Source organism: Biomphalaria glabrata, chromosome 16 (assembly GCF_947242115.1).
Source record: "Biomphalaria glabrata chromosome 16, xgBioGlab47.1, whole genome shotgun sequence".
In the NCBI taxonomy this organism is placed as follows: domain Eukaryota; kingdom Metazoa; phylum Mollusca; class Gastropoda; family Planorbidae; genus Biomphalaria; species Biomphalaria glabrata.
In genome coordinates, this window is record NC_074726.1 from 29,041,335 (window position 1) to 29,102,583 (window position 61,249).

General features: G+C 33.5%; 1 protein-coding gene and 2 long non-coding RNA genes across 6 annotated transcripts; 2 read left to right on the forward strand and 1 right to left on the reverse strand.

The window, feature by feature from the left end:
• The first annotated feature begins 15,878 nt into the window (after positions 1-15,878).
• LOC129923422 (uncharacterized) lies at positions 15,879-21,763 on the forward strand. Of its 3 annotated transcripts, none has more exons than XR_008775368.1 (4): positions 15,879-16,355; positions 18,346-18,568; positions 20,113-20,245; positions 21,076-21,763. It is a non-coding gene; the product is annotated as an uncharacterized LOC129923422 (long non-coding RNA). The 3 variants fall into 3 exon arrangements; XR_008775369.1 differs by having other exon boundaries at positions 15,879-16,109; XR_008775370.1 differs by lacking the exon at positions 15,879-16,355 and adding an exon at positions 16,356-16,487.
• Positions 21,764-33,774: 12,011 nt separating this feature from the next.
• On the reverse strand, positions 33,775-37,131 carry LOC106062629 (uncharacterized). The gene is made up of 3 exons (XR_001216844.2): positions 36,881-37,131; positions 35,570-35,666; positions 33,775-34,706 (listed from the first exon to the last, which is right to left on the reverse strand). It is a non-coding gene; the product is annotated as an uncharacterized LOC106062629 (long non-coding RNA).
• Positions 37,132-40,893: 3,762 nt separating this feature from the next.
• LOC106060656 (malignant fibrous histiocytoma-amplified sequence 1 homolog) lies at positions 40,894-60,261 on the forward strand. 2 transcript variants are annotated; one of them, XM_056014214.1, is made up of 13 exons: positions 40,894-41,240; positions 41,654-41,794; positions 43,060-43,883; positions 44,451-44,619; positions 46,116-46,255; positions 47,160-47,361; positions 48,881-49,062; positions 49,692-49,799; positions 50,637-50,954; positions 51,542-51,739; positions 52,688-53,696; positions 55,941-56,161; positions 57,918-60,261. In XM_056014214.1, the coding sequence occupies exons 3-13, from the start codon at positions 43,095-43,097 to the stop codon at positions 58,074-58,076; spliced, it is 3,495 nt and encodes a 1,164-aa protein (XP_055870189.1). In that variant the 5' UTR covers positions 40,894-41,240; positions 41,654-41,794; positions 43,060-43,094; the 3' UTR covers positions 58,077-60,261. The 2 variants fall into 2 exon arrangements, with proteins under 2 accessions (XP_055870189.1, XP_055870190.1); XM_056014215.1 differs by having other exon boundaries at positions 41,654-41,694.
• The last annotated feature ends 988 nt before the right edge of the window (positions 60,262-61,249 follow it).

Here is a 61,249-nt window from a genome sequence, read left to right on the forward strand (position 1 = left end):
GAGAACACGGGTCCACAACCAACAGGGACGATATACAGCCCAACCTCTACAATACCTTGCTTATGCCGATGACATTGCCTTATTGGGTAAAGAAACCTCTGACATCGCTAGAGCCTTCACACAACTAGAAGAAGCATCTCGACCAGCAGGACTTGAGGTCAATAACAGTAAAACCAAATACATTGCAATGACAAGAGACAATCAAACAGAGGGACAGCATATCAAAATCAAAGACCACGAATTTGAAAACGTCAAAACTTTCAAATATCTAGGAAGTACTATTAATTTAAAAAATGACCTACTAACAGAAATATAGGAAAGAATAGCAGGAGGCAACAGGGCATTTTATAGCACCCACCATTTTTAAGAAAATTCTTAGGAAAATCTATGGTGCCATACAGGATGAAACAGGGTGGAGGACACGCACTAACCATGAGATATATCAATTGTATGAAGACCCACCAATAGTGAACGAAATAAAAAAGAACAGACTACGTTAGGCAGGTTACCTTGAAAGAATGTCAAATAACAGAGGAGCGAAAATCGTATATAGGCAAAAACCAAAAGGCAGGCGACCCAAAGGTAGACCCCGAATGCGATGGATTGATGATGTAGAAGCAGATCTGAAGCAGCTTGGGGTCAGGGCATGGAGACGAAAGGCCCAGGAGAGATCTGAATGGAAGGATGTGTTGAAGCAGGCCAGAGCCCTCCATGGGCTGTAGCGCCACAGGGATGGATGGATGGACTATATGTTTTTCAATATAAAACTATGCATTAAAATGCAAGGGGAGATATCGAATACATGAAATTCAAATAAAAGTAAAACAAAAATACTATAGTTTTTCAATGCAAAGGCCACGGGGAGGTGAAATAGGGGTTTCCATTTTTGTATATAAAATTGCATATCAAAGACATTTAAGCGCAATTAAATCAAAGGCATTATAATACAGAAGTATAGTCAAACTTGATGCAACCAAGACGCACAATCTATCTTTCTCTCTGTCTAAATAAATAATAAAATAGATGTGAAGTAGGTTCAGCTGTGTGCATGTGTACGTGTCCCAGTATAAGTGCTTGGGAATGAGAGAAACAGAATGGGGTAGGTAGAGAAAAAGAGAAAACCCAGAAATTAAGTTCATGGGTTTTGCATCCTTTATAGCCCTAGTTGATATAATGGAACATTGGAAAAATAAAGTATTTTTTATAAAATATAGATGAGCCAAGATACGAATGGACAATGTACTCTTGCACATCTTTATTAGCCTTGTGAAGTTAAGAAAGCAAGAAGAATAAAAGGTCATCCATTCTAAAACAAAAAACAAAAAAAATGGTGAGCCAGAGATTGTACCCCATTAAATGCAATATCAAAATTTTTTAACATGTAAAGGCAAATAAAATAAAATAATGTAATTGTTGTGCAGGTGTACAATAAGTACAAAATCTTTTAGAAAGTTTATCAAAAATGCATCGCTCTGAAACCATTTTAAACCAAGAATTATAAATCCCTTTGAGATAAGTTCCGCTAAGTGATAATTAGACAAACTACAAAAAGCCTAAAAATAGGAACTAAAAGAGGGAGCACAAATGTCCCTAGCGGTTAACAACGATTTTAAAAATATGTCAAGGAGATTACAGAAACAATGAGCTCCCAGAGTAAAGTAAAAGTAGATTTTCAAATTACTTTTTTCAAGTAACGTCTGTAATATACAAGATAAGAGACAATTATGAATTAAAAGTATAAAGAGGAAATCTACTTTCTTCGGCATACAAGAAATAATTTACATTGGATGTATGAAATACATAAAACTGGAGTATACACAAAATATTGAATCTCTAGATCTACATTTTATTCTCTGATGGGAATATAGTTTTACAAATAAACATTTTCTGTGATAAAAAGTTGAATGTATAAATTTTGCTTGGGAGAGTACTACCAGTTCTCAAAGTATAACAAGTCCCAGGATACGCACAAGACACATATTAGGTCTACAATTTTAATAATTATAAGATGGGAATGAATCATGCCATTTATAATATCCTATACTTAAAAAAAAGTAACTTACTGAATAGGCCTATATAGCAAGCTTGCTTTCTTGAGACTTGTTCACCCATTATTTTTGTTTCCACAGGTACTGGTTCCTCCATCAAGCACCAAAGTATCATCATCAGCATCTTTTCTCTGTTGTAGGGCTGCTGTTAGCTTAACCAATATCCTAGACCAGTGTTTCCAAATCTTTTGAGATATATGTACCCCTTCTAGAATTTTCTTAACATTAAGTACCCCTCGCCCCCCAAAAAAGCATGTTTTTTTGTATGCCTGCATACACTAAATTATAACTGTTACAATTAAGTATTCAATTAGTTTATTTTTGCAAGCTTCAGAGACACATTGAATGTATTCGTTAAAAAAAAAGAAACCTAGTTTTTACGTTGAAAAAGTGGGTGTGTCTACAGAAGGTTTTAACATCCCTATTTTCTGATCTTTGCAGAAATTTATCTAAAAATCTAAAAAAGTACCTCACTTAAGTTAGTAAAAAGTTAAAATTGATAAAAAAGGATTTAAAAATTTTATTTCATTCAAATTTATAAACTGAACCTAAATAGGTACTTTAAAAAAATCAGCTCAGTTAATTATGTGTAACTCATACCCCCTTCAAACGCTTACCATACCCCTGGGGCAACGAATATCCCACTTTGGGAAACACTGTCCAATACAAAAAATTGTTTTACTTACCAAATGTGCAGCAGGCTTTCTTTCTTGAGACTTGTTCACTCAATTTCCAATTTTGTTTCCACAGGTACTGGTTCCTCCCTCAAGCACAAGTATCATCTTCTGTTCCTTGACTTTTGTCGTAGGGCTGCTGTGACAGTTTCTTTAACCGAATCCCTTCCATTTTTTCAGTCAGCAGCTCTTCTTAGTTTCAACGTTTTGAACTACTAAAGAAATTTAGAAAAAGAAAATGTTCACGAATGTACAATAAAAAATTGAAATGTTTAAAAAAGAAAAAATTTCCCCTATCAGACCTTGTGATCTATGGAGCAGATGATGTAAAGGTCATCTGTTTTTATGGGCACAATGACTAACTAGTGTCAGATACCCATTAAAACTAGGGGACTCAGAGGTGTCCTAAAGAACCTAAAAAAAGAGAATCCCAGTCTTCGCCCAGGTTCCAATGTGAAGTGCCTTAACTCTCAACCAATAACAATTCATTTTAGTTTTGAAACAGGTGATATTTTGAATTAATTCCTACTTTATATTCATTTCTTAGTCATTAAAAAAAAATGGTACTGTAGGGTTCAAACCAATGACATTTGCTTTATTAGTGCAAAGGTCTGTCAACTTCACCACCCAGCCATTGTTTACTTGGTGCGAAATATTAGCCTAAAGACATAGAACTTTAAATTGAAATCTATCAAGAAAGTGTAACTAATCAAAATTGTTAATAAAAAAAAAAAGGAAAATATACAAGATCAGCTAAAAAAAAGGCTCAGTATGCAGAGTAACAGTAACAATTACTTAAGTTCCTTTAAATAGCTAAGAAATTTAATTTAAAAAAAAAAAATTGCAAGGCTTTTCCAGCATTAAACTTCTAGCTAGGGGTTTCTGTAAGTCTTACCAAAATTTCTTGCAATTGATTTCCATCATCTGGCAAGGGATTTCTGTAAATCTTTGTTCTTTCTTCCACACAAATACATCAGCTGAAAATGAAAAAGGGACAGTATGCAGACTAACAGAAACAAAAAGGTTGTTCTAGATTATTAATATCTTATAAATTCAATTTGAAAAACTACTTGCCAAAATATATAGCAAAGGGATTTTTGGCATTGGTTTCCAAGGTATAGCTTTCTGTAAGTCTTGCCTAAATTTCTTGCAAGGGATTTCCATCAGATTACTAGCATCTGTCTAGGGATTTCTGTAAATCTTTCTTCTTTCTTCCACACAAATACATCAGCTGAAAATAAAAAAGAGACAGTATGCAGACTAACAGAAACAAAAAAATTCTAGATTATTAATATCTTATAAATTTAATTTGAAAAACTACTTGCCAAAATATATAGCAATGGATTTCCAGCATTGGTTACCAAGGTAGAGGATTCTGTTGGTCTTGCCTAAATTTCTTGCACGGGATATCCATCATCGCATTTTTAGCATCTGGCAAGGGATTTCTGTAAATCTTTGTTTCTTCCACACAAATACATCAGCTGAAAATAAAAAAGGGACAGTATGCAGACTAACAGAAACAAAAAAGTTGTTCTAGATTATTAATATCTTATAAATTTAATTTGAAAAACTACTTGCCAAAATATATAGCAATGGATTTCCAGCATTGGTTATCAAGGTAAAGGATTCTGTTGGTCTTGTAAAAATTTCTTGTAAGAGATTTCCATCATCGCATTTCTAGCATCTGTCTAGGGATTTCTGAAAATCTTTCTTTCTTCCACACAAATACATCAGCTGAAAATAAAAAAGGGACAGTATGCAGACTAACAGAAACAAAAACGTTGTTCTAGATTATTAATATCTTATAAATTTAATTTGAAAAACTACTTGCCAAAATATATAGCAATGGATTTCCAGCATTGGTTTCCAAGGTAGAGGATTCTGTTGGTCTTGCCAAAATTTCTTGCACAGGATATCCATCATCACATTTCTAGCATCTGGCAAGGGATTTCTGTAAATCTTTATTCTTTCTTCCACACAAATACATCAGCTGAAAATAAAAAAGGGACACTATGCAGACTAACAGAAACAAAAAAGTTGTTCTAGATTATTAATATCTTATAAATTCAATTTGAAAAACTACTTGCCAAAATATATAGCAAAGGGATTTTCGGCATTGGTTTCCAAGGTATAGCTTTCTGTAAGTCTTGCCTAAATTTCTTGCAAGGGATTTCCATCAGATTACTAGCATCTGTCTAGGGATTTCTGTAAATCTTTCTTCTTTCTTCCACACAAATACATCAGCTGAAAATAAAAAAGAGACAGTATGCAGACTAACAGAAACAAAAAAATTCTAGATTATTAATATCTTATAAATTTAATTTTAAAAAACTACTTGCCAAAATATATAGCAATGGATTTCCAGCATTGGTTATCAAGGTAGAGGATTCTGTTGGTCTTGCCAAAATTTCTTGAACGGGAAATCCATCATCACATTTCTAGCATCTGGCAAGGGATTTCTGTAAATCTTTCTTCTTTCTTCCACACAAATACATCAGCTGAAAATAAAAAAGGGACAGTATGCAGACTAACAGAAACAAAAAAGTTGTTCTAGATTATTAATATCTTATAAATTTAATTTGAAAAACTACTTGCCAAAATATATAGCAATGGATTTCCAGCATTGGGTACCAAGGTAGAGGATTCTGTTGGTCTTGCCTAAATTTCTTGCACAGGATATCCATCATCACATTTCTAGCATCTGGCAAGGGATTTCTGTAAATCTTTCTTCTTTCTTCCACACAAATACATCAGCTGACTAACAGAAACAAAAAAATTCTAGTTTATTAATATCTTATAAATTTAATTTGAAAAACTACTTGCCAAAATATATAGCAATGGATTTCCAGCATTGGTTTCCAAGGTAGAGGATTCTGTTGGTCTTGCCTAAATTTCTTGCACGGGATATCCATCATCGCATTTTTAGCATCTGGCAAGGGATTTCTGTAAATCTTTCTTCTTTCTTCCACACAAATACATCAGCTGAAAATAAAAAAGGGACAGTATGCAGACTAACAGAAACAAAAACGTTCTAGATTATTAATATCTTATAAATTTAATTTGAAAAACTACTTGCCAAAATATATAGCAATGGATTTCCAGCATTGGTTATCAAGGTAGAGGATTCTGTTGGTCTTGCCAAAATTTCTTGCACAGGATATCCATCATCGCATTTCTAGCATCTGGCAAGGGATTTCTGTAAATCTTTCTTCTTTCTTCCACACAAATACATCAGCTGAAAATAAAAAAGGGACAGTATGCAGACTAACAGAAACAAAAAAGTTGTTCTAGATTATTAATATCTTATAAATTTAATTTGAAAAACTACTTGCCAAAATATATAGCCATGGATTTCCAGCATTGGTTATCAAGGTAGAGGATTCTGTTGGTCTTGCCAAAATTTCTTGCACGTGATATTCATCATCGTATTTCTAGCATCTGGCAAGGGATTTCTGTAAATCTTTCTTCTTTCTTCCACACAAATACATCAGCTGAAAATAAAAAAGTTGTTCTAGATTATTAATATCTTATAAATTCAATTTGAAAAACTACTTGCCAAAATATATAGCAAAGGGGTTTCCGACATTGGCTTCCAAGGTAGAGGTTTCTGTTAGACTTGCCAAAATTTTTAATATGTTCTAAATTATTTTTAAAAAGTACTTGCCAAAATCTGTTGCAAGGGATTTCTGTATGTCTATTTTATGAGTATTGTTCCACAGACAAATACATCAGCTGAAAAAAAAGAAAACTAAGCCAAGCAACATTAGAAAAAATTATTCAAGTTTTAAAATATCTAATTTAATTGAAAAACTACTTTTTGCGTACATTCTCTAACATTCCACAGAATGTAAACAGCTGTAAAAGAAAATTAGCTTAATGTGGATTTACATCCCAATTTTTCAGTTTAGAAAGTTGACTATATTATTGACTTTCAACGTCATTGGCTAAAAATAACACAGAAAATCTTGCTGTTTACCTGCCAAATCTAATTCCTACGACTTGAGGCATCTAATATTTTTAAATACTTAAGTACTTACTAAAGATATTTTTAATTAAGTTTTGTGTCTCTCAGCTTCAATTTCTGCAATAAGATAAAGAAACAATCATTGTATTTGTACAAACAAATGGACTTTACTTTGACTACAATTGTCCACCAAAAATTGGAACACCAAACATAGGCACACATACACACAGAAATTGAGGTATATACAATGTTACAGTAATGTAACAAAATTAAGCTCATTTTAAGTTATCTAATAATTTTGAAAAAAATACTTGCCAAAAATATCTGGTATGTGAATTCTACACCTACTCTATAGCTACTGCACTTGATTCAAGAGACACCTAAGTATACAAAAGCTGTTTAAAAAAATGCATGTTATCCATTTAAAATCAGACTTGCCAAAAATACTTTGTTATATATGCTGCATCTCTCTAACTTGGATACCCACTGATTCCCAGACACTTTTCAAAGGCAACTTTAAAGTTGTACATCAACTGAAAAAAAACAAGGGAACTGCGCAAGTATACAAAGCAACAAAATATTTAAACTTTTATATCTATTTTTTTTTAATTAATTTAATTTAATTACAAAAGAAACAATGCAATAAACTGGAGATAAGATCAAAGTAGAAGTTGTTAGTGGCATTCTTATTTATTGTAAGAACATTACTAATTAGCATTTAGTATACCTTAAAAAGTATAAAGAGAACATTTGATAACTAAGAAAATATGTATAAATGATAGAAAGTAAATAGAACTAAGAAGTTGATATAGGCTTTGCAAACAATTGTAGTACATATAAATATAATAATAAGTAACCATGAAGTGTTTCAAGCACCTAATGTTTGTATTAAATATAAAAAGGTATTTTGTAATAAAGTAAAATAAAAGCAATAAAGTAAATAGAAGAATCCAGTACGAGTTAATTTTGGCTTTGTGAAACATCACAGTAAATGTATATTTCATTGCATTCGGTTATAAAGGAAACATCATGCAATAAACTTATATGCAAATAAACAATGCATTACATAAGAGAAAATAAGTAAGAGTTTATATTTGATGGATGTGTTTCAACCATCTAGTATTTCATACACACTTCAACCACCGAATATTTGATATGTATTAGAATTTCAACCATCCAATATTTGATATGTGTTAGAATTTCAACCATCCAATATTTGATATGCTTAGTGGCCTGAAAATAGCATTTAATTACAAAAGAAACAATGCAATAAACTGGAGATAAGATCAAAGTAGAAGTTGTTAGTGGCATTCTTATTTATTGTAAGAATATTACTAATTAGCATTTAGTATACCTTAAAAAGTATAAAGAGAACATTTGATAACTAAGAAAATATGTATAAATGATAGAAAGTAAAGTGAACTAAGAAGTTGATATAGGCTTTGCAAACAATTGTAGTACATATAAATATAATAATAAGTAACCATGAAGTGTTTCAAGCACCTAATGTTTGTATTAAATATAAAAAGGTATTTTGTAATAAAGTAAAATAAAAGCAATAAAGTAAATAGAAGAATCCAGTACGAGTTAATTTTGGCTTTGTGAAACATCACAGTAAATGTATATTTCATTGCATTCGGTTATAAAGGAAACATCATGCAATAAACTTATATGCAAATAAACAATGCATTAAATAAGAGAAATTAAGTAAGAGTTTATATTTGATGGATGTGTTTCAACCATGTAGTATTTCATACACACTTCAACCACCTAATATTTGATATGCATTAGAATTTCAACCATCCAATATTTGATGTGTTAGAATTTCAACCATCTAATATTTGATATGTGTTAGAATTACAACCATCTAATATTTGATATGCTTAGTGGCCTGAAAATAGCATTTAATTACAAAAGAAATAATGCAATAAAAAGATAAAAGTAGGAGTTGCTAGTGGCTTTCCTATTTTAGGAACATTTTTAATTAACATTTGGTATACATTAAAAAGTATAATGATAGCATTTGATTACTAAAACTATAATACTATTTATAAATAGAAAAGAAAGTGAACTAAGTTGATATAGGTGTTGCAAACAATTGAAGTACATATACATATCAAGTAACCATGAAGTGTTTCAAGCACCTATTGTTTGTATTAAATATAAAAAGGTATTCTGTAATAAAGTAAAATAAACGCAATAAAGTAAATAGAAGAATCCAGTACGAGTTAATTTTGGCTTTGTGAAACATCACAGTAAATGTATATTTCATTGCATTTGGTTATAAAGGAAACATCATGCAATAAACTTATATGCAAATAAACAATGCATTAAATAAGAGAAATTAAGTAATAAGAGTTTATATTTGATGGATGTGTTTCAACCATCTAGTATTGCATACACGCTTCAACCACCTAATATTTGATATGTATTAGAATTTCAAACATCCAATAATTGATATGTGTTAGAATTTCAACCATCTAATATTTGATATGCTTAGTGGCCTGAAAATAGCATTTAATTACAAAAGAAATAATGCAATAAACTGGAGATAAGATCAAAGTAGAAGTTGTTAGTGGCATTCTTGTTTATTGTAAGAATATTACTAATTAGCATTTAGTATACCTTAAAAAGTATAAAGAGAACATTTGATAACTAAGAAAATATTTATAAATGATAGAAAGTAAATAGAACTAAGAAGTTGATATAGGCTTTGCAAACAATTGTAGTACATATAAATATAATAATAAGTAACCATGAAGTGTTTCAAGCACCTAATGTTTGTATTAAATATAAAAAGGTATTTTGTAATAAAGTAAAATAAAAGCAATAAAGTAAATAGAAGAATCCAGTACGAGTTAATTTTGGCTTTGTGAAACATCACAGTAAATGTATATTTCATTGCATTCGGTTATAAAGGAAACATCATGCAATAAACTTATATGCAAATAAACAATGCATTAAATAAGAGAAAATAAGTAAGAGTTTATATTTGATGGATGTGTTTCAACCATCTAGTATTTCATACACGCTTCAACCACCTAATATTTGATATGTATTAGAATTTCAAACATCCAATATTTGATATGTGTTAGATTTCAACCATCTAATATTTGCTTCAACCACCTAATATTTCATATACATTAGAATTTCAACCACTTAATATTTGATATGCTTAGTGGCCTGAAAATAGCATTTAATTACAAAAGAAATAATGCTATAAAAAGATAAAAGTAGGAGTTGTTAGTGGCTTTCCTATTTTAGGAACATTTTTAATTAACATTTGGTATACATTAAAAAGTATAATGATAGCATTTGATTACTAAGACTATAATAATATATTTATAAATAGAAAAGAAAGTGAACTAAGTTGATATATGTGTTGCAAACAATTGAAGTACATATATCAAGTAACCATGAAGTGTTTCAAGCACCTAAAGTTTGTATTAAATATAAAAAGGTATTTTGTAATAAAGTAAAATAAACGCAATAAAGTAAATAGAAGAACCATGTACGAGTTAATTTTGGCTTTGTGAAACATCACAGTAAATGTATATTTCATTGCATTCGGTTATAAAGGAAACATCATGCAATAAACTTATATGCAAATAGATATTGCATTAAATAAGTGAAATTAAGTAAGAGTTTATAGTTGATGGATGTGTTTCAACCATCTAGTATTTCATACACGCTTCAACCACCTAATATTTGATATGCATTAGAATTTCGACCATCAATATTTGATATGTGTTAGAATTTCAACCATCAATTATTTGATATGCTTAGTGGCCTGAAAATAGCATTTAATTACAAAAGAAATAATGCAATAAAAAGATAAAAGTAGGAGTTGTTAGTGGCTTTCCTATTTTAGGAACATTTTTAATTAACATTTGGTATACACTAAAAAGTATATAGATAGCATTTGATTACTAAGACTATAATACTATTTATAAATAGAAATGAAAGTGAACTAAGTTGATATAGGTAATGCAAACAATTGAAGTACATATACATATCAAGTAACCATCAAGTGTTTCAAGCACCTAATGTTTGTATTAAATATAAAAAGGTATTTTGTAATAAAGTAAAATAAAAGCAATAAAGTAAATAGAAGAACCAAGTACGAGTACATTTTGGCTTTGTGACACATCACAGTAAATGTATATTTCATTGCATTTGGTTATAAAGGAAACATCATGCAATAAACTTATATGCAAATAGATATTGCATTAAATAAGAGAAATTAAGTAAGAGTTTATATTTGATGGATGTGTTTCAACCATCTAATATTTCATACACACTTCAACCACCTAATTTTTGATATTAGAATTTCAGCCATCCAATATTTGATATGTGTTAGAATTTCAACCATCAATTCTTTGATATGCTTAGTGGCCTGAAAATAGCATTTAATTACAAAAGAAATAATGCAATAAAAAGATAAAAGTAGGAGTTGTTAGTGGCTTTCCTTTTTTAGGAACATTTTTAATTAACATTTGGTATACATTAAAATGTATAATGATAGCATTGGATTACTAAAACTATAATACTATTTATAAATAGAAAAGAAGGTGAACTAAGTTGATATAGGTGTTGCAAACAATTGAAGTACATATACATATCAAGTAACCATTAAGTGTTTCAAGCACCTAACGTTTGTATAAATATATAAATATAGGTAACATGTAATTAAGTAAAGAGGCAATAAAGTAGATAGAAGAACCAAGCATGAGTTAAATGTCTATATTTCATGTGTATTTGTCTAAAACATCTCTAGAATTAGCTATTAATGACTTTTAAAGATAAAATATGCAATAACCAATATAAAATTTTTTGGTATAAATGTTAAAAGGTATTGATAAAAAGCAATTAATTACAAAGGATAAAAATGCAATAACAAGGAGATAAATGAAAACCCAAGACATGTAAGAGTTGAGGTGTTTTGAGAACACAGACAAAATTTTAAAGATAAACTAAAATGTATTGCAATAGAGAAATGTTTAAATCAGCACTAAGAGGATCAAATTGAATGTTAGTTTATGTACATACATCATTTCATTGTTTTTGAATGAAATGCTGAATTTCACTGAAACACACACACATGTGCCAATGCCCAAGTGTGCATCTAAAGGTTAAAGTTGTGAAATTGCATTCTAAGTTAATTACATTTAGGCTAATTTTAAATTTACGTTTGTAATTTTATACTTACACTACTGTCAATACTCCTCAGCTTGCTGAGCACACTGTAACAAAAACTTGTTCGTTTCATGTTCTAGTCTAGATAGATCTCAAGACTCTGTCTCTAGAGATCTAAAGATGAGATTTAGTACAATTTCTTGTGTCTGTCAGTGTAGTGTTCCAACTCAGACACAAGGGAAGATCTTAGCGAGCTTCGAGGACCTTGGACTGACTTGACAGTTGACAAATGATCCAATCATCTATGATTGCTACACTAGAATATGAACCTAAAAAATTTAAATAATCATAATGATATGTAAATGTAATTCAATTGTAAAGAAATATTATTGTATAAATAAATAATACTCTCTTAGTCTCTCTGTATATATTTATATAGTAACATTAAATTTAACATAGTAAATAGATCTAAATGTTTTTTATGCTGCATTAATGTAAAATATACTAGAAACCTGTTCCTGCGTATCTAGTCAGGTAATGTTTATAACTAGATCTGCATTTTCTCTTTGTGTACAAAAATGAAAATTAATATCTCTAGAATCTAGATTCTAGAGTCTAGCAAATCTAGGCCTCGACTACTTTCAAAATTCGCTTTGCACGGACTTTTCAAAGATTTAGACAAGAGTTATGGGACTTTCATTTCTTTCCTATACGCTACGTTATTTTTTCACTTCTCAAATTTTCTTTGTGACTTAGACCTAATCTTTCATAATTTAAGTCATTGGTTAACATGCATGACTGAATGCATGACGCGTAGGACGTAATCATCTTCTTTTTTGAAGTAACGTCTGTATTATATAAGATAAGATACAGAAGGCCGTATGCGTATAGACCTAGATATAGACTCTAGAATGAAAGTCTATTAGTTGAATCTTAATTTAAAATTCTAATCCATTCGATGAAAATGTCTACTAGTCTACTTAACTTTATTATAAATTCTAGCTTAAGAGGGAGATGTATTCAATTAATCAGTTTTGAATGAATAATAATAAATAAGTAGGCTTACCATTACCTCATTGATAACTATAATGTCTACCTTCTTAATAAGCATAGGGTTAGCTTTACGTCTATTGAAAATTTTTTCGTAATCTTGACTTCTAATATTTTACGACACAATTTTCTTGTTAAAAAAAAAAAAAATGCTTCGATGCAGAGAGCGCTAGCGCTGTGGGTCCGTGAAAATGTAATTTCGAGATCACGTGACCTGTTGTGAGATCTGCTCAGGTTGGCTGTTTATGCTGACATAATAAACAAAAAAGATGTCTAGTAGTATCAGTGTGTCAGTACACATCAACATAGGCATACACACTTACACACATTGGCGTATTTAATAAAAAAAAAACAACTAAAAATAATTTGAAAGATGAGATAAAGAATGAACAACCGCCTGTTGCTGTTGTCAGTCTGTCGCACACATTAGACGACACACTACCGTAGGCCATGGCGTAGCAAGCTATGTGCGGGCCGCACGGGCCATCAGATAGTGGGATCATCCAACTGAGGACACACTTTCTACACATTGTAATTGTTTTGAAACTTTTACACTTTTTTTTAAAGCCTTGCATATTGTAACTTCATTGTTCAATGCACTGGTTATGAACAAGTTTATGATAAGTGTTTTTTTTTTTTTTAAATTACTAATTAGTAATGGTCCAATCTATATAGTGGACCAGTGGAGGAAGGGTATCTGGCAGAAGGTTTTCCAACCACTCAGAAAACACAACAATGCTAGAGTCGGCGTCATGGGTGTATCCGGAGGGGGGGATCGAAATTTAGTGGCTGATTATTATTATTATTATAGTTTTTATATAGCGCTACTTTCATGGTATAGCATGCTCAGAGCGCTTTGGTCCAATCTCATTTGTGGACCAGTGGGGGTATATAGGAGTTGGTTTTCCGTGCTGCTTTGTAAACGCAACTCTGCCGCCCGAGTCGGGTGTCGAACCTCGAGCCCCCTTCTAGGTAGCCAAGCCAAGTTCAAACGCACTTAGCCTCTCGACCACGCTTCCCACGCTGACTTTTTGCTTTGATTTTGTATATTTTAGGTGAGATTTTAATACTAAACAGCCACTTGCCCCAGCACAGCTAAGCGGGTTTTGAGTTTAAAAAAACCCTATCAGGGGGTTTTGAGTTTAAAACCCCCTACCAGGGGTTTTGGCAGTTATATCCACCTCTTCTATAAAATAAAAGCAAAAAAAAAATGCAAATTCCAAGAGCACAGTTAAGGAAGATTTTGATTTTAACCCCCCCCCCTCCAAAATTTACAATAAACCCCCTCTTCAATATAAAAAAAGCAAATTACACACTCTATCATGCTTTTCCAGAAGACTATCGATTCTTAAGGACAACCTGCACCCATTTAACCACTGTTACATAAGATCTGAACGAAGTGGTCGTCTCCTTTCCATTAGGACTAAAACAGAAAGATTTAAAAAGTCCTTTAATCCACTTTCGGTCAGAGTGTTACAAGATCAGCTGTCGTCATCGAGAAGTACATAGAAGTCTAATTCATAAAGCGCTGTTTGCGAATGTGTATGTGTATGTGTTTCGTGTGTGAATGTTGTTCTAATTTTTCATCTATGCTGTTATTGTACAGTATATACAGTATGTACAGTGATATTGTCAATTGTAGTCAAACTGAATTTCCATTTGATTGGATCAATACAATTATCTTATCTTAATTTGATTACAGAAAAATACTCTGTCGCGGTAACAGAATTAAATTTATCGCCTTTTAATATGCTAATGATATTAGTAGCTTTGAAATGAGTTGCTGGATTTAAAAACTAAAGAATTGTAGAGTTAAAAATTCGAAAGACTTTTGTGCCGATTTAAAATTATTTGAGAAAATTATATTAATTTTTTTTTAAATCAGGAGAAGGAAGATAATAGATTTGTGCACCTATAATAGTATCCATGACGTACTCGTACGATCACCAGACGAAATTGGACGAAATTGTTTGTATAAATGTTGAAAAAATATTTATTGTTAAAAAAAAAATGACATGGAGGCCAATACGAGAAAAGCGCAAACAAAGACGTCCGGCCTAGCATAACTTGGCGCCACACCTTCATGGAGGACCTCAGAACAGTGGTCACCAGGTGGGAGGAAGCTAATTCAGACATTGCCAATGACAGATCTTTATGGAGACAGCTTGCCGACAATGCGCCGAACGGCGCGGGAGTAAGTAAGTAAGCAGGCCTATTATTATAAAGGAAAAAATGGCTTACATAATTAGTTGAGGGAAGTGACGTATAATAGGCTGATGGCTGATGCTAAAAGCGAAATCTTATATTATCTTTTTTTTTTTTTTTAGATCTCAAGAATTTACTTTCTAATTTATTAAATATAAATGTTTCTAAGCAATTAAATAAAAATAGTTAAATGTTTACTATTACAAGTATTTACGCAGATACGCAATATGTCGCTAACCCAAATTTGAAAAATCATCGGAGTTTCTTTTTTCGGATACAAATTCCTAGTTTGAACACAGACCAGATTCTTTATTTGTAAATTTTGTGTTACATTTTTGGTGTTTATAAAATGTTGTACATGGTTCCTATTTTTTTGTAAAAATGTTTACATGTTTCGGATGTTCTTTCAGATTAGAATATAATTACATTTCACCCAAGCCTAAATACAGGGATTGGGGTTCAAACTCGGGAACATTGTGATCACCGAACAACAGTCCTGAGCGCAATTAAACCAAACTATCAGGCAGTCATCCCGGCCAAGCAGTTCAACAAAATTTGCCTTTTTTTTCCTCACATACTTTAATTGAAAGAAAGCTACAGGCATTCTGGATTTCTTACAGTAATAACAAGGCTTGTCTTCAAGTCCGATATTTAATGAGGACTGCAGTATTTCCCGTGGATACGCAGTACTGGTATCAGAAATGATAAATGTATAGTTCAGTGATTTACTTCCCTTAATTTTAGTGACCTCTCACAAACAAAAAAATGGATTTAGATAGATGTGACGTCGTTTCCTGTCATAAAAAAAACGCGAGTCATGAAAAAAATTCAAGCAGCATTTTTTTTAGACTTAGACTCTCAAGATCTAAATTTCTAAATAGTCTAGATGTCTAAATCTTATTAGATCTGAATGTTTCTTTTCCAGATTTCGTCAGATGTCTAGATGTAGTCAGTGAATGGATTATTTTCATTTATTTAGAATCCAAATCTACTTGATTGTCTTGATCTAGAAATAGAATCAGATCAGTTACGGTACTTGACTCGATTTCTTTGTGCGTGTGTGTCGTCAGTGGATAGACTAGACGTATACAACTAGATCTAGATCTACTCTAGCTATACTAGTGCCTTGTATGTAGATCTAAATATGATTTTATCATGTTTTATGATCAACAATAAATACTCATAGCAACGGACAGTCATGAGTCAAACATTCACACTGACAAGTCGACGAGTGATGTCACGTTGACAGTTGACAATCAAATCATGAATCACTCCACAGTAAGTGACAGTAGGTATATATGATATCCTATTCCACACACACTCACACAGTCTCATGATGACATGGACATGATCACGATGAGTGAGTCTGATTCTCTCTCACATTCCCTCACACACTGATTCAGTATTATAGTAAGTATTCACTTTAGAATTCAATCGGAATGTATAGTAGATTCTTATACCTGAACACCGACTTACGGGAACTAGGTCAAATTTTTATTTTATTTTTTTATTTGGTGAAGGTTTAACTTACAAAAAAAATGAAAGCAGATTCTTATTCTGCAACTTAAGGAATATAAAAATAGCTGTATTCCTTTGAATTGCCACTCATAGTCAAGATTTTATTTTAAAATAAAGTGGGTCACTTCATGCTCCTATATTGAACGCAGTTTTTGGGCTTTCTCCTCACTTGGACAGTGAGCACCGTCATTGTACACCACTATGTAATTGCTAATAAATTATATCTGTGTTACTTAATTTTTTTTAGATTGTATTAAAAGAAGTAGATTCACTTTTGCAATATGGCAATATGTATTTATAGTCTATTTCCTCATATAGTATATACTCTCTCTCTAACTCTATATATAGAATATATTAATATATATATATATTATATATATCGTTTATTATTTATATATCTATGTAATCTATGTGTAGAAACAGACAGAAATAAGTCTATATAAATTATATATATCTATAAATTAATTATTATAATTTAATAAACATGATATTTTCAACTAGGGCGACTAGGCTACATTGGCTACATGTATTTCCTCTGTCTTTCTTTAAATTCCCATCCAAGGACCCTCTTCTTGTTTTCATAATTTGGATGTTAGTTTTGTGACACATTAACACCCCCTCCCTCCCATAGATGCTTATAATTCTTTTCATGACTCTATCCCACTTCCCTCCACTGCCTGTTTGATAGTTTGTGACACTAAACGCTTAAGTGTATACCTCTCCTCACTGCCAGCTCATCTGGAGTGATCACATGCAGTGGGCATGGTCTATGGCTTCAAATTAGCAGCCCGCACTTTTTCTTTCATTCATAAATTATATATTATAGATATCTCGATCCAGGTCATGCTTATTCATTGAAAAAATCATAGATTTATTCATCCCAATAATATTTCTTATTACGATTTTGCTGTGTCCAATAAAGGAGAATGAGCTGAATTCATTATTATTCGTTGTACACCCCCTTATTAAATTTTATTTAACAGCTAACGGTATAAATGTGATTGGAATGTCTTTCTAAAGATGTTTGGAAGCTTATTTTGATATGCCCATCAGCCTACGATCAAACAGGCTCATAATATAGCCTTCATCCCTTATATGGGTATGAATTGCCGGGGGAGGTTAAAACAACAGCTTTACATACATGGTTACCGAGAATCTAAAAAACTGCCATCTGCTTTGGAAAAACGGAACAAAATTACCGGAACTTATCTAAAATTGGACATGCGCAATCCCGAAACGTTGATTTTTGCTCCAAACATAAAAACAAATGAATTACAAACAAAAAAAGCGACCCGTTCATTGAAGGAGAATTCGATGGGGTGTCCAAAATATAAGAAGCTACTATATATATATTATATATTAATATTGAATTTGATAGTCTTGATTTTGATTCAACTTCAAGTCAATGCTATTGAAGGTCTGATTTATAGGTCTATAGTCTATATCATCTGATTCTGAGTCTAGATTAAACTGATTATTAGTGAGTAACTGATATATATATCTTATACTCATACTCTAATATATATATATATTATTATATATATATATATTTATATATAATATATATATATATCAAATATATCATAATATATGAAAGAGACTCTAGATAAGTCTAGATCTGTGTATTTATAATTAATATTATATATTATATACGCTGTAATGTATTAAGTAATTAACTCTAAATCTAAATATATCCAGAAAATTCTAACTCTATTCATCTCCTTAGTCTCATGTGCTCATTGAATTTCAGTTATTCTGAGGAGACTGTGACCCCTTGACCCCTGTGACTGAGAAACATGCTTTAGAATTCTGAGGCCAAGGACAAGGAAAGAGATAACAGGGGTGAATCAGATGGCACTGTAGTGTCAACTGTTATGAGAACCTATTGTCAAGTATTGTCAATGAAGACCACTTGCCACCCAGTGTCCCAAATGGTATTGGAGAACCTAATACTAGGGCTAGGCTAATTCCAAGTAAGTGACACTAGCAACAGTCTGGATCTAAATGTTATTTGAATGTTTTATTTTTCATTGACATTCATTGCTTTGTTGCATTACAATGTGATAATATTGCAATAGTTGCCAAGCAAGAAAAATTTATTTTATCAATTGTTCTTAGATCTTTCCAAGGATCAAGGCTTGTCAAGGTATTACTTACTACTTTTAGATAGAGGTCTAGATCTAGTAAACTGTGGAGTTGCAGGCTATCTGGATCAATTCAGAATTCGACTTTGATTTCAACTTTTTAAAGTTTTTTAACAATGTATGCTTCAACCATCCTGACATACTTGATTTTATTCTTGTGACTCTGTGGAGCATAGAGCTGCAACAGTACTATGCCATTAGAGTAGAGTCTTAGACTGTTCTAGTTCTGGGCTATTACCTTCAGTTGGGTACATGACATCTGAGCTTGCTTCTTGGTCTACCAATATCCTACCAGCCTTTCTCTTTCCTTGTGGGCTCCAGTCTACAGCCTGTTTTGCAATGTTGTCTGCAAGTCTCTGCTTCATATTATCTTTAAGATGCAGATTGAATTAAAGGGACAGTTCGTTTGACCATTTGTAGAGTGTTAAAAGCATGACATCTGCATCAGCCCAGACCTTCTTTGTGATGGTTTCAATAAGTTTTCTCCTTGGAGCAGCAGTGGTGTTTCTTGTGTGTCGTTTATTCCCTTCAGCTCAGTTTTTCTTTTTGTTGACTTTTATAAACTTTCATTTCCATTTCTTTTGCAAGCTTGTTTAGTAGAACTATATCCCAACTCAATAAGAAACTGTCATTTTCATTTCTGTTGCAAGCTATATCCTAACTAAATAAGAATACATTATTTTTTTTTACTAAACCTCTATTCAAGTCAGGACTTGATCTAGGTCAAGAGCCAACATGGCATAGTCATCTGTGTTATCATAATTATGCCATAACTGAGTGTATTTTTATGTAAATCTTAGAGTTCTAAATCAGAACTTGAGGTCTAGTAAAGAGTAAAGTTTCCCTTTTAAGACCTTTGCGATCTATAGGGCAGATGATGTTAAGATCATCTGTTTTTATGGCCAACGTTTAACGAGCAGGGTGTCATGTAGCCACCACAACAACCAACCGCCTTTACTTTTCCCAAACTAGAGTTGGGTGGACTCGGGTGCCCTAAAAATACGGAAATTCAAAATCCCGGTCTTTACAGATATTTGAACCCAGGACTCCAGGTTCGGAAACCAAGTGCTTAACCACTCAGCCACCACTACCCCATTTTATGTCTTGTGTCAGATCTAAATGTCCATATAATGAACATGCCAATAATAATTAATCGCACAAATAAACCTTCCTTGCTGGCTGAATCAGTACTATGCATTTTTTTTTTTTGCAGCTGACGGTGTCACATGTTCGATACCTGAATTACACAAAAAAAATTATATATATTATGTAATTTTTTTAAAAATTATTTTATTATGTATGAAGTTTATTAATGGAGGTAATGTCTTTTTTTTAAATATTTTTTTTTCACTGTTTATCTTGTTTTCTTTCAGTTTAATCTTACAAGATCATGGCAACTTATGAGTGGATTAAAGGATAGTTTACTAAATACACTGAGCCTAGATCTGATCAAGATTTTTCTCTTTGGCCTAAAGAATGAGACCTTTAATTCTTAATATGCTTGAGGTAAATACAATATTTATCAATTTATTGTTAATGGTAAAAAAAAATATTTGGGCTAAAATATTTGCCATATTTTATTTACCGGTACCATTATTATAGAATAAACTTAGTGTGTGCCCCAAAAAAAAAAAGAAGTTTATGTTTATCTTCTAGTTTGACAGAGAATTAAATTGACATCTCGTAAGGTGACTTAGATACTCTGTTGTCGTTTGGTGGATTGGGCAGCAAGCTGTCTCCATAGATATTGTTCACCCGCAATGTCTGCAGCCTCTTCCCAACTTGTTTACACTGCCCTAAGGTCCTTCGTGAAGGTGCCGAGCCCAGTTATACAAGGATGTCCTTGTTTGTGTTTTTCTCATTTACCCATGAAATGTCCTACAAACCTCTGGTTGCCCATCCGGCTTAGGGTTTCATTGTTTGTGACGTGATCTCAGTAATTGACTCCTGGGATGGATTTTAAGATTTTACATTATGTACATTTACAGTTCATAAAAGCAAAATGTATCTATGATTTATATATATATATATATTTTTCTTGCTTTGATAATTCACTTCTCTGTTGCAAATTAAGTATAAAACAAGCTTATGTTTAAAGACTTTAATTCTTGACAGAGAGTTTAGGTGTGATTAAACATGAAAAGATTATTTACAATCGTGTAAAGATGCAGCATAGCTCTGTGATACCAGAGAATATCAAATGTTTAAATATATTTATAAATGTTAGATTGTTTAGATTTTACTCAAAGTTTTGTTTTTCTTGTGATTTGAAAACGTTTTGAGAGTATCAAAATTGTATTCAAATGTTGTTTTTTTTGTATTAATTTTCTTGTTAGGTGTGATTTGACATGGAAGGATTATTTGTACACACGTGAAGCTTCAAGATACAGCATAGCTCTGTGATAACCTAAGGATATCATTATCTCCATAGTTGGACAGATAGGACATATCCAATGATACCATCCAGACAGCTCACGTTCATGATCATCATGTGGGAGAATGTGAAGTATTACACTTTCCTGAATTTGAATTGTTATAATGTATGTTGAGTGGGTGACAATATGTTTGTGAGCTATGTCGTGGCAGTTTCAGTCTCTTTCACTGGGCATTTAGAAATGTACAAGTTGGTGTCTAGGGGGTTAAAGTAGGTGTGGCCATCGGCTCAAGTGTCATTTCTTGGTATAAAATAGGGACAGTGTTTAAGGTAGAAATCAGCTTCATATTTAATCCAAACATATTAAGGGGATACGACTGGAGAAATGTTTCTCATTTTTTTGTAAACATTTTAAATTAATCATATTTAATCCGATCATATTAAGGGGATACAACTGGAGAAAAGTTTCTCTTTTTTTTTGTAAACATTTTAAATTAAACATTTAATACTTTAATAGACACATACAAAAAAAAATGCAGTTATTGGCCTTCAAACTTTGTTGGTTGTCATCTTACTTACAGGCCCAAACACACACATTTATATTATTTTTAATACAAATACTGTACTAAAAAAAAACAAAATTCAAAATTTTAAGAAAAAATTTAGCATTTAGAAACTTCACAGAGAAACACTTTTCGATAAATCAAGCTTCATGAAAAGACATAAAAACAATTGGACTCTTTTGTCAAGCATAAAAAAACATTGAATTTAATGCATTTGATAGTGGAAAACCCACTGCAGCCAGGCATTTTACAACGGTCTCTGCTTTCTGGAAGAACGGGATAGTGGCCAACATTGTCTGTTCGTATGGGGTGGGGAGGAATAACAGCGACAGGACCTTTTTTTCTTTCAACTTCAAAAGATGGACGGCCTCTCTTTTTCCCATTCTTTCCCTCTCTAATTTAAAAGCCAACAAAGCAAGTTTACTGTTTTCTGGAAGACCAGAAAATTTAAAATCATGCATATATAAAAGCCATGCCTGTACCACAGCTAAATCAAAATTATGAAATACTATTCTAAGGTACCATTTTTTAGATCGAATAGGATTTCTGTACAAAGCAACAAGAGAATCTAATAGATCAACACCTCCCATGAAGGAATTGTATAGTACTCTAATGTCAACTTCAATATGTCTTTTTACTTTTTTGTCCCGTCCTTGAACTTTCACCTTTGGGTGCAACGCCCCAAAGGTACTTAGTAATGTTACTGATTTATTATCAGTCCATTTCACAGCATTTATTTCAACCTGGTCTACAGAGCCAGTTTTTTGAACAGATGCCCCTTGACCCTGTTTCCCTAAATCCTTATCTGATGGCAATGTGCAGCCTTTAAGTCTGTTTGCACGGACTGTGCCTAGGCATGCACTACCTTGCTGCCACAATAAAGTGGCGAGGAAAATCTTGAATAAGTCTCAGGACTATGTTACCAGAAGCTCCTATATCAAGCTGGTTTAGGCATGGCTCAATTTTCCCAGTATAAAATTCGATGTCATGGATAATTCCATTGACACCAAAACAAACAAACATTTTGTAGCCCCACTTTTTTGGCTTTTTAAGGTTGTATCCTTTCAATGCTGACTTTCCTTTAAAAGGAATAATTTGTTCATCTACACTTAATCTTTTGGACTTGGGCACACTGTTGATTTTCTTTTTGAAATCTTCATACAGTGGCCTTATTTTAAACAGTTTATCTGTGCCAGTGTTATTTTGATTATTTGCAAAATGCAAATTAGATTTAATTAGTTCAAATCTTTTTTCAGATAAAGTATCTGCAATCTGGGGGAATCTTAGTGCTCTGGCGCCAGTAGGAATTTTGACAATTGACATATAAAAAACAATTCCTATGAATTGCTCTAGCTCATTGACAGTCAAATCTAAAGATTTATTGATGTTACTTTGCAAGCTATATATACATTTGATTCATTCACTACGTGTATCATCATTTCATCATCTACAAAGTCTTTAAAATATTCTATTGGGGATTTAACTGGCCTGGGTTCCCTTTCTGCGCCAAGAAACTCTGGTTCTTTAGTCGTGGCTTCTGATTCTGTTCTTTCTCTCCAAAGGACGTGTATCTACTTCTGTGACAGTTTCTCCATCATCTAATAAATAAAAATAAAAAAACTTAAAAACAGGCGTAACATTGCTTAATTTTAAAAAAAATCTTGTCAAAATTTGTTTAAATGTTGGTACTATTTATTTATTTTTTTTACAAACAAAATGACAACAGCAGAGGATCTAGATTCTAGTCACAGTCTAGTGAAAATGTATGATTTTTTTTTTTTTTTTTTTTTAGATCTATTCAGATAAACTGAATGTTAAACTATTAGCACTATAAATTTACACTGTCCACTGAAGTGATTAAACACTATTCTAAATTATTTGAAAGCCAATAGTACAATAAAAAAGAGCTAGATCTTTAGATGTTTAGATCGACCATTACCGCGTATACATTGAAAAATTTAGCTCTTTATGAGCCATGTAGCAAATTTACATAAGCTCGTTAAATGCATTTGAATTAATAACGTTGATAACAGTGATAATTTTTAGCTTAGTAATTAATTTAATATCATTACATTAAAAAAATATTTTTTTTTAATGTTTTTAGGTCATAATATTAAATGGTGATGTAAAATATCTTACCCCTAGAGTAAATCCAAACTTGCACAATTTAGTACAGTTCTGGTGTAAAAATACACGTTATGTTCATAAAAGATGCAGGAAACGGAAGTTGTCTTTAATTTAATTCGCTTCAAAGTTTCGGAAATCACCAATTTTATTAAAAAAGAGTTAGAAATAAATAATTAATTCGACTTTTGGGGTTTCTAGCAAATTTGCAACATAGCGCAATATAGGGTTAACAAGTAAAATGTGTGATACTTTTTTTTTTTTTTTTTTTTTTTTTTTTATAGATCAAAGCTTGTATTGAGTGAAATTGTATTATACTGTATTTTAATTCTCCTTCTTTCTCTTTGGCACCTTTTTCTTAAACTGTTTGAAATAGTTACCAAAGAAATCTTTTCTTCCTTTTTTTTGTTCGCATAGCATGTCCATCCGCAGATGTAATAAGAGCTTATATAGGTCACGCCTCTAGTGCCATTTTTTTTTTCACATTCAGTTGTGTCCCTTCGTCATCCACTGCTCGACTCCCCTTTTGTCTTGTTCAGATTTTGTTCTAAGGTCATCCAAATATATATTGTATCTGCTATGAGCATTTCTAGCACGGGGAAAGTATTTTTGGTGTGATTATAAAGTCTCTAAGTTTCAAAAACTGCCTGAAACTGTCAATTACTATTCTCAGAGAGACCAGAGTTCTCTCTGCCTTGTTGCGATTTTTTAAATCTCTTTCTTGACTGAAAAACCTCTCTCAGCACTTGCATGTCGATGGCTTAACAATACCCCACAGATGTTTAAACTTTTCGCAACAGAGATGTTCATAAAAAAAAGTATCCAATCTTTTGCCTTTGAAAGGAAGAAAGAGAGCCAGTCAGGTTGGCCTGGTCAATGAATTCTGAGAATTCAGCTGAAACTGTGTCACAATCTGATGCTTGGAAATTTTCTTCAATTGACAAAGATTTGTAAAAAAAAAAAAAAAAAAATCATTCTTACGATAGCAGTTGACTTGTTTTCTATCATGAAAGAAGGATCCAGACATGAGATGTCCTTCACAACAGAGTAGTGTAATGGTGAATTGGAGAGCAATTTGGCAACAGATTCTACAAGGTTTTCTTACAATTACATTTAAAATTAAGTATCTGAAGTTCACTAACCTTTTTTTGCCTCTTTTTAAAAGTGACTCTGCAACAAATCCAATTTCAATGTGGTGACTTGGTTTGTTATTTAATATAAGAAACACCAATTACTTGTACGTAATAATAAAGATGCAAAATACTCATCTCCGTCTCAAAACCAAACAAAACACCAACTGCCTAATTATAGTTAAGTTCCATTTAAGCCGCTTACACAAGCTAAACAAACCAAAAATAAACTTGAATTAAGGTACATGTCTACCATAAGTGCAAAAATTCGGTAGAATTTAGCCTATCAAGTTTGTACCGGTACATTATAAAAATTTTTTTTTTTTTTTTTCGAATATTCTAATTAGGTTTTATCTGTAAGGATAAAATATAGTAACTTTCTGATGCATTATGGCTCTAAGCGTTTTTCTTCATTTCCTGGCCTTTTCTGTGCACTGACGACTCAATTTTTTGTATGCATGTCATTCTTTTTTTGCACAACTTCTCTGAATAGTATCCTTCAGCAATGCCTAGCTCTTCATGGAGTCTTAAAATAATCGTTTGTACCAAATAGTCTCTTTAATTTTCTTTTTGCTCTCATCCAGAGATTCTTCACATTTTGAGTGTGAGTGTCACTGTCCACGGGACCCACGAAATTATTCTGGTGTATGACTACTGAATGACTATATTTCATTGTGTATGTTTTCTTTGTTGGCAAAAGCCGTCCAGTCATCAGAAACAATATGCGTTCCTGGTAATATGTGACGTATAATTGCGAGTGTCATTTGCGGGATGCTAAGTCGCAAGGGTAGACTATATATAGCTACCCACATCATGTCTGCCTCAAATGCTGCTGGCCTTATTGTTGTTACAAAATGTAGTAACTTACGTAGGTAGTAGATACTGTACTATTGGTCGTTTTACTGCATTATAAAATGTTCTGCATGGAAGACTTTGCCTTTAAGGTTAATCAACGTAACTAATGATTTACAGATATTTTTCATGAACAATCAATAAACTAGATTATATTTCTGCTAAACACGCTGGAGTTAAGATGATGGCAGCCGCAAGGAGAATAAAAAAAAAAACTTGGCTGTTGCGAATAATGTGCGCTTGAACTCCTTGGTGCTTTCCCTTCATGTTTGCACAATTGTCATATCCCTGGCCACGACAGTCGGCGATGTGCAGACCAAGGTTCTCTAGCACGGAGAGAAGAGCCTCTGACAAACCATGTTTCATCCTCATCATCTAGAAATTTGATAAAGTGTTCTTTATTAATATAATTATTAGAAGAAGGAAAGAGTTTGTATAGTTAATTATATAATTTATGTCTAAAAACAAGCGTGCAGCATCGATTTAAGCAAGTGTAATAAAAAAAATCTCAAAATACTCAAGTTGGCAACACCTCTGTGACATCATTGACAACAAAATGGCAGCGTGCTGAGCAACCTTAAGTCGCTTATGATTTTTTGTTGATGTCATATAAATATAAAGGTTCTCTTTTTTACAACCAAATCTTTCAAAAACACTATATTTATTCCATATTCTTAAAATTATTTCTGATAATTTTCGGCCTTCTAATACACCATGACGCTTATATTCATGATTACCCTTTACATACTGGAGATGTCTAGGTGGATGAATGGACCTAGAAAATATCCGAACACATCCTACAGCTTCCATAGCACCATAGCTGCCAGTGTGATTTATTTGGCATTTGTGGTGAGCTTTCCTTAGCTCACAACTCTTTGAGTGCTTTTTTTTGCACTCCTATCTTGTGCACTGTCTACATGTCACAAGACGCTAGCAGTGTGCTGGCGCCTGCTTGATCTGGTCGTAGTCTAGGGTGATTCAGGAGGCCCGACTGTTGACTGTTGGTATTTAAAAAAAAAATAAAATACAGTGGCATAAAAATTAATTTAGTCAATGTCACCACCACTGTAAGTAAATTATATCCATACGATTCATAACAACACATCAGCAGTATCGGCAGCACAATCTGGACTCGATTCTAGTACAGTAAAGTCAAAGTAAAGTCCTAGACCTTACGGGTGTAGACTTAGACTCAGGCTCTGGAGATGTAGACTAGACTGTAGTGGTTTCTCGGCTCGAGGTCTCTAGTAAAGCCCTAGACCTTACGGGTGTAGACTTAGACTCAGGCTCTGGAGATGTAGACTAGACTGTAGTGGTTTCTCGGCTCGAGGTCTCTAGTAAAGTCCTAGACCTTACGGGTGTAGACTTAGACTTAGACTCAGGAGATGTAGACTAGACTGTAGTGGTTTCTCGGCTTGAGGTCTATAGTAAAGTCCTAGACCTTATGGGTGTAGACTTAGACTCTGGCGATGTAGGCTAGACTGTAGTTGAATAGTAGGCTATAAGTCAGTTACATTTGACTGGTTCCACTGGATTCTAGTATAATGGCTCTGCCCTCAGCGACGATTGTGGCTAAAGTATCCAAAAAAAAAATCAGCAACAGTTCCAAACGTACAGCAGTTGATCAATCAAGGACGAGCCGTCCACTTTAGTTGTCACAAGACGCTAGCAGTGTGCTGGCGCCTGCTTGAACTGGTCGTAGTCTAGGGTGATTCAGGAGGCCCGACTGTTGATGCTGGAACTTTGGTGGCTTTAGCCCTGTCGCCATTTTGGTGTTAGTCTATATAATTAAGATATGAAACTAAACACCGGAATATAGTTAGAAACTATAACTTTAAACTGTAACTTTATTTACACACAACATATAATCTTCCAAATGAAACGTTATATACAGGTACATCAACTACTAAACTAAGGTTTCTAATCGCTATCAACGTTAGATTTCACTATCAGTTTCTCGTACAATATTGAGAAGACAAGCAGAAGCGGGAAATACGACCGTCCGCTCTACAAGACCCACGCCAACTAACTGTGCCTTTTCAGAGCAAAAATTCCTCCCACGTGGACTACACCGCAACACAGTGGTTACGTCCCCTTGCATCATCAGTGACGCATAACCTCAGTGGTTACGTCTACATGCATCATCGGTATCTGACCAGTGATGATGTAGGCCGCGCCAACTGCCCCTTTCCCCAAATTTCCCAGATCACCCCGCCCTCGTTGTAGCCTAGGTACTCTGGTCCCGTGACAACAAAATAAACATTAAAGCACAAAAAAATACTTATTTCCCTTTCCAATAATAAAACAAATCTAATTAAAATATATTAAAACATAAATAATGACATTAGATCTAAAATATAAATAACAGTAAACAAACGTAAAACTTTCCACAATAACTAAGGCCATCGTAGTGGACTGCGGTTGTTCTGCTACACACACACAAACGGTTGTGGGCTCACAGCGGTTTGTGACACTACATGCATTAGTTAAAATTTTTGTATCCGGGAATTTTCTGGTCTCTAAGGATATAGCCTTGACAACTCCTTGGTGACTGGAATGGCCCCATCTTTGCCAAGTTCCATCCACACTTACTCCACATTTAGTACTATCACCTAAAACTCCAATCTTTTCTTTGACTTCTGCTATTATACTTTCCTCTGCCACACTTTTGGAGCAACAGGAAACCCTTCGCAAAAATTTTTTGATTTTTACTTTTTGTAAGTGGGGGTGGGCTATTGATATGCTGAGAGAAATTTAAAAGGCCATGAAACTGTCTTTTTTTTAGTTGTGCCTGCCATCTTCTTATTAACAATTTGAAATAAATATAATGCACATAAAAATATATTCTATATGGATATACACACAAATACAGTTTTTTCAAGAAAAAAATTGAGAAAAATTCAAAGGTCACTTCTAGTCACAGTCATGTAAACAGACTTAAAGCATGTATAAGAATATAAGAGTAATATCCCTTAGTTTTTGTTTTAATTACACAATAGTATCAAAATTTTAGACTGAAGTTTTTTATTAAAATGTAATAATAAAATAAAGAACTACACATTTCGGGTGGCTACTCTGTACATTGCTAAGGTAAACAACACACACACACAATAACTTTTTTTTTATTATAAATACTTATACGTAGTTTATTTACATAAAATAAAGTTTATATAATAGATACATGCTTATAGGATAAAAAAAAATGCAATTTAAAAAAAAATGATTTGTCATTTTTTTCCAAATTGTATGGTACAACTTGAATCGCCACCCCACCCCCCCACGCACACACCAAGTCCTGAGACGTAGCTTATCATGCAATTTTAAAATAGAACTAGCTCCATCATTAAAATGGCTTGCAGCACTTTAAACTGATTCCTCAATATTAGTTTTCACAACCAAATACTCAGTATTGCGTCTATCCCATAAGTTTTTTTAGCGACTCTGCATTTTGTGTCTTTCCGTGCAGAAGGGTTTCATCAGAAAAGTCATTTAAAATATGGCCTAATGAGCTCAACACTCCTTGGCAATACATTTTTATGTTTACAACTCGAAGAATCCTTCAAAGAACAACACCAACGTGTGTCACAGTTTTGTTGCTTTGGATAAAATCCAATGGAGCAAGATGGTTGAGCACTAATTTCACTGCTAAAACCATAGCTTGTAGATCCCCATTATAACTGTCTTATTGCCATACCATAATAGTTTTAAAGTGTGTTGACCTAATCAGCTTAGTCCTTTCCCATCTTCAAGCTTCAGAACCTTGTTTTTTGAGCTCTTAGACTCATTTCGAACCTTTTTTGCACATGCCTGACACATTCTAGCTTTCCAATGTCTATGCTTTCACATGGGTTAGACTGTAACACTTTTTTGAAAGAAGCAGAATCTCTTAGCACTAGAGCTGCCAATGTCATGTATTTGGCATTTGTGGCTAGCTCTCCATAGGTAATAACTTTGAGTGCTTTTTTTTTGCACTTCCATCTTGTGCACAGTCCCATATCCAGGCATTTTCCCACCAGTAATGTGGCAGCAGAGCTATGTTCACTTGTGTTTGATGTTGTAAGTTTGACATTTTCAATCTAGAAACAGTAATAGGCTTATTCTAACACATCCTACAGCTTCCACTGTGTTGTATTTGGCATTTGTGGCTAGCTTTACATAGGTTATAGCCTATTTTGCTCTACCATCTTGTGCACTGCCTCTCTATCCATTTTCTCACCAGTAATGTGGCAGAAGAGCTATGTTCACTTGTGTTTGATGTTGTAAGTTTGACATTTTCAATCTAGAAATAGCATTTTGTTACATTAATTTATGGTTTAAGCCTTTTATTCAAATTATTTTTCTTATTTTGATGGAATCGTCCACTTTTTCCTTTGAAAGTGCACTACCATCTAATGGCTAATCTTCAATAACTTTTTGTAATTTTATCAGAAAATATTATTTGGCATACAATTAAAGAGAAATGCATGGACTCTATACAACCAAAAAAAAAATTATTTTCATTTTGGATTTTGAATTAAAAAAAAAAAAGAAAACTCATCGACTGTGCACAAATCTCCTTAGATCTAGATCCAAGAAATATTTTATTATCTAAATTCAATAATAATATTTTTAAAAAAATTATATGTCAATGAAAAGCTAATTGTCGGATCAGAAAAATCAAACTAGACTGAAACATGAATTTAAGCAAAATCACTTTTAACATTAAAAAATAATGGAAAAAGAATCATGTTTTTACTAAGGGAAGCTATTGAAGATTTGTAACTATTACTCTCTGTTGTAAACTTCCCTCTTATACTCAGCATTGTTTGTTTTTTTCTTGGGGTCTGCAGAGTTTTCCTTTTCTCATGGGAGATAGCGATCTAAAGCTTTTTTTTTTTTTTTGTTTAGAGCTGTTTTGTTTATTTTCTTAAGTCCATTCAATGTAGAGCTTTAGAAACAAAAACTTTTTATGTCCATTTTTAATGCTAAGATGTCTTCATGTGCATTAACAGTAGTTAATGAGTTGTGTGAAATCATTAGTTCTGATGTGAGACAGAAAGTTGCAATAATAGACCAGCAGTGTTGAGGTTCTCACAAAAATTGTATGGAACATATGTGCCTAAGGTCACATATTTCTCATGATAAAACTGCATAGTTATCAATGTTGAATTTCTCATCACATTGAGATTGAGCTGAGCTATAAGAATTGTTTATAGTATTTTTTTTTTCATTGCAAAATTATTATTTATTTGTCACATGTGATTGTAAGTCTGGTATTTATATTAAAAGCAGTTCTTAAAGACATGGTTTTATTCCATCGAGGGTGTTACATTACATTCGTAGATACTTTTTTTTTTCTTTTATCAGGGTTCATACCACTTACGTAAATTTAAATTCCAGACGTTTTCCAGACTTTCAAAAAAAATTTCCAGACTCTAAAAAGATCATCGTAATGGTTCCAATTTTTTAAAAGACAAATAATATATATGATTATAAAAACATTTTCTTTGCTTACATAAAAAGATTGATATATACACTACATACAAAAGACGAGGAACTCAACAGTCTAAAAGCTTTGAGTGTATTGTTCTTTCTAGAACAATCAGTTCAGCTGACGTTACTTTAGCCTCATGCCGCATGTCGTTAGACTTCGACAAAAGCTTGAAATTTTGTTTGGCTTCTGCCTCATCTGCATATTTGTCCGCAGACGTCCTTAACAATTTTCTCTTCTTCCATGAGTTTTTTTACAGCTTCCTTTCAACTCTGACAGCTCATCATCTTGTCTTTTCCTTTTCAAATATTTGGCCGCCTCAGCTGGTTTGGTTTTTTTCTTTTTCTAAATATTGTTGATAATTCTGACGTCCAGAGGCAGCAGCTGTTAGTAATGGTTTTGTTAATGGCTACCTTTAAAACACCACCATTTATTTTCAAAAAGTCACATATCCTTCTCTGTGCAACTAAAGTTTGCTGATGCATATTGTCAATTATTACCTCTTTGTTACATGAAAATCCTCTTTGAACAGTCGCCTGGCCATGAGATAGCAAAAGTAAGGGTCTCAAAACATTCCAAAGAGCTGCATTAAGTGGTTTTAGGTTGTTATCCCAAAGAGCTGCATTAAGTGGTTTTAGGTTGTTATCCCAAAGAGCTGCATTAAGTGGTTTTAGGTTGTTATCCCAAAGAGCTGCATCAAGTGGTTTTAGGTTGTTATCCCAAAGAGCTGCATCAAGTGGTTTTAGGTTGTTATCCCAAAGAGCTGCATCAAGTGGTTTTAGGATGTTATCCCAAAGAGCTGCATCAAGTGGTTTTAGGTTGTTCTGTAGAAAATCATCTAAACGTTCTGTTGTTGGATGAAACAGTTCGAACCTTTGTTTCATATTGTTTTCCTCCAAAGCTTCAAGGCTTTTGTTGCATTTGTTGTATATCTGGTCATGGGGTGCAGGGGATAGTATACATTCGGCCGGAGCCGGATAGTAAAATATGAAATTCGGCTGGAGCGGAATACCTAGATGTCTTGTACAAAGCTTTTGTTGCTGAAAATTTTGCAAAACTGTTAAATAACTGATCATCAGGCTGGTAATTTTAAGTCCAAGGACCGCTTCTGGTTTTGGCTTGAGGGCTTAATACTGATAGTTGCTGTTATTTAATAGTTGGAATCTGAAGCGTAGTAGGTCAATTATTTATTGTTTTAGATAAATCCATGTGCAGCAAACGATATTTTATAAACGGCAGGAAAATCAATTATAGTTATTAATAGCTTGAACCTTAAATGTTGCGAACCATAGATTTAATTGTAGTCTGTGGGCTTATAATTGATATCTCTGTTTAGCTCTACTGTTATATAGATCTAAGAGCTTTAGGAAAACCAACTATAGAAGAAAAAAAATCATCCACACCCTCCGTACCAAAAAAAAAACCCAACATAAACAGACTGTGTGGTCAACTGATTGTAAGTAACAACCTGGTCAGACGGACATAGTAGTAGTTGGCCTACATATGTAGTGCTAGTGTAGTGTGTATAGTTGATGGTGTTGACCATCGTGCATTATTTTTCCTTGGGCATCCGCAATAGTGTTGAGTGGTCAGGCAAAAAAAAGATAACATATTGGCATGGTCAGTCAAGCATATAGATAAATTATACCTGTACACTAGTTACAGGGGTCAAGGGTTTCTTAACACTCCAGCATATTTTTCTTTGTTTGCCATATCTAACTGCGGTGTTATTAATTTCTTTTATGCAATTTTTAATTTTACTGTTAGAGTTACCGTTATTTATTAAGTCAAAGGAATCAATGAAATTAGTGGTGTTATTAATTTCTTTTATGCAATTTTTAATTTTACTGTTAGGGTTTCCGTTATTTATTAAGTCAAAGGAATCAATGAAATTAGCTCTCTTTCTAAAGGTTTTAATACAAGGCAAAAAATGCACATGCGCAAACGTGCACATCTTAGTTTTATTTTATTGTGCAAAGAACGAATGTAAGAAACATTAAATGCAATGAAGCATCTTCCTTAATTATTACTGTTACAAAAGGGCACAGTCATTTAAAGCAATCCTTTTGATTTATCCCCCTTTATTTTGTCTCAGCACACTTTCACTGCTGGCCATATTTGTAGAGCTCTCTGAATAGATAAATAATAAAGTAATGTACTTGGGGTACATAATAAAAATATTTTTTTTACTGTTGTTTTACTATTGAAATGTGATTTATATCATATATTTATATTATTTTTTAACATGTAACTTGGCTGATGTTGTGACATTTACATTATAATTTTACAGAAATGTTACTTGTAGGCTATTTTTAATTGCTGCATCATCATATTATTGATCATACCTCAGGATAAACTTAGGAAATAAATTTTCCTTTTTAAAGAAAAGAAATGTCTTTTGAGTTGTTTTATTTTTTTCCTTCTTTTATGTCATGAAACCAATTATATTAGAAAAGATCTATTGATAAGAATTCTGTACAGAATATATGAATAATAATGAAAACATAATAATGAAAACAACATTGGTTGATTGAAATGTTTATTCCATGAACCCACTGTTAGTTGTGTATGATGTAAAGCATAAAAACAAATGTACAGGCTCAAATACTATAGTTGTAACATATCACAAAATTCTTTTTTATACATCAACAATAATAAAATTTTGCATAGGCATAAAATCAAACACATACATATGTTATTGACAAAAAGAAATGAAATATTGTATAAATGTCAAGATAAGTCAATAAGTCTGGAAAAATATTCATCAAAAAAAGGGGGCACGTTGGCTGAGTTAAGTGCTTGGCTTTTGAACCCGTGGTCCTGGGTTCGAATCTTGGCGAAGACTGTGATTTTTAATATTAGGATCTTTAGGGTGCCCAAGTCCACCCAACTCTAATGGGTACCTGACTTTAGTTTGGGAAAAGTAAATATGGTTGGTCGTTGTGCTGGCCACATGACACTCTTCTTGTTAACTATTGGCTGAAGAAATGAATGACCTTAACATCATCTGCTCTATACATTGCAAGGTCTTTAATTCATCAAAAAGATAATTAATGCAAAGTATTGAGAAATTTTGTCATCACGAAAATTTTTCAAGAAAAGAATTTGGTCTGTTTTTTATTTTAAAATTATATATATCCCACTTAAAAGTTAATGTTACATCCTTTAATAAAAAAACAAATTATGTAAATCATATTTAAGATTTAAAAAAAAAAGAGAAATTATACTAGGTACAATTTATGAAACTTGTAAACTGTTATAAAATCAGTATACTATACAATCCACTTCCATTCATCAGCATGTGATGTCTTTGAATTTGAATTTTAGAATGAAGGAAATGAGAGATGGTAATAAATGCTGCCAGATTCCTGCTTGAACACCACTTTAAATTGGTTTAGCTAAATGATTGATTTGGTTGTCTAAGTGTTGACTACATCTCCACTTTTGACACCATCTGTGGAACACAATAAGTATACAACTTTAATAACACTTTGCTGGTAGCTGTATTAAAAATGGGTAATTAAAAATATTTAAAACTCTGATCCCGGGATTGAAAAGAGGAAAAATTATTTGTCAAATTTAAGCATACATATCTATAAAGCTATAAGCAGTTCTCATTCTGTGGGTCAGAAAATACTTGAGAACAACCACGGGGCAAAATTAAAAATTTTGTAATAAAATTTTTTAAATAGCATAGATCACTTCCGAACTGGGGTCCTGGGTTCGAATCCTGGTGAATACTGGGATTTTTAATTTCTGGATAGATGGGCACCTCGAGTCCCCTCAGCTCTAATGAGTACCTGATTTTAGTTGGGAAAGTAAAGGTGGTTGATCGTTGTGCTGGCCACATGACACCCTCGTAAACCATAGGCCACAGAATCAGATGACCTTTACATCATCTGCCCCATAGATCACAAGGTCTGAAAGGGAAATTTACTTTTTGTTTATATGTTTTAAATGCTTCCCCTTTCTCACCAAGCTTTTCAGTATATTATTTTTATCAACAATTTTTTTTAATTATCATTCTACTTCATGAAGTAGATCCCCCCCCCCCCCCAAAAAAAAATATTTAATTTAGATCTAGTTTTTATGAGGCATTTACTGACTAAAAGTGATTCAGTAATTCAGAATCATATATACACAAATTATAGTCAACTTTTGTGACCAAATGTACACTTTTAAGTACTACATTGAAATTAATAATAATAATCTTTATTGTCCGTGAGGAAATTTGTCTTACAATTTGTGCATTACACCAAACAGAACATAGTAACTATGAAAAAAAAAAGATTAAATACAATAGACTTAATATATTACCTAAACCCAGCAGTGATAAGCTTGAAATGATTCTTTTAATGGACCAGACCTTCTGCGGAACAGCTGGATCGAACTTTGCAGAAGTGGATCCAATGTTCTGTTAAATATAAAATTGGTCTAATTTCATTTAACGCATTAAGTTAATTGGACTACTTTGGCGTACTAGGACGATTGTAATCTAAAATTACTCTAGTTGAGTAGTACCTAACGGCCCATTTGAAAAAAAAAATGAGCCACAAGAAAAATCAAAATTTAAACACGAGATAATGTTTGTATGTTTTCAACTAAGCGAGTTATATCCATAAAGTTATCCATAAACTATCAAGGTTTCATAAATGATGAGATATTATTCTGTATCTAAGTCTAAATTTCTAGATAAACTAGACTTTTGGGTGAATTTAGGTACACTATTGTGTTCAATGGAAATACAAAAAGACGAATTGTTTTACCATATTTTGTGTGCAAGGCGATATCGGTCTGAATATTGGTTTCTTGTACGCCTATAGGAATTGGTGACCCAAGACTTATATCAAACACGCTATCGTCTGAACATTGCACACTATTGCTATCAAAATCATCAATATCAACAGTTTCAGGCATTTTTTAAATTGCCAGATTTGTAGAAAAAAAAACTGGATTGAAACAATGAATCAATAAAGCCTAGATCTAGAGATCTATATCAAAGAACATGGACTTGGCTCGGTGTCAATTAATTTGTTTTCCAACAATGGCGTGCGTCATTTTAAGAACGGAAGTCGAAAACAATTCCCGCCAGAATTGTATTTTTAGGGGGGAAAATGTCTTCACTTCCTCCCTGTGACCTACATTTTATACTGTCATCGTCACACAGGTTGTAGCGTTTTGGCTGCTGTGTTCATTGAAGTATTTAAAAATAATAGATGTAATAATAATTAATATAACTTCATTAAACTATGAGCAACTGAAAATAAAATCAAAGCTTCTTTTTTCTCACTAATGTAGTTTTCCCACAATTCCTTTTTTAACCAATTTGGGCAATTTATAGAATGTTCGGACCCGCTTAGATTGATAAACAGGCTAATATTTAATTTTCGATCTGTCAGTACTAAATGCCACTACACTAAAAAAACACAAACACTATCTATATGAAATACTGCCGTTTTTCATTAGACAAGCCTTGTATTTTATTTTTCCTCCTTAAGAAATAGTAATGATGGTGAAATATTTTTTATTTCAGTTAACTCACTGACGAAGAAGAAGCTTTGTCTCAAGTCTTATTTTGTTTATAGTGTCAAACGTAAACTAAAGCTGTAGCCTGTAAGAACAACTTACCATTCACTTATATGATACGTTATCACAGTATGAAATAATATAAAAACCCTTCATCCTACATATAGATCCTTTAGTTTAACTGTAGAGTACTTTTTTTTTCAATTTAGTATAGACCTATATATTGATAGACGTAAACAAATCTCTATAAGAAATAACTTATAATAATAAATAGCTTTAAGGTCAAAGTATAAACTAAGATTCACGATAGTATCAGATAGCAATATTCGAATTTATTTTTAGTGCTTATTTCATACTTTACACTTATGTACACTTTTTTTTCCCTTGGCAGAAGTGCTGAAAATAGATAGTAAGCCGTGTAAGCTGTTGCGCAGACGAAGTAGCCAGATTTTACTATAAGGTTATGTAGGTCAGGGTTTGGGGAATCACATCATGATTTCATTTGTAAACTGAATTATTGATCACAATGGGAGCAGTTTATTTAATCTTTACAAACTAATCAAAGAGTCACGGGCCTTGTTAAAAAACAACAACAATTAAACGTATATTATTTCTCTCTCTCTCTCTCTCTAATCTTTCCTTTCTCCTCTATTTTTTTTATTTGTGCAGTTAAGTCCCTTGGATTTTTATTTCCTTGAAAAAAATAAAAAGAATACTTAAGGCTATGTTAGTATATAGGTCTGTGATTTTCATACCTTCTAAGACCTAAGACAATGTAACTCGATGATATAACTCGATGATTTAAAATCATTTCTAAAGTTATTACTTTACAATGCACTATGACTAAAGACTGTAATGTCTAATCATGAATTGTGAAAGGGCAAACTGTAAAGATGGCATCGACTTAAACGTTACTTGTCGCGGTGGAATTAACAGGGGAGAAAACTGTGTATATCTTTTGAAACTTATACTGAGACCGATTATCTGCCACTGGATATGTGTATTCTGTGGCATTTTACGTCTCGAGAGACGATCTTTTCCCTTTGCAACTTCTTGTGAGACTAAAGAGGCCAACCATTGATACACAGCTGCGTTCACATGTTAGGCATGTGTAAACACTTGCATTCTCAACCTTCTTTCTAGTACTGTTGTGTATGACATCTGCAATCCGAGACCCTTCCTTTATGCTCGCTCTCCATGTGGATCTATCCAGTGCCACTTTTTTTTTCCCAGCTGTTAGTGTCGATTTTGAAAAGCTTCAACTATACAATCCCAGTCGGGCATTTTTTATCGGCAAAGTAAAGTAAAGATGGTTGGTCGTTGTGCTGGCCACATGACACCCTTGTAACAGTGGGCCATAGAAACAGATGACCTTAACATCATCTGCCCCATAGATCTCAAGGTCTGAAAGGGAAACTTTACTTTACAAAGAGACTGACACCCGTCTTTTGGAGTCCCGAGGCAGTAGCCTCGCCTGCCCTACCTTAAATCCGGCCTGAGTCCCGAGGCAGTAGCCTCGCCTGCCCTACCTTAAATCCGGCCTGAGTCCCGAGGCAGTAGCCTCGCCTTCCCTCCCTTAAATCCGGCCTGAGTCCCGAGGCAGTAGCCTCGCCTGCCCTACCTTAAATCCGGCCTGAGTCCCGAGGCAGTAGCCTCGCCTTCCCTACCTTAAATCCGGCCCTGCTCTCTGTTATCTCTTTCGTATAATGTTATTGTTGTGGCACGTTTACTATACGGCATGTGTGGCCAACCGTGACACACGGTCAAGTGTGAGTGTGTGCTGGACAGTTAGTGGCCTGGAGGGCAGTCACGAGTGTGTGTAGTGATCAATGGTAAAGAATGAAACATCTAGCGGATTTGCTTATGTATAAATGTTAGCCTTTTGTACATTATATTACTATTAAACAATTAAAGACTTAACTCTCTCTCTCCTAATCGTTGATTTTACCTCATTAAATTAAATTAATGTTTACTTTTTCAAACTTGACTTTGAAATATATAAAAAGAGCATGTATTTCCCTTTAATTCTATACCAAATAAAACATTTTCTGATAACAAACAACAAAGCTATTGAAGCCCAATCATAACAGGGGTAGCGAGATAGTAATGAGCAAAATGAAGAATTCCTTCCGAAACGTGGAAAAATAATTACGGAGAGAAAGAGTTATAGAACTTGTGTCACCACAGTTACATCGTCTGCAAAGTCGAGGTCCGTCAGTTGGTTTCGTTCACGCCTTGGGATACCATATGCAGCCTGATTTTTGTGTTGTTTGGACAAAGGACTGGGGAGATAAAGAAGAACACTTGTCTTACAACAGACTCGATGTTGAAAAACTTAATTATTCCATCGTTAGTTCTGATAAATTTTAAGCATTCGAAGGGAAATTACTGTCAAATTTAATATACTTGATAAGGTGTGGGCAAATTACGCCCGTGGGCCACATGCGACCCGCCGGAGCGTTTTATGCCATAAACTCTTACCACTGGAAAGTTTGTGCAAAGCTGCATTGAATATTAGACATGTTGATCCAATTAAAATAAATAAAATAAGTTATGGCTTTTATATAGCGCTACTTTCATGCTTATAGCATGCTCAGAGCGCTTTGGTCCAATCTCATTTGTGGACCGGCGGGGGAAGAGGGGGATGGGGTATCCTTCAGTCGCTCAGTAAACACAACTCTGCCCGAGTCGGGTGTCGAACCTCGAGCCCCCTTCATAGGTAGCCAAGCCAAGCCAAGTTCAAGCGCACTTAGCTCTGCTTCCCAGAGCTTAAACATATCAGAGGTAGGGGTCTTGACCACAAGCAGTCAGAGAATTACTTGAATATTTGGAAACATAACATTCCCACGTTTGGTACCACAGCATGTTCAATGTAATGAGAAAAACGTGAGATCTCAACCATCAACACTATCCCAATTGGTTATTTGCACATGAAATGTATGTGCATGTTAAATCTTTTCAAACAAAGTCATCCCATTTCTCCAGGCAAGCAAGTAAAGACAGGTTTTGTCATTTGCTGATAGGTGAAACTTTCTAGCAAAATGGTTGAAAAGTACAAGTCTTATTCTTTGATTGTGGAATTTGAAATCAAATTTTTACTACCTTTACTATTTTAACTGTGAATAGACCTTGATTTTAATGATTTAACTGTATAGAATTTAGCCCTTGTTATGTAGAGAGAGAGTAGTCCTTAGTGGACTGCAGGCACGACATGGCCTAAATTGTGCCGATGTGCCTAAAATAAAATCAAATCAAATTTTACATTATTAGGGCCCACATACATCTGTAAGCAAGCAATGTTTTGATTGAAAATAAACAAGTGTAAGCAGTCAAGAGGATAACTACCAGTAAGCTAGTTCCACAGTTCAGGAACATTATGCAGTATTATGCACGACTGTAAACAGTTAAATACTTCATATTGAGAACAACTATACTAGCAATCTCTTCGATTCCGAAGGTTAAGGGGAGAGGATGATACACAACATGACTTCGCAAATCCAGTTGCAAAGTGCATATTTTCCCGCATTTCGCTCAGACAAAGCCGTTGTGGTGAAATGGTGTGATGCTAGAGGTCTTTATAAAGAGATCGTAAAATACTGCACCGATCCTTTAATTTTCGGTTATCATTTTATTTCATTAGTTGTTCACAATATTAAGTGAGCTTTTTTTTTTTATAATGAATTACACAAACACAAGACAAGTATCTCCAACGTAGGGTCTATTCAGACTCTATTGTGTTCATAACATGTGTCTTGGAAGAATGCAGTATATGTTCCATGTAGACATTCTATATTAATCTTGTATAATCATTAATCAATATATTCTTTTTTTAAAAAAAGGGCTTATCTGGATTACATTTCTATATTCTACGCCTAGATCTAAATATCTAAATCAGTTAGTAGGTCCAAAAAGTGGTGCTTATATTTGCATTGATTATGAAAGTTGTTTTTTTTAAATTGAAATATAAATGAAAATGATAGAAAATAGATCTATATCTCTTATTTAAAACTCGGGTCTTAACTTAAGTCCCCTTGGTGCGAGTCTATTTTTAAAGGGAGCGAATTAACAGGAAATTGGCACAATAACTCTCCTTCACCTTTAAGTGGAGGTACATATGTATTTAATGTTTTAGATAAAAATACGAGACTAGATCGAGTGGATCTGATGAGATCTGATTAGAATCATTAGATCTATAGGCCTAGATCTAATACTAGATTTAGTTTAGAGGCTAAATTTAATAAAGTTTCTTTTTAGATTAAACAATCACAATGGGAACATGATCCACGTAGTCGTAGATCTAGAACTACAGATTCTACGTTATAGAATGATAGATTTTTTAGTATCATTTAATTTAGTTTAAATTCTAAGGCAGTTTTTGAGTATTTGAGTCTAAGTCTAAGGTAAAGATTAGATCTGTAACTCAACTCAGTGTCAGAATAGTGATTGAATAGAATCTATCACTGTAAGTGTAGTGTATAGATCTAGTATACTCAATTATACTGTATAATAATCAAATACAATCATAAATTCATATAGATCTATATATAATATATATGAAGTAACGTCTGTATTATATAAGATAATGATAATCTAGTATTAGTTAAGGTAATTAGCATTAGTTTTTAGTGTTGAGTGTAGTACTAGTTACTTAACTGTTCACTTAACTTACTAGTACAGTAGTAAGTAACTTAGTAAGTAGATCTAAATACTTAATTTGTCTTCTATAATCTAGATCTATAATCTAGGTCTATATTAACTATATATAATATAGATCAAGTCTGCAGTATGTCATATTATTATCATTCATTATGATGATTATGTGTAGGGTAGTCTTCTATATACACTTATACAGTGGTATTATTATTACACTTACAGTATGATACAGTGACTACAGAACAGTGATGAGTGTGGAAATAGTGAGTGTTCATCTCAAGTTCAAGTAGATTCCAGATTGTTAGTCCTATCATAGATGATGGTGTTGTTTTGTGTAGTCTAGATAGAATCTAGGATTGTTAGGTTAGTTACTAATTCTAGACTCTATAGTCAGTATAGTTATAGTCTATTTATTTATCAATTATAAAATTAATTTATTTATCATTTATTTATTTATCAAATTGTCTAGTTATCTCTGTCTCTATACAAAAGAAAGAGAGTGTAGCAATAGCAGATCTATCTAGATCTAGTTAATAGTAGAATGGAATTGAAAATCTAGCTAGAATTTTGTCTTTTATACATCAAAATGTGGTGTTGGCCCTTAAGTTTTTAAGAGTTCGTAGAGCCTATTAACAAAGCTGTAAGTCAATAAATATTGATATAGAATAGATCCATAGACTATAACTCAAGTGATTTGTGATGTGAAAACATTACAAAGTATGCTTAGTATGGGCTCTTTGTTAATATTATTATAAACTTTATATAAATATAGTAGTATTGAATATATAAAGCTTTAGTTCGAGTCTGAAGATTAAGGAGGAGTGCTGTATGTCAGGTGGTAAAATATTTCCTTCAGCCTGTGCTCAGGATTTTTTAAAGTGAGGATTGACTTGCGCATTCCAATAACAATTATTACTTTTTGTCATTGGCAGTGGTGCAGAACTATCTTAAACAAGCGTGATGAAAGTCTGGGCATTGTCTATGGTCAGAACGATTTCTCCCCCACAGCAGTTCCCTCTCCCCTCTCCATGCAGCTGATGTGACCAAAGGAACAGAATATTCAATTATACAGTTTTGGGATCAGTAGTGCCGCAGGTTCTGCCAGGCTGTAGCACAGTGTGCCACAATCTGCCTAAGGGTCACCAGCTCCTGATTTTTCCTCAGGGTTGTCTACTCAAGCATTTCCCATGTTTGGGTATAGCCTCAAGGCAGCGGAGGTATGGATTCAGGGTGTTCCTTCTCCTAGATGGGCAGCCAACCAAGGCTAACGAGCCCCTCCTGCCCGAAGCTTACTGGTTTAGGCACCAGTTACTCACCTTTGCCCCTTCTTCTGATATATATATGTGTGTGTGTTAGATCTTAATACATACATATATATATATATATATATATATATATATATATATATATATATATATATATATATATATATATATATATGCTGTCCTGTAAGAGGTTTGGGCTATGATGTCATAATTTTCATTTCTGAAGAAACAAACATCTGAAACTTATAAAACCAAGAAAAAGACTAAAACAAGCTACAAATTAACTACCAGTGAATATGTAGCTTTCAGTCCTGTTAATTTAATTGTAAATCAATCTTTTAAAATTTCATTTTTTCTTGACAGGATTTTAAAGAAAATCATTGAACTTTATTTACATCATGACAAATATGGCAGACTCGCTCAACCAGTATCTTTTAGATCCCAACCAAAGCCCAGGAAATGAAATTTTGCATGTACCTGAAGGGGTCTACCGAGGATGGGTACCCAGAAGTCTGTACAGTATGGAGCTCCGGGAAATCAGGCTACCTTTTCTTCGTTTGCTGAGTTTCCCTGTTGGTGGAACATCGCTAGGAGTTCTGTCCAAAACCTTAGCGTCTTTTGATGCTGTGGGCAACAATCTGACTAGATTACCAGCTGCCTTTGCAGAGTGTAGTAAACTGACTAGACTAAATCTAAGTTTTAATCATCTGTCAGAAATTCCTGCTCCTATTTATAGACTGACGTTATTAGAGGAACTAAATTTAGAACATAATTATATTGCAACTCTAGAACCTTCTATCGCACAACTTTCCCATTTGAAGGTTCTCAATTTGAATGGTAGTCTGTTAGAAGAGATCCCTGATGAGCTGCGAAGATGCAAAAGACTCAAAGAACTTTATCTCTCTGGAAAAATATACCCCAGCGGGACTCTGAAAGAATTCCCAGAATGTGTCTGCGGCTTACCAGATCTAGTTGTCCTTGATCTTTCATGGCAACGGCTTAAAAAAATACCGGATTGTGTTGGGTCACTGCGTAAACTGGAGGCATTAAGCCTGAAATGGAATCAGCTTCAGGAAGTCTCCCAAGACCTACGAAAGTGTACTAAGCTGAAGAAAGTGGATTTGTCTGGTGCTTTAAGACTATTGGCTACTATACCTGAAGCTTTATTTAGCCTGGAGGATCTTGAGGTAAGTAATAGTCTTTTGAACAATTCCTTTACTCCTTTGTAGGCTTCAACTCTATTTGAAATAAATTGATAAATTTATCAAAAAGTAAACTTGAACCTATATACTAGCAACTTAAAACAGAAATCTTATAATAACTGTAGGCAATGTTACAAAAAAAAACAATTTTTTAGCTTTAAATAAATTTTGCTAAGTACCGAAAAATTTATTTCATGGTTGCTTAGTTGTGGACTGCTATCTCGATTGTCTGGGCTTGAACATTGCCTGCTGCCATAACCCACCATCCTATCCAAGATTTGGGATAGGATGTAATAATCCTTAATTCTTAAGGAACATAAGAAACATTTTTGTTTTCATTTATTAGATAGTAATAATAACAATATTAACAAGCTGTTAGGGGTTGTCCCAGATTTTTTTATAATGTCAGTTACAAAATTAACATTTGTTATACCATATATATATCATATACATATATATTAAAATGAAGTCTATTTTTTTCTTTTCCTTTCTACTTTTTTTTAATGTTGTTGAATTATTTCATTAAATATTCATCTTTCTGTCACATGAAAGGAACTTTATTTGAATGATAATTATTTTACGGACATCCCTGAGGGTGTTTGTGGCCTTGTCAAACTGACCCAGCTGTGTATGAAGCGAAACTCTCTGTTGCGAATATCAGAGGAGTTTTACCAACTGCGCTATTTGGAGAGATTGAACTTGAGTGATAACTACCTGGACAGTAAGTCATTAATAATACTTAAAGAGGTTTCTGCAATTTGATGTGCAGATAGAATTTTGGTTGACTAGTTATCCATCTGGTGTTATATATAGAACTGTTGTGAAAATAGTCTTATAAGCAAGTGTGACAAATTACAATACTTATTTAAAGCTTCAAGACTTATTTTAAGTAAAAAAAAAGAACTATGCTAAATTTCACTGGATTACTGAACCAAGACACTGTAGGTTAAATTTTGGTTTGTCTGTGAACATAAAATATTTAAACTGATAAAATCTGTAATCGATTGAAAAATCAGTAGAGTGTTGTAATTAATTTTTAGAAATAAACAATAAAAGGTAATGTTACAATAAAATCGATGTTTCTTTCTTTATAAATTAAATAAACTTCAGCGCACAACTATTCTAAGTAAGGCCCTCCTTTCAGACCATGTGACCTATAGGGGAGATGCTGTATAGATATATATATGTAATTTCTATGGTTTTGGTTAATGAAGGTGTTATATAGCCAGAACAACAACCAGCTGCCTTTACTTTACCTAATTACTGTTAGGAACCCATTAGAGTTGGGTGGAATCAGGGGCGTCCGAAAACTCCTGAATTTCGAAACCCCTGTCTTCATTGAGATTCTAACTCGGGACTCCTCTGTCCAGAAACAAGCACTTGACCACTCAGCCACCACATCCACACAAGTTCCAGGTATACTTTTATCCAGTGCTTTTTTTGTACTGGCGTACTGGCACCTTTTTCAATGTGGGGAAAAAATTATTACTTTTCTTGTATTTTAATGTTTACTATTAATTTATTAGTAGTTAAAAGTGAGTACATGCACCTATTTCTTTACAAAAAGCACTGTTTTTATCCCTGTTAATTGCTGTCAACTGTAGCATTACATTTTTGAAAGTAATGAAAACTCAAAACTGATCATAAAAGTTTTTTTTTTGTTTTTTTTTTTACTTTTATTATTTAATCATAAATTAAAATGACACATTTCTCCTTTGCATATAGATTATATACCAAGTGTAAAAGAGGGTTTAAAAAGATCCATGAAAGCAGATATATTGAGCCTTAATGTTTGTATAATGGAGAGTTTAAAACGGTGTCATTTGACATTATGGCTGGGTGGTAAATTTGGCTTCTGAGTTGGGCGAGGTCTCAAGTTTGAATCATGGTTAAAACTAATATTTTGAACTTCTGGATTTCAAGGATGCCCCGAGTCCACTCAACTCATAATAGGTCCCTGACATATGTTTGGAAAGTAAAGGTGGTAGGTTGTTGCTCTTGCCACATGGCACCCTCGTTCATAAATACAGAAAAAGGAGTTATTATCATCTAAAAGTGTTTTCCATGCAATGATTGTACGTAAAACAATTTTTTAAGTTCATAAGTTACTATAGTCTAGAAGAAAGAGCTAATATTGTGGATCGGCCTTGCTTGTATTTTATGGTTGCCTCCTTTGTATTTCCTATTCGGTACATTTGTAAACCAAACCTTTCCCAGGTATTGCACCGGGTATCAAGAGGTTGAAACGCCTCCAAGTGCTTGAGCTGGACAACAACAAGCTGACTGAGTTGCCTGAAGAAGTGTGTCTACTAGAGCAGCTGCACTATCTTGGAGTCGCAACAAACCAGTTGACCAAAGTATTGCTTCTTGCTTTTTTTGTGTATTTGTTTGTTTGTCAACTTATTGGTTATAATCCGTTTGAATGAATCCCTAAGTTTTGTAGAGCAAGCTCTTCTGCTTCTAATTGTTCCAAGAATCTGAAAATCAATCTTTTTGAAATGCTTGTCATTTCTTCTCATAGGATGTTCACCTTTGTACTTGTATGCATATCTTATCTTACCATTTAAGTTACAGATATTTCTTCAGCAAATGACAAGGATTATTAAATCAAGTTGTGCATGTAAATTATGGATGTAAAATGTGCAAAGTCTGGCTGATTCAGGCTACCCCATTCCATGCTCTCATGGCACTTGGAAGGAGCACTTTAAATAATTTTCCCTAGCATATAAAATGGAAATTGGTCTTGTTTCTTTCAGAGTCTTTTATTAGGTTGTGTTTTGTATTTATTTGTAAATTATCTATTATAGCTACTCTAGTTATAATGAAATGGCCCTTGTCTATATAAGGAGAACTAGAGACGGCTGGAGATTTATTACACAGGCTGCAGGATACACATTGGAGACCAAAAGTAAAGTAAAGAGAGCCTACACCCTGCATACAGTGGCTGTGTCTGTGCTGGATGTGGCAAAATATATAGATTACAGCTAGAGCTGTTTAACAATGTGCAATACTCCACCCCACCTATATATGTATATATATATATATAAATGAGAGCCAGCTGCTAAAAGATTACAAGTTTTGCTGTTGTTGAGTTTTTCTCAATGAAAATAAAATTAAAATAAATGTATTCCAGCATCTTTTTTATACAAGTTCTGGGAAGAAAGTTCTTTAGATATGGATGAAAAAAAAAGTCTTTTGTATTTGATAAAAACTACTATTTTTGAAAGCAGATTTTGATTATAGGCAAATCTTTGATTCCAGCTTCCAGAATCTATTTACTGCCTTCACAATCTACGCAGCCTTGACGTCAGCAACAACCAGTTGAGTGAGGTGCCGCTACTGATGGATCAGTTGGACAGGCTGGCGGAGAATGATGGACTTCATATCCTTAACAACAACTTGCACAGTCCGTTCAAGGAGATTACTACGCTCGGAACACAAGCCTTGTTTGAATTTCTGAAAGGTTTTGAGTTTATTTTCAGTTAACACAAATATTTTCATAGAACATTAGAGAACATTCAATTTGTGATATAAGTCATTATTTGTTAATGATGAACTAAATTTAAGCCTTTTAACTAGTATTGAGAGCTTATAGGTATTTACAAAATGCTGAGTTCAAAGGTTACAACTAATGCCAAGAACATATTTTAAACCACATTGGGTTGGGGTCATTTTGGTTCTGGCTGGTTCAGTGTCAATATGTCCTGTTTTGGTATTTTAGGATTCAGTCCGAATTAGCCACTGGCCTAATTAACCAGATTTGGCTGTTTTTTTTAACTCCACATGAAATTTCATATCATACATTTTTTGAGAACATTATTTTTCACTGCTAGGAATGGACATGGCAGGCAAGTGCATCAAATGTTGCTTATAACAACATAACTCCCTTGACATTATAGTTCAGGAACTTGCTAATTTTTCTAGCGTAGGAATCCAGAAACAAATTTGACTTTCTTTCCACACCTTTCCTACTTGAGTATCTTCCGTAAGATAAACACAGATGTAGATGTAACGTGGAGAGAGAAAAAGATTGAGAAAGTTGTTTATAAATTTGAATTTTTTTTTATCCCAGAATTCTTTTATGAATTTATCTAGTCAGTTAAAAAATTGTCTGCTTTTACGATGGTTCCCAACTTTTTTCAGTTTAGGGGCTGTGTACATTACCAACACATGTGTCACAGGCTGCTTCATTGCAAAAATCCTTGAGTTTAATCACATCCAAAATAATACCAAACTTGTTACATTTTAATCTCTTGTAAACCACAGATCTGAATATGTGTAGCTTTTGTGAGATACAATCTTCATGCATTTAGTTATTCATTAGTACTTTTGCTATGCAATTTTTTATGACAAAAATTGTAACAGTGATCAACTTCATTCATCAAGTTTGTTCTTCACGGAAAGAAATTGTTTTATTGTTTATAGTAAATAAAAATCATCATCATCACTCCTTTGAGTTCCTCATGGAACATAGGGCCTCGACAAAAACACGCCACTCTCCACGGTCTCTTGCTAGCTTTTTGATGGTGTCCCAGCTCTTCCCGGTCTTCTCTGCTTCTTCAAGTACACTGCGTCGCCATGTTCTTTTTGGTCTTTCTCTGCGTCTTGTTCCCTGGGGGTTCCACTCTAAGGCCTGCCTAGCTCTGTTGCTGGTATCTTTTCTAAGGGTGTGACCAATCCATCTCCACTTCCTCTCTAGAGAGGAAGTAAATAAAAATACTTATGGATTATTTCATGATGAACTAAAGAAATGATTTATAATTCCTTGCTAAAATTGTTAAGACGATTGTTAGTTAGACCTCATAAAAGAGACATGTACTGTGTAAATATTTAGGTGCAGTAATGAACAAGTTTTATAGTATCTTCCATAAAGTAATTTATGAATCAGGCATTGTGGTCAAACATTTTATTGTTGTTTGTGTAATGTATTTCTAGAAATTTTTGTAGCTAAATTTATTTTGATTGTTTTTTTTTGTGTTCAGGTATCAGGCTGAAAGAGGCCCACCATCGGTGGAAGATGATTCTTATTGGCGCTGCGCAAGCTGGCAAGACGAGTCTTCGCCAGGCTTTGATGCTGGGCAAGTCCAAACTCACAGCAGAGCATGAGCGCACTTGGGTAATGGAGAGACACCTGTGGGAGCCTGAGTCTAGGCTTAGAGTACAGGTAAGGGGTGGGGAGACAAGATTTAACAGTGTTAAGGCCTGCATGCTAATTCATTGACTTAATGTGTTTTTCTCAAAATGTTTTTTTTTAGTTATCTTTACTACACTTTAATTTGTATTGTCCAAAGCATAATACACAGGGCATACATCCTGATCACTTTGTAGTTGTTCATAAATGTTTATGTCCACCAGTAAATGAAAATAAGAAGGCGACTTTCTATATCACCTTTTTTTTTGCTTTTATTGATATAGAGTTAAATGTTACATAATAAAAATACACATAATAAAAATACGGGTATTATGTTCACATGTGATGAGTTAGGCAGAGGGTAGTATTTCATGTGGACCCAGAATAAACCTATATTTTTTGTCTCAATCAATGCAGACATATCTATTATTTGTCAGGATCCTATTTAAGTTTAACATAATAAAAGCACATAACCCATCCTTTGGATAAAAGAAGTTGACTTAGCACAACCCCCTTCATAATCTGTTTGTTTTGTTTAGTTTTTTTTTGTCATTGGTCTTCAAAGAAAAAAAGTTAAGAATTGTTATACAATAATAGTTAAGTAATATTTATTGTCTTTGTTTTTGTGGTGTCATTCATTGATTTATTTGATTTGCATCCAGGTGTTGGACTTTGGAGGTCATCACATCTACCAGGCTGCACATCATCTGTTCTTGTCATCTGATGCTCTCCATGTCTTGGTATTTGACCTGACTAAATACACCTCACAGGTAGAAACACATCGCTCATCTAGTATCATTTATTATTTATCCTTTATTCAATTATATAGTTAGAAAGTTGAGGCAACAGCTTGGGGTTAGGGCGAGGAGACAAAAGGCCCGGGAGAGATCTGAATGGAGGGATGTGTTGAAGCAGACCAGAGCCCTCCATGGGCTGTAGCGCCACTGGGATGGATGGATGGATGTTGATACTTTATGTTTTGTTCTTATGAATCTTAATATCTGAAGCCTTGAGATAAAGGGATAGATTATTAATCTGGCTACAGCATATCTTTATGAATAGATTATTAATCTGGCTACAGCATATATTTATGAATAGATTCATTTAAAGATAAATTTAATAGTTTCCAGTTGTTCTCCTCAACTAAATGAGAAAAAAAATTATTTCAAATACATTTAAAGTTCACATTCTTTTGAAAGATCAGCTTCAACATATTTGTTGAAAAATCAGAAAAACACTCTGGTATAAGTTGCTTTACGTATGAAGTTAAACAAATTTTGGTTTCTTTTGTCATTGACAGTCTCAAAATCCATTCTCATTATCTAGAACAGCCAACAATTTTAATTTAGTGGCTTAATGTTCAATTTTGAATCTTTTCTTTTTATCTTATCTTATAAAATACAGACGTCATATGTCACTCCAATTGTATTAAAATAAATTTTAAAATGAAATAATTGTAATTAGTTTTTCTACTGGATTAGTCATTTTAATGCTATTCAGTTAATTAATATGTTTATTCATTTATTTTAAATTTTTGAAATCTCTATTTAAAATTTTTCCTTCTTTTTTTTTTTTTTCTTCATTTTTTATATTAACACATTTTTCAGGTGTATGAAGACCTTATTGGCCACTGGCTTGATGCTATCATTGATCGAGCAGCAGGTGCCAAAATTGTGTTAGTCGGCACGCACTGTGACCTCTGCAGTGAGGATGACGTGAAGGAAAAAGTGGACGAGATCCTGCGGCTAATGCACCGCGCTGAACAGCGCAAATGTCAAGAAATTGAACGAGAAATAAAGCACATCCTGGAAGAAATCGACAAGCCGGAGACCAAAGAGTATAGCAGCGGCATTCCAGAGATAGGAGTTGGACGTCTGGAGGAGAAACTGAAAGAATTGCAAAAGATGAGAAACTCCAGATCCGAGGTTAGACCTTAATTTGACACCTGCAGTTAACAAAAAAAAAATGTTTCATGCTGCTTCTCAAATTGTAATTATTGTGAAAAACTTTTATTGTTGTGACCAGAATCTCATCATCATCTGTCCCTTGACTTTTGTCATAGGGGTGCTGTGACCAAATATCCCTAAACTTTTCCCAGTTTGAAGCTGTTCTTAGAAGAATATCAAGAAAGCGGCTGGTACATTCTTTTATGTTATCCAGCAAGCTTTTCTTTGATTGACCCTTTCTTCATGCTCCCTTCACTGTACTTAGATGAATAACTTTAAGTAACATTTGTAATCATTTTTAGTAAGTTTAAAATATGTGCAATATACATATGGGCATATATATTTAGGATTTTTTTTTTAAGGTCACAAGGCTTTTAAATTATTTTAATTTTCATAAATTGTCAAAATGAATATGCCAGTGGTCAATATTTATGATGTAATATTAAATTAAAAAAAAATGTGTACAATTTTTTTTATCAATTTAAAAAAGGTATTTTTTGTCTAACAATTAAAATGTAAATGTAATAATTTCAAAATGTGTGTCTACATAAAAACTATTTCGTCAGCTTCCCCAAAACATTTTTGTTGTGAGTTGTGCTGACGACCTGCGAGGCGTGAAGGACCTGAGAAACTATTTGATTGAAGTATTGAAGACGAAGCCCGCCAGTCAACTTCCTGGACCATGGTTCACGTTCTTAGAGCAGATTCAGCAGGCTGAAGAGAAAGTCATCAGCTGGGAGAGTGCTCTTGGCATCTTTCAGCAGGTAAGATGGAACTCTGATTTACCAAACAGAATGGAATTTTCAAGCACATCATGCATTTTTTAAAATAATTTTGAATATATTTTGCTTATTTTTTGCAGATGTTGCATATTAATTTTTTTTTTTTTTTTTTTGCATCTTTCAGCTGATATTTTGCATATCATGAAGTTTTTGCAGCAACATTTTACTAGTTAACATTTCAAATACAGGGTGTTTGAGAAATTTTTAAAGTTTTAAATAAAATATTTATTGTCGTCAAGAGCCTACATTATCACTACGTCAAAACATGTTCAGTAGCTTGCAAGTATATCTTCTAATTGGTATTAAGTAGTTCTTCACATTTTCTGAATTTTGAAACTTGCATGTGTCAGAATATTCAATAAAGCTGATAGTCCTTCAGGCGCTGGTTGGAAATGAAAGTTTTGAAGTTAAACAAGATTCTTGAGACGACTACTTTACAGGACTGGTTAGTTCATTGTTAGAAGTTCCATACAGCTCTTTAAGTACATAGAGTCGAACCGAACACTACAAAAACACTTTTGTTCCGTACTCTTTGAGGGTTTCTCATCACTGCTACTGGTTGACTAGGGAACAGGACTAAAAAAATCTATAAACTTCTCTGTATATTGTCTGTTTTTTTCTGTGGAATATTGTGTTGTTTTTTTAAAGATTTGATGTAACTATAACACATTTCCAATAAGGATCAATAAAGCAGCCAAAGCTTTACTATCACATTGCTTGTAAGTTGAATGGGACTTTGCCTTTGTTCTGTTAGAGTTGATGCTTTTAAAAATAATGAAAGAAATGTTCTCAGAATGATATTTCAGTTAGAGTCTTTTTTTATGTCCAGGTGATGTCCGAGAACCAACATTCCATGAATTGATGCTTTTAAAAATAATGAAAGAAATGTTCTCAGAATGATATTTGAGTTAGAGTCTTTTTTATGTCCAGGTGATGTCCGAGAACCAACAGTCCATGATGGGAATGAGAGGATCACCAGAGAGCAGCCTCGACATGGTTTTGAAGTATTTCCACTCTACCGGGGAAATTGTCTGGTACCATGAAGATGACCTGCTCAAGACCACCATCTTCCAGAAACCTGAGTCTTTGATTGACATGCTTCGGGCAGTGTTTAGGCACGACTTTGAGGAGGTGGTCTTCTACAACCAGGACATTGGCCAGGAGTTGTCTTTCTCAGAGTCCCAGTTCAATAAAATGAAAAAGAACTTCCTGGGCCGAGGGCTGCTGACCAAAGAGATGCTCCGCTATTTGCTGGTCCATTTGAATTTATCCGCCGAGACATCAGACAATTTCCTGAAACTTGTTATGTCTCTTCTGATTAAGTTTTCCCTTTGTTTCGAACTGCGAAATTCAACCACCAATTCTCTGATTGGATCGTCTTTTATTGTCCAGTTCCCTTGGTTTTTCCCCGAGAGCAAACCAGAGGACTTTGAATCCAAGTGGCCGTCCACTCTTCCCAGAAACACATTTGAGCTGACGATGGAGATAATGTTTTCTGGGAAGGCTCCGCCGAATTTCTTTGAGAAGTTATCTGTGAAGCTGCACAGTTTCCTTGCCAACGGCCCCAGGATAAACTGGCAGGATGGGGTCATTGCTGAGGTCAACAGTTCAAGTCTGTTGGTGGTCAGGGAGAGGAGACTGGACTCTACAGTGGTGGTTGTGTCAGCCAGGGGTGCCTCGGACCTTCAGGAGATCTGGTCGCTGGTGCTGAGCGTTCGAAGGGCAGCCATGAGCCTCTTTAAGGACTGGCCACTACTGAAATGTGAAATCTCGTTGGTGTGCATGCACTGTGTGCTGTTGGGTCTGGATGACCCCTGTAGGTACCCAGGCTATGTGCTGGAGCACTCGATACCCAAGGGAGTCTACTCCATGAATTGCTGCGACAAATGTCCTGATGACTCGGTGCCAACTTGTTTTGTCTTCCCACTACTTGATATAGGTCAGTGCAATTTTCTAGCCAAATTTTTAAAAAATTCGTTATTCACTTGTTAGAGATTCAAACTAAGTTACATAATGTGTTAGTCATTTAAAAAAAGAAACCTCCTTTTTAGAAAAATTTATTTTCTTGTTCTCTAAAATGAAAGCTCAAACATGTATTTGTGTGTTTGTTCTGCTGTTTGTAAAAATATAACAGTTTCACCAATATAATAATTAACCCATATAATAATTAACGCAATAGCGCCTAATTCTAGTTTGAAAAAGGACAGGATTTCAGATCCTGTAGCCTCAACGTGGTGCCTCGATGGAAATAGAGTCGAATTAGATATTTGAACAACAAATAGCGAAAACAGCCTCATTTGGGTTACCTTGGCTGAGCTTTTTTTTTTTTTTTAAACCTTTTCCGGGATAAGGATGGAATTTAAATTGACAAAGTAGTCTGCCGCCCCATTCCACACAAAGGGCTGTCATCAGTGAACCCATGGGTGGGGTGGCGGTCCTTACACTATATTTTGGAGGTTATAGTACAGGAATATGAAGAAATTCCCAGTAGTTAGCGCCTTCGTTTTTAATGAGCAGACCCAGGACCCGAGCCCGGAACACTATGTACACGGTACGACCCAACCCAATTCTCTGAGATCCTGCATGAAAGTGTGGTGTTAAGTTATATGCAAAGAGAATTAAATCATGAAAAGAGGAAAAAAAAACTAATTTTGTATAGCTTTATAATCTTTCTAAAAAACAAATAATTAAAGAAACAAAAATTAAATACCTATAGATACTTGTCCGATTATTATGAACGAGACATGTGGAGCTCTTCTTATACGAATGCTAACTTTCTGTTGTGTTCTACTCCATTGGGTTTCTGCCATGGAGAATGCATCTTACCACAATAATAGCTATTGAGTTCAAACCATTCCTCCTTGACACTATTATCGTTTTATTTGCAGATAATCCACAGTGTGTACAAATTAAAATATTATTCAGTTTGCATTTTAGTTTATAGCACATAAATATGAAAATTGTTCCAAGATAGAAAAACAAATATCAATGTAAACAAATCTAGTTAAGAGTGACAATCTTATAAATCATTTTGAAAATATTAAACTGGGTACAACTTTCATGTGTGTATATATATACACATATATATATATAAAAATACACACATACATATATATATACATACACATATATACATATATTTACATATATATATATATATATATATACACAAATATATATATACATATATATATATATATATATATATATTATATATATATATATATATATATATATATATATATATATATATATATATATATATATATATATATATATATATATATATATATATATATATATATACAAATATATATATATATACAAATATATATATACATATATATATATATATATATATATATACATATATATATATATATATATATATATATATATATATATATATATATATATATATATATATATTGCTTTTTTTGTAAAAAAAAAAAAGGTGCTGGTACTCAGTGATGGATTGCCTAACTTTTAACTAGTTATAAATTAATAATAAATGTTAAAATACAACTAATAATTTTTTCCCCACATTGGAAAAGGTGTTTGTACGCCGTGTCGCAAAAAAAGCACTGTATATACGTTTACATACATGTTCAACTATAATTATATATTATAAATCATTTCTGTTACAAAATAAGAAAGTGGATTATTTTAATATTAATAAGTGTAGGAACTAAATACAAAAAAATCAAAAACAGCTTTAAAGATCTTACTTTCAGTTGCAGCTTATTTACAAAACCTGTAGATCAGGGGTTCTCAATGTGTGAGTCGCGATCCCCTTGGGGGCCGATTGACGATTAGCCAGGGGTCGCCTAAGACCATCGAAAATGTGGATTGTTATTGTCTACTCTTCTATTGCTGTATGTGTGTGTATGTGTCGCGGCAGAGTGGGGCATTGTAAAAAGGGGTCGGCGAGCATAAAAGGTTGAGAACCGCTGCTGTAGATCAATTGGACTCTAACACAACAGTTCTTTTTTTTTGAGGATTTAAGTTTTTTACAAATTAATGGAAATATCAATAATAATAATCTTTATTATCCATAAGGAAAAATTGGATTGGAAATAATTTTGTCTTACAGTTATTAAATGGTTGTTAATGGTTGTCTTCTAAGACCATTTGTATTTTTAAAATTCTTTTATAAGAACCTGTAACTTTATGCTCTCCACAGATGACCACTGTCACCAGGAGTACATGAAAGCAGCCACTGACTTCATTTCTGCTGTCAGCACGGACACCTTAGACGGTCCACAAGAGAGAGAGAGTGGTATTCTGTCAGACAGTGGATTAGCATTTTTAGCCTCTCATCTGGGTAAAAACTGGTCCATCTTGATGCTTCGTCTGGGTCTGCTGCAGAGCAAAGTGGAGCAGTTACAGATGAACTATCCGAGTGTAAGTTACTGGATTCATGTTAGCAGAAATAGTCCAGTTGCTAGATTACAGAAATTGTTTTATTTGTTTTATGAGAACTAGCCTAGTGTAAGTTACTGGATTTAATGTAAAAATGTTTGAAAAATGTTTTACACGCTTCGGATGTTCTTTCACAGTTGAAGATAGTTTACTTCCTAGCACAAACCTCCCCTTGACAGGAGATGGGAGCAGGCAGGGTTTGAACCCGGGACTATCGATAAATCCAAATGACAGTCCAGGGCGCAAACCCACGACCAGGCAGCCATCCAGAGCTAGTCCAGTTGCTGGATTACTGAATTTTTTTACTTGTTTTATGAGAACTAGTCTAGTGTATGGTACTGAATTCACGTTACGAGAACTAGTCCAGTTGCTAGATTACTGAATTGTTTTATGAGAACTAGTCTTGTGTAAATTACTGGATTAATGTTAGAACTAAAGCTTCGTTAACTTTGTTACTTTGAACTGAATAGTTTAACTCTTTTCCTCCGTCATTATTTTTGCACATTCAGACGAAATTCTTCATTTAGTTCATTACTATTTCACTACCATATTATGATTAAGTTTCAATAGCTTTGTTCTTTGTGATCAGAAAATGTTTAATTTGGTATAGACTTAAAGAGGAATGAATGCTTCTTCTATATAACATAAAATAAAGTTTTAAAAATTAAACATCAATTTATTTTAATGAGGTCAAATCAACGATGCTATTGTCAATTAGGAGAGAAAGAGTTAAATCTGGATCACAAAAGATGAACCAAAAAAAACTAATTTAATGGCTAGGTCTTACATTGAAGCAGAAGTCTGCAAAAAAAGTTTGAATTTTAATTTTTTGAAAGAGAGAAAAGAAACATTCAAAATAATATCCTTAGTTAAAATGTAATGCATGTTATCATTACTTAAGGTACGGTAATAAAGGTGTTCCTGAAAGAAATATGACTGAAAAAAGATCCCATTTAGTTATTTCTTAACTATCTGCACAAAATCAACTTTGATAAAGAATCATTTTTCAATTCTTGGCTTTCATGGCTTGACCTCAGATATTATTCATAAAGTCTATTCATAGTTTTTGGACAGTTAAGCCAAACCAATGAAAAGGATAGCTTTATTTAATAGAAATCCTAGATCTAATTAGTTAGACCAATAAGGTATTGTCTACGATTCCAAAGATAAAGGATGAGTACAGTATTTTTCATGGCCAAACAAACCCAGTTGTGACTTGCCATATTTTCCATATCTGATGCAGAAAAAGCTGCTGTCCACCAGGGGTCCTCCAGTAGGGGTAGTAGACATTTAGATTAAAAAAAATGGAATTAATTAATTTAATTAATTTTTATGCTCAATTAACCCAACTTAAAGCCACCACTTCTTTCACACCTACTTAAACTTTTCTACAAATGGTAATGAAAAGAAACTTCTTAAAGTTCGTTAGAAATAAAACATTTTCATATTGAATAGTCTTCAAACTTCAGTTCAAACTTCAGAGTCAAGTGGACAAGAGATAATATAGAAGCTTCCCCGTCAGATAAATCCCAATTAGGAACCTTTGACCCATGGTCAGGATTAAATTGGATGTTCACCGACACTCCTGTCTGAAGGCCCCCTTGAGCAAATGCAATGGGTCCCCTGATCCCCATCATTCTCCTCCATCTCAACTGGCCCTTGGATCTCTCCCTATATGTACATCAGCATGCTCACTCTTTCTTTAGTCTGAAGTTAAATTGCTCACTTTCTTTCACAGGATAGCTACAGGCAGATATTTGGGGCGCTCCAAAGTTACCGAGAGGACGGGACCACTGGGCCAGACAAAGTCACCCTGTTGTTGGATGTCCTGGGCAGCGAGGACATAGGACGTCAGGACCTGGTTGATTTGCTGAAAGAAAAGTATTCCTTGTCCTAGCTCTCTAGAGCCATTAGTTTATTTGCTTCATTTTCCCTAGTCCGGGTGCTTTCAAAAAGAATGATGTCCCAGGTTTGGTGTCAGGGGATCTCAGTATTACATTGTTGCCACCGCAGTGGTTCTCCTCCTGTTCTAAAAGGCTTAGAATGTGCCCTACCCTTCTATTGAGAATACATACCTCCATTTTGTTTAACATTTCATCCAGTGCTGCTGTTCAGTGATTGTTTCAGTCTGCTATGATTGTTTTAATCTTGTGTGATTGATTAAGTTTGTGTGATTGATTCAAAGTTGTTGATTTTTTTTTTTTATTTATCAGTACAGTGTCTTTTGGTTGGAAGCTAGAAATCCTCATCATGAATTGTGATTAAAAGTTCCTCCTTTTTAGATCTATAGGGCAAATGGTGTAAAGGTCATCTGTTTTCTGTGGCCCACGGTTAATGAGGGAGTCATGTGGCCAGTATGACTGAGTTAATCTTAAAATGCATTTAACTCTTTCCTTTGTATGTAGTTCCCACAGGTCAGAGTAGGCTTTATGCTGTAAAATTTCTTTTTGCAGCACTTTTTGGTTTAAATTTAAATGTAATTTATTTAAATTTAATTTAATTTAAAACATTTAAATGTTGGCACTGTAATTAATGCAATTTGTAAAATATTTGATTGTCACAAGTTGTTTTTCTAATACATTTAAATGTTATATTTACACCTAGATAAGATGTTTTTTTAAACTTAGAAACACTAGACGGTGTGTTTCATAGATGTTACAAATAGTTGAAGTGAAAAGCTTGAAAGTTATGATACAATCATTCTGTGTCAACTAGAAGTGGGCATTAGGTATGATCACAAAATGTTCCACTTCAGGTCTCAGTTACAGTCATGAAGTCTTCGAATATTTTGATATTATTTACATTGCATTATTTTTAATGAAAAGTGAACTCTAAGAAACTTTTGTGTTTATGTTTATTTTAGTAAGTTTATGTTTATTTTTCTTTGTCTTTTCTAACTTTCTGTATGTTGTTTTTTTATGTCTAGGTTTATTTTTCTATGTTTATTTTTTTTTTATTTTTTTTTTTAGTATTTTCTGTTCAACTCATGTTAGATCACCATTTTCTGTTTAGAAATGTATTTTTTTTTAAGATTTTTATTTCTCATTTCTGAGGATTGATAGTGGCAGTTGTCAAAGCCGCAGTTACTTGGCCAAATATTTAAGTTCTTTTCCTCTTTCAGATTAACTAGTTTTGATTTACGATGGCCCCATTAAATATGGGGACATAAGATTGGGGGAAGGTCAATGCCTTTTATGGACAGCAAATAAATGTTTGCTGCTCTTGAGGCCTGGATTAATGCCCCTGTGATTACCAGCTAAGTTAGGTTACCTGGACTCAAGGGTGAAAATCTTGGGTGGTTGAAAGTGGTACTGACTGTAGGACCCTGAAACACCTTTCATTTGAGCAACCTGCTGAGACTATAATTTTAGAAAACATGGAAGGAAGTGGGCAGAACCTAGCCTTCTTAGAAAACAAGTTTTATAACAGGTGAACTAAATCTGCATGGTATGAACCTTCTATGAGAGTGACTATTCTAATTAACTTGACTTTTAAAAAATGTATGGTTCAGAGAAATGTTTAACTTATTCTGAATGACTTTGATATGACTTGTGACAAGAGTTATCTTGATATGACTTGTGACAAGAGTTATCTGTTGTTAGTAATATTTTAGTATTATTTAGCATTAAATGCATAGGCTTGATTACAAAGTAGTTGATGTTTAGATCTACATCTTACTTATGTATTGCCAGTGAGCTGATTGGATGATTTTGGTGGCCAGGTAAATGTTGCCCTTGTATGTTAAAACTATGAATATTTGTTTTTATTTTGGAAATGAAAGCTAAAATGTTTTAGTTTGTTTGTTAGAAATGGCTGCATTGGAGGTCAGTACCAATATAGATTGCAGGTTTTGAACTTTGTATTCAGATAAAGCTTGTATTTTTTTTTATAGTATCTAGTATCAGGAAACTTTCGAGCTTATTGAGATTAGAAATTGTTGTTTGTAAACAACTGATTGTAAACTGATTTTTTCATCTGGTGATAAAGGAAGTGCTATGATGTGTATTTCGTATCACTTGTTTAAAAATAGCAAGTATGAATGTAACATTTCTAGAGCACAATACATCATTTATTGAGACTTGGTCTTGTCTTTGAGTCCAACGATTTAAAACCTTAGCAGGCGCCAAGAAAGTTTTGTAAAATCAACAACAGATTGAAGAAATAAAAAAAAATATTATATATCTTAATGATGAGATTAAAGCATGTCCAAATTAGTTATATTAATCATCAGTCAGTGTAACAACCCCTAATAGCAGGAATTTCAAGGGGATGTAACCCATTTACATGACTTGTCTGGGAAACTTAGGAGGTAAATTTTCTTTCCAAGATATTGGAAATAGTAGTACCTTCATCTTTGAACCCCCAAATAAATTTTTTATATATTTTTTTCCTCAATAAAAACATGCTTGTGATAGGTCCAAGAGAACACACATTTTTTTAAAAAAAAAAGGGGTCAGTCCATAAGAAATTATGACTAATTTACTTTAAATTTCACAAGGGGAAATAACTTGGTTTAATGACTATTTACATAAGGGGAGGTAACTAGTATTATCATTTGTTCCTAATTCTGCCTAACAAGAACTATTTACACAATGCCAGTATAACAATAAAACATTCAATAAGAATTTTAAAGTTATATTAAAGTCTAACTATCCATCTATGCTACTTAGATCTATGTGGGAGGATGATGAAAAGGTCATGTTTCTGTGGCCCACGGTTAACAAGAGTCATGTGACCTACATAAACACATAATTAGTTTAATATTTCAATGGTGATTGATTCATTCTCGAAAATACAGAAGGTTAAACTGAAAGTCAGATACTAATAAGTGTTTTTTATTTTTATTAAATTTGAAGACAAAAAAAGGTAACCAGTTAATTCCCTAAACTTTCTGTCTTGGAGTTTGGAAAGTGGATTTACACGTGGATAGTACATACCAGCACTCTGTCCTGTAGGTCCGTTCATTGTCTCTTGACATAGTTGACCGCTAACAAAACGGCTGATGTGTCCGCTAAGATAAGATAAGATTTGTATTGATCCAATCACATGGAAATTCAGTTTGACTACACT

Excerpts from the sequence above, each read along its gene's own strand:
- LOC106060656 (XM_056014214.1), top strand. The coding sequence starts at position 43,095 with ATGACAAATATGGCAGACTCGCTCAACCAGTATCTTTTAGATCCCAAC. Across the intron at positions 49,063-49,691 it reads AGTCTAGGCTTAGAGTACAG|GTGTTGGACTTTGGAGGTCA; the intron begins GTAAGGGGTGGG and ends ATTTGCATCCAG. Across the intron at positions 49,800-50,636 it reads TGACTAAATACACCTCACAG|GTGTATGAAGACCTTATTGG; the intron begins GTAGAAACACAT and ends CACATTTTTCAG.